This window comes from Quercus robur, chromosome 4 (assembly GCF_932294415.1).
Source record: "Quercus robur chromosome 4, dhQueRobu3.1, whole genome shotgun sequence".
NCBI lineage: Eukaryota > Viridiplantae > Streptophyta > Magnoliopsida > Fagales > Fagaceae > Quercus > Quercus robur.
In genome coordinates, this window is record NC_065537.1 from 63644809 (window position 1) to 63716897 (window position 72089).

General features: G+C 34.6%; 3 protein-coding genes and 1 long non-coding RNA gene across 4 annotated transcripts in view; 1 reads left to right on the forward strand and 3 right to left on the reverse strand.

Moving 5' to 3' along the window:
- Nucleotides 1–25424: 25424 nt before the first annotated feature.
- On the reverse strand, nucleotides 25425–28749 carry LOC126723304 (uncharacterized). The gene is made up of 5 exons (XR_007654227.1): nucleotides 28446–28749; nucleotides 27777–27837; nucleotides 27637–27676; nucleotides 27472–27519; nucleotides 25425–25679 (listed from the first exon to the last, which is right to left on the reverse strand). It is a non-coding gene; the product is annotated as an uncharacterized LOC126723304 (long non-coding RNA).
- Nucleotides 28750–33746: 4997 nt separating this feature from the next.
- LOC126723303 (uncharacterized) lies at nucleotides 33747–47903 on the reverse strand. The gene is made up of 4 exons (XM_050426650.1): nucleotides 47250–47903; nucleotides 46559–47143; nucleotides 45784–46450; nucleotides 33747–34389 (listed from the first exon to the last, which is right to left on the reverse strand). The coding sequence occupies exons 1-3, from the start codon at nucleotides 47808–47810 to the stop codon at nucleotides 45836–45838; spliced, it is 1761 nt and encodes a 586-aa protein (XP_050282607.1). The 5' UTR covers nucleotides 47811–47903; the 3' UTR covers nucleotides 33747–34389; nucleotides 45784–45835.
- A 1245-nt stretch (nucleotides 47904–49148) lies between these two features.
- Nucleotides 49149–56923, reverse strand: LOC126722381 (TMV resistance protein N-like). The gene is made up of 8 exons (XM_050425542.1): nucleotides 56415–56923; nucleotides 54613–55711; nucleotides 54212–54493; nucleotides 53122–54099; nucleotides 52379–53038; nucleotides 51683–52293; nucleotides 51384–51600; nucleotides 49149–49916 (listed from the first exon to the last, which is right to left on the reverse strand). The coding sequence occupies exons 1-8, from the start codon at nucleotides 56921–56923 to the stop codon at nucleotides 49149–49151; spliced, it is 5124 nt and encodes a 1707-aa protein (XP_050281499.1).
- A 14437-nt stretch (nucleotides 56924–71360) lies between these two features.
- Nucleotides 71361–72089, forward strand: part of LOC126722382 (protein ALP1-like) — a 1329-nt gene continuing 600 nt past the window's right edge. The window contains exons 1-2 of the mRNA XM_050425543.1: nucleotides 71361–71855; nucleotides 71941–72089. The exon at nucleotides 71941–72089 is cut by the window's right edge and continues 77 nt beyond it. Of these exons, the coding sequence (XP_050281500.1) occupies nucleotides 71361–71855; nucleotides 71941–72089 (644 nt within the window). The remainder of the gene's footprint in view (nucleotides 71856–71940) is intronic.

The following is a 72089-nucleotide window of genomic DNA, read 5'->3' on the forward strand; positions in this document are numbered from 1 at the left end:
GGCGACCCAGCTAACTTTTGTATTAGTTCTAATTTAGTTTTTTAGTTTTTTTTGTTTGTTTTAAGGACATCGGAATCATTGTAATTAAATTTTTAGATTAAATGTATGAAATTCCTTTCTTCCTCTTCTCTTTTTTTTTTTATTTTTTATTTTTTTTTACATTATTTGCTTATTGTTATTACTGCTATTGTTATTACTATGAACCTTGTGTCTCATGAATTGGTTATCCTAATGAGTAAGAATGGCTATGTACATATTATATTTGAAATTAAACCTTTAAATTCTAACTTACTGGCATTAAGGGGACGCTTAGTTTGAGTATACCCATATTTTTAGGGGGCATGGGCCGAGTATATTATCCGAGGTACCGAGCGCATACTTAGGCCATATTTACAACTTTTATGAATCTTGAAGTAGCTAGTTTCCCCATAGGTCTGAATCCGAAGACCATGCGAGGCCTTGATTCCGTCTAGTGCTTAGATTTTTCTTGAAGTAGCTATTTTCCCCATAGGTTTGAGCCCGAGGACTATGCAAGACCTTGATTTTGTCTAGTACTTAGATTTTTCTTGAAGTAACTAGTTTCCCCTAGGTTTGAGTCCGAAGACCATGCAAGACCTTGGTTCTGTCTAGTACTAAGACGGTTGCCAAAATGCAAGACATATAATCATCATAGACTTAAAATTTGAACTAAAGATATGCTTCTGTTAATAATAATACCTTCTCAGGTCGTTTACATTCCATGGACGAGGTATAGTTTTTTCATCTAAGTCTTCTAAGTAGTATACTCCTATTCCTGCTACTGAAGTAATTCGGTATGGTCCTTCCCAATTGGGTCCAAGCTTTCCCCAGGATGGGTTCTTGGCAGCACCCACAACTTTCCTCAACACTAAGTCCCATGGTGCTAGTGGTCTAAGCTTCACATTGGCATCATATCCCTGCTTGAGCTTCTGGTGGTAATAGGCCAACTGGATCATTGCCTTTTCTCTTCATTTGTCGATCAGATCTAGGCTCTTCCCCCGTAGTTCATCATTACTGTCCGGGGTGAAGGAGTTTGTCCTCAGCGTTGGGAAGTTTACCTCTAAAGGGATAACAGCCTCGGTCCCATAGGTCATGGCAAAAGGTGTCTCCCCTGTTGACCACCGTGGTGTAGTCCGATAAGTCCATAAGAAGTGCAGCAGCTCTTCTACCCATCTTCCCTTAGCGTCATCTAGTCTCTTTTTAAGCCCATTGACTATAACCTTGTTAACAGCCTCGGCCTACCCATTTCCTTGAGGATAAGTTGGGGTTGAATACCTGTTAGTGATCCCCAGCTCGTAGCAGTATCTTCTAAAGGCCTTGCTGTCAAATTGGAGTCCATTATCTGAAACGAGAGTACGAGGGACCTCGAATTGTGTAACAATGTTTCTCCAGATGAATTTCTTAGCATCCACATTTCTAATGTTTGCCAATGGCTCAGCTTCGATCCATTTGGTAAAGTAATCTGTGCCGACTAGCACATAACTCTTATTTCTTGCTGCCTTTGGGAAAGGGCCTACAATATCTAGGCCCTACTGGGCGAACAGCCATGGACTGGACAAAGGGTTGAGGACCCCTCATGGCTGATGAATATTTGGGGCAAACCTTTGGCACTGGTCACACTTCTTAACATATTCCAGGGCTTCCTTCTGCATCTCCGGCCGCCAATATCCTTGGGTAATGGCTCGATGCGACAAAGATCTTCCTCCTGTGTGACTCCCACAAATCCCTTCATGTAGCTCTTCAAGCAGTAACTCTGTTGCTTTTGGGTGAATGCACAATAAATATGGCCTAGAATAGGAGCGCTTATACAATTTGTGATCTTCGGACAACCAGAACTGAGGGGCGTTTCTTCGTATTTTATCAACCCCTGATTTCTCTTCGGGCAGGACATCATCTTTGAGGAACCTTACTATAGGGTCCATCCAGCTAGGACTCACTCTAACCTCATGGATATGGACTATGCCTTTTGCAACCTCATTTGCTCTATCCTGATGCTCGACAAGAATAATTCGTGGCAGACCTCCTGCCGAGGAGGTAGCAAGCGTGGCCAAAGAATCTGCATGGGTGTTTCCATTTCGGGAGACGTGTGACAGGCTAAAAAGATCGAAGTTTGACTGCAAGCGTTTGACCTGGCTTAAGTACTCTTGCATCCTCACATCTTTGGCTTCCAACTTGCCCTTTACCTAGCCCACTTCTAGTCTTGAGTCCGAGAACATCTCTACCACTTTTCCTCCCATCTTCCGTACCATGGCCATTCCTTGTAACAAGGCCTCGTATTCGACTTCGTTGTTCGTGGCCGAGAACCCAAGTCTCAAGGATTTCTCTATGATAGTCTTTTCAGGAGATATTAGGACTAATCCCACTCCGAACCCCATTTGATTTGCCGCGCCATCGACGTACACCTTCCAACATGGAGGTCCTAGCGTAGAGATTACCCCAACCGATTTCCCATCCATGTTGTGCTTCTCTGCTACTATTTCTACTGGTGGTTCAACAAATTCGGCCACCAAGTCAGCTAGGACCTGGCCTTTTATGGCAGTTCGAGGCATGTACTTGATGTCAAAAGCTCCTAGGATTGTGCTCCATTTGGCAATCCTTCCAGTGTAATCAGCGGTCTGAAGTACAAACTTCAAGGGTAGTTGGGTTAGAATAACCATTGTGTGGGCTTGGAAATAATGGGGAAGCTTTCGCGTAGCATGGACCACAACCAGTATGGCGTTCTGGAGGGGTAAATATCTGACCTCAACTTCATGCAGCAACTTTCTCACGTAATAGAATGGCTTTTGAAGGCTATTGTCATCCCGTATTAGCACCAAGCTCACAGCATGAGGGGCCACAACAATATATGCGTATTGGACTTCATCGGCCTCAGGACTGGACATGATAGGTGGCCGGAATAGGTATTCCTTGAGTTGCTGGAAGGCCACAATACAGTCCTTGGACCACTCAAACCCTTTTCACTTGTTGATCAAGAGATAGAACGGCCTACATCTATTCGCCGATCTGGAAATGAATCGATTCATGGTTGCGATCATCCCAGTAAGCTTTTGTATCTCCTTGGCATTTTGCAGTGGTTTTAGATCATTTATAGCCTTGATCTGGTCGAGGTTAACCTCAATTCCCCTATGAGTAACCATGTAGCCTAGAAACTTGCCTGATCCTATGCCAAATGAGCATTTAGAAGCATTTAGGTACAGCTTATGCTTCCTTAAGACACCAAAGGTGCTGCCGAGGTCTCTTAAATGCTCGGACACCACTTTACTCTTCACCACCATATCATCGACATAGATTTCGATGCTCTTGCCCAATTGCGGCTCGAATATTCTCGTCATCATCCTTTGATAAGTGGACCCTGCGTTCTTCAGACCTAACAGCATTACCTTGTAGTGATAGTTCCTAGTTGGTGTCATGAAGGTTGTCTTCTCCTGGTCCTCTAGGGCTAGTGGTATTTGATGATAGCCTTGAAAGGCATCTAAGAAGCTCATTAGAGGATGACCTACTGTTGCATCCACTAGTTGGTCTATCTGAGGCATAGGGAACGGGTCTTTTGGGCATGCTTTATTTAGGTCCGTGAAGTCCACACAAACCCGTCATGACCCACTTTTCTTCTTGACCACCACAGTGTTGGCCAACCATTCGAGGTAAAAATCCTCTTTGATAGCCCCTGCATGCTTAAGCTTCGCCACTTCGTCCCTAATTGCATCGGCGTGCTCTCTTGATAGGCGATGGGGCGGCTACTTCTTGGGAGTGATGGACGGGTTGACATTGAGATGGTGACAGATGAAGGCTGGATCAATCCCAGGAGCATCGCAGGCATCCCATGCAAATACATCAATATTCCTTTTGAGAAACTTAATTAACTCCTCCTTCTCCTAAAGAAGCAGCTGAGCCCCTACCCGAAAGAACTTCTCCGGGTCACCACCAATAACCACCTCCTCTAGATCTTCGTATTTCACCTCTTCGACAGTTGTATCAGGACATGAAACCGGGGCCCTTGATTGCTATAAATTCTATTCAGTAGAGGCTGAAGACTTCACATTGAGCTGATGTGAGATGACGGCCACCACACACTGCCTTGCCGTGGATTGGCAACCACGAATTTCGAGAATTTGGTCCCTTGACAGGAATTTCACCTTCTGATACAATGAGGAAGCAACAACCCTTAAGGTATGGAGCTATGGCCTGCCAACGATGGCTGTATAAGGAGAATAGGTGTCCACCACGATAAAATTCACCTCCACTATCTCTAGACCGGTCTGGTTGGGTGGCCTGATCATGCCCTTTGGAATGACAAGCTTCCCATTGAAGCACATCAGAGGAGAGTTGTAGGGCATCAAATCTTCTGGTTTTAACCCCAGCCCCTTGTAGAGGTCAGGGTACAACCTCGGCCCCACTGCCACCATCCACCATCACTCTTTTCACATTGTAGTCCCTGATTCTGAGAGTGATCAACAATGCATTATCGTGGGGCTGGATGGTTTCGATCTTGTCTCCTTCTGAAAAACTCAATACTGGATGAAAGTTCATTCTGGCCTTCTTTGGCTCTGGCTGGGTTTCCTCGGTAGGCCGCCAAGCCACAGATAACACTCGTGAGAGATGCGTGCCCGTTCTTCCTGGTGCAGTTAGGATTACGTTGATCGTCCCTACGGGTGGCCTTAAGGTAGTATCTCTTTGAGGTTCCTGATGGGTCTGGCCTTGGTGACTACTGGAATGATGCAGAAGGTGTTTCAGCTTTCCTTCTCGGATCAGCTGGTTTAGATAGTTCCAGAGGTTCCTGCAGTTCTCCATGGTATGCCCGTAATCCTGGTGGTATTGGCAATAAAAGTTTTGATTGCGCCTCGTGGACTCTCCCTCTATCTTATTCGGTCAATTAAAGTATGTCTCGTTCTTGATTTTTTCCAACACCCGATGTACTGGTTCTCGGAATATAGCATTGACAGTCTGTGTGTTAGTTACTCCAGATTGCCTTACGAAATTCCTCCTTAGACAGTTGCTGTTATATCGGTCCGACCTGAAATCCCTTCTCTCTTGAGGGATAACCTTCTCTTTTCCTTTACCTTGTAGTTGGTCTTCCTCCACTCATTTATACTTATCAATCCGATCCATCAGTTGGCGCATGCTGGTGGCAGGCTTACCAGTCAAAGACTTCCTCAAGCCGTGCTCGACTGGGAGACTATTTTTGAAGGTGCTGATGGTGATATCGTCGAAATTCTTGTCCATTTCGTTATACGTCTCCCAATATCTGTCCGAGTTGGCCTTTAGAGTTTCTCCATCATGCATGGATAACGACAATAAAGCACTCAAAGGTCGAGGAGCTCTGCTGTTTGTAACGAAACGAGAGCCAAAGGCTTAGGTTAGCTACCTATACGAATCTATGGAATTCGTCTTTAAGCCATTGAACCACCTCATCGCCACTGGTCCCAAGCTAGACTAGAAAACCTTGCACATCAACGCCTCGTTTTTAGAGTGGACAGCCATCCTTTGGTTGAACTGACTCACATGTTCCACGGGGTTTTTTTTTTCAGTTGTAAATGGCGAAGGCTGGCTACTAGAATCTTCGAGGAAGTATAGCCCCTTCTATGTGGTGTGTGAAAGGTGACTCGGAGAGTTGATCCAATGCTCTACTCATGGCATCGTTTCCCAAGCCCTTAGGAGATGGGCTTTTACGTTTACACCTCCAGTAGTGCTCTTCTTCGTGAGAAAAGGTCTTACTTGGGGGAGTCCTCGATCTTTGCCTATAGTCATCATCACTTTCATCATTGGAGGGTATGTCAGGCCTAGAATGGATTCGCCTTCGTTGTTCATGGCACAGCTTTCTTTTCAAATCATCTATCTCTCGCTGCATGGCCTGCTTATCATTCTATTTCTGGGATACATGACTCCTAACTTCTTTTGGTTGCATGGCCCGATTGTTATTTTGTCTCTGGAGTATGTGACTACCCACACGAGAATAGCTTTTGCTGGTTTGAGTGGTGTGTACACTTCCCCCTCGAAACCTTCCATTTTCTTCATTTCGATCACGTTCAGGGTTAGAAAAGTTACCCTGTTGTTGGGATCTATCCTATTCGGGCTGATGGGAGCCTGCTTGATGAGGGCCTGATCCTACCATGCTTAATTGTTGCCCTTCTAATACACAAGTTCTTCACACAGACGGCACCAATTGTAAGGACTGGATTCGAGCACTTCTTCTATTGGATGAGTGGACTCAAGCCCAACTAGTCCAATACAATAAATTTATAGATAATGGGTTTAAGAACTAGGTCTTAGTCAGGATTACAACAACTAGACACGATTATGTATGGATTGAATAACAAGGATACAAACTAAAGTATGAAATTCTGTCCTCGGGCACTTCGTCCGAGGACCTTAGTGTTCTTTTTCTTTCTTCAGTGCTTGGTTACAAAGGTTTCCACGATCATGCAAATTGCTACCGTATTCTCCTCTCTTTTTTTCTCTGCCTCCTTTCCTGAAGGATTTCTCGCATTATATATCCCCCTACAGTCGATTTTAGCCCTCCATCTATTAACCATGTAGGCCACTACTCGAGTGCTTGTCCCATCAGCCACCTTCCCAAACCTTTAGTGAGTTGTAGCGACCAAGACCACACTGTTCAGGGGTCATTTCCTCATTAATGCGGCCAGAACGTTAGTTGTGGGCATTTAATGCGGAGGTGACATTTTCTCCTTGAACTATTCCTACACCATGCCCCAGTGACTGTCCTACAGTACTTGTCCTTTTTTTTTGGGACGCACTGGGAGGTTGCCGTTGATGACGGGCTGTTCTTCCCTACTAGGATCTGGATTGGTCGAGGACACGATTGTCCTCGGCGATGTTTCTGGGCCATTTAGGCCTTCTTTATTCGTCCTCGGCCATTTCTTCCTCCTCGGCATGGGCCTTGGGCTTAGTACGAGGTGGGCCGGGGTTGTCAAATTCTTTGACCCCACAAGAACATGCAATCTAACAGTTAGATTTTTAAAATTTACACTCAATATAAAAATATGTAAGAAATTTGAAAGATTATTCTTTAAACTAGTTCAGAGAAAAACTCTGTTATTTAAAATCAATGATATAGTCATCCTTGTTTGGGAAGAGTATGCAAGTACATAACGGATATGACTTCACTGGTGCCGCTCAATTTCGCCTTGCCATTGACATTTACCTTTGCATCAGCCTTTGTGTTAACTAGATGGATGAAGCAAGCTCTAATCGCCAATTTTTTTTTTTTGAGAGTTTCAACTTATGGTGTGCGCTCTTGATGATAGCTTTTTATCATCAAACCAAGACCTCTAATCGCCGAAGTTGTATGGGTTTCATAAGAGACAATAGAACCCATTTCATATATATATATATATATATTAAGCGCATTTGTTTTGGGTTTTTTTTTTTTTTTTTTGGTGTGGTTATAATCTTCTTTTTATTTGTGTGTGGTTTTTTTTAGAAATCATTTGTATGTGTTTAAGAAGCTAGATTGATATGCTTATCTTGGGACACCATAAAGCACTCATGTAATCATTATGAATATACAAACCAAATAAAAACAATAATTGAATATTTCATCACGACATAAATATTAGTGTGTTTCTCTTTTTAAAAAATAAATTGTGAATATATTATAACAAGTTCATAGTAGATTTAAACATGCATTTAAAAATATTTCATAATGAATTGTGTATACTTATCTTAGAGAAATAGTATTAGCAATTCTATACCAAATGTCATTTTTTTTTGGTAAATAGGAATTCTCATTAAAAAACTAAGCAGCCTCTAAAGGAGAGGTTACAAAACAATCATACATGGTACTAGAAGCATCTAAACTAAGAAGCAATTCAAACTCCATGGGAGGTTGGATAAAAATAATAAAATCTTGGGCAAGGAGGGCTCCCTGTTTGGCTAAGGCATCTGCACACTTGTTGGCCTCCCTATAACAGTGTTTGATTCTGACAAAAGGAGTTTCTTTTAGGCCTTCTTCGCAATCAGCCACTATAGTGTCTATGCTATTAGGATTACTAGTCTCTTTTCCCATGAGATCAATGACCACCTTCGCATCCAACTCTATTTCCATTATCGGCAGTTTAAGGGAGATGCAGAGCCAAAGGCCATCCTTTAATGCCCATAATTCAACAGCTACACTAGTCGTGACTCCAATGGCCCGAGCATAACCTTTCACCCATCCACCATTTTCATTTTGGATAATCCCTCCACCTACTACAAACCTGGGTTGCCCATAGACAAACCATCAGAGTTCAACTTGAACTAATTGATAAGGGGAGGTACCCACTTCACCTGGATTTTAGTACGGATTGGGGCCAGCTTCCCATTTATGCTTAAATAGGCGACCTCTGCTACTTTCGCCAATGTCTTGTCCAGAAGTTTTCATTGTGAGTTTGTTCTTCCAAACACAATGCTATTTTGATGGAACCAGAGAGTCCAAATTGCCATGGGAAAGACAATGTCCCATTCGATATCGGAAACACCACTGGCCCAAGAGCTCCTGCAGTTAATCTTTAACCAGTCAACTATTTGCTGTCCATAGAAGAATGATGAGTGAATTGGGGGAGAGAAAGAGTTCTAAAAGTTCTAAGCTATGGGACAGTCTCTTAATGCATGAATTATGGTCTTTGACTCGACATTGCACACAGGGCATGCAAGCAGGATGTCCATTCCTCTCTCATTAACCAGGGCCTGGACTGATATGCTTGAATAGCAGCATTTCCATAGAAAGCATTTGACTTTTGGTAGGGACAAAATCTTCCACACCCAAGTGCCTCCAAATGAAGGTTTACTCATGTATTCTTCCTCCTTAATTATCAGCCAGTATGCATCTTTCAACTTGAACTCTTCACTGGGTGAGTAGTGCCATGAGATCCTATCCTTTCCTTGATTTGAGAAAGTGGGAGGAGTGGCCTCATCTCAAGGAGGATTGGGATCAGAAAAGAGTAGGAAATATTCTCCAGATTCTACCCAAAGAAGCTAGCAACATCTCTGAGTCTAATTTTTTTTCCTTGCCTTTGTTAAGCGGCCCAATATTAGACTTCTTAGAGTGCCTTTTTCTAGCCACTTATCAAGCCAAAGAGATAGCTCACAAACCCTTCCAGCAATCCACTTAGATCCCTTTTTGAAGATAGCTTCCTCCTTAATAGCAACCCAGGTTGGGGAGCACGAGATAGGGTTCACTTGGTTTCGAGAGAATCTACTTTGACTGCGATATTTTTGGGAAAGAACTCGAACCCATAGGGAGGTTTTTTCTAAGTGGAACCTCAAATTAAGCTTTGCCAATGAGACAATGTTTTTTGGCTTTGCCACTTGAATTCCAAGGCCACCTTCTTCTTTTGGCTTTGTAATCTTGTTCCATCCTATGAGATGCAATTTTTTTTTGCTCTCTGAAGAGCCTCACAAAAGTTCCGGATAAGTTTATCAACATATTGGAGAATTATAGAAGGGTGTGTTATGCATTGCATAATGTAATTGGAGATGGTAGACAACACTAATTGGGTTGGAACAACTCTGCCAGCAAAGGACAAAAGGTTTTTTTTTCCCAAACAACCAACTTACTTTGAATACGATCAAGGATTAACCCAAAGTCTTGGGAGTTCCCATATATTTAATGGGGACGCCCAAAAACTTTCCAAGAGAGGGGGTAGAATGTAAACCCAGAATATCACACAACTTAGATTTGTTCTCTGAATCAACATTCGGTGAAAAATAAACCCTAGATATTTCACCACTAATTTTCTGCCCTTAGATTTCACAGAAGGAATCTAACACCTCCCTAATAGCAATGCAATTCTTCCTATCTACTTTAGCGAACAACATAAGGTTGTCAGCCAAAAAAAAACATAAGAGAATACCAGTCCACTTTGAGAGGCTTTAATAGGGTTTCATATCATAGCTTGACATTTATCCTCGATTAGAGCCCTAAGGACTTCCATATACAAGATAAACAGGTATGGAGATAAGGGGTCTTTTGTCGAATGCCTCTTAATGGGAGTTGGATTAAGGCTCCCTCATTGACAAGAATAGAGATAGAAGATGTAGATACATAACTCATAATCAAGGAGACTAGGTGGCTTAGGAATTTGTAAGGATTTAGGGTGTCTCTAATAAAGCTCCACTCCAAGCGATCATAATTTTTTTTTTTTTCTAAATCTAGCTTTATTGCCATCACTCCACCTTTTTTCTTGAACATGGTGTGAATTAGTTCCTAGACGATGATCGCATTGTCCGCACCTTGTCTCCCTAGAATGAAGGCAGATTGCAAGGGGGAGAATAAGTATGAAAGCAAAGGCCGATCCGGGCCATAATAATCATAGTCACCACCTTGTAAATTGTATTACAAAGATTAATAGGATGGTAGTTGTTTAAAAACTCTAGGTTTTTGCATTTGGGGATTAAAGTAATAAGAGTTTTGTTGAGATATTCAGGTACCACCCTTGTATTGAAGATAAGTTTAATCTCCTTTTTCATAGATTCTCCCAATAGAAGCCAAAAGCGTTGGAAGAAACCAACATGTAGACCATCTAGTCTAGGGGCTTTAAAAGGTTTGGGCACCCACATACCGGTTGAAATTTTAGTATCAGAAATTTGTCTATCTAAATTTATGGACTCTACCTTGTTCAAGCATGTATGCTAGCAGGGGGTTCCATTCTGTTAAGAGAGAGCTACTGTGACTTGAAGTGAATAGATCCGAAAACCTTCCTCTAATAAAATCAGCAATTTCTCTATCCCCATTAATCCAGTTCCTCATCCTATCATTCACGTATGAAATTTGATTTCTTTTTCTACACACTAGGGTTGAAGTATGATAGAAAGATGCATTGCTATCGCCCTCAACTATCCACGAGATCCAAGATTTCATCGCCAAGAATTCCCCCTCAAGCTTGACCACTTTCGAAAATTCAACTCTCAAATTCTTTTCCAGATTGATTAGATAGTTATTTGGATTTGTGGGTAGGCTCTCTTGAATTCCTTTTAATCTCACCAGGACACTTTTCTTCCTCTAAAAAAGATTGTCAAATTGTGCTCTATTCTAGATATTTGCTTTCTCAGTGAAGGAAGCAATTGCTTGATGCAAAGTTGGAGGATTAGTACAGGCTTCTTGAACCACTCCAAGGAAGGAAGGGTGGGAGAGCCACATGGGTTGGAATCTAAAAGGTTTAGGTGGTTGGAATCCTTGAGGCCTTTCAAAACATAGCTTGATAGGGCAATGGTCTGAGTGAGTTTTCTCTAAATGATAAATTGTAGCTTTGGGGTGGAGGTTGTTCCCATCAGGGTTGACAACAACTCTGTCTATCCTTTCTTGAACAAGGTTAGATAGGGGTCTATGGTTGGACCAGGTGAATCGACGCCTAGCAAAACCAATATTTATCATTTTACAAGTGTTTAGACATTCTTGGAACTAGAGAACTATACTTGTACTCATTGAATTCCCTTTGAATTTATCATCACCTATAAGCACTTCATTAAAATCATCTGTAATAACTTAGGACAGAGAGTGGAGGCCAGCCACCATGGCCAGATTATCCTAGAGAAGGCGTTGCTTAGCAAATCTCGGGCTAGCATAGACAGTAGATAGAAGCCAAGGGAGTTTTGCTGTAGACGAGACAAGTGCATGGATCTTTTACTCCATAGATGATAGCTCAGCTAACTCCACTTGAATAAAGTCCCAGAGCACCCACAAATCGGCAAAAAGCCCAATAGAATTATCAATAATTACTCAATCCAAGGGATGTCTATCAATAATCCCTTTAGCTCTATCACCACTCACTTTAGTTTCAGTAATGATCATAATAGCGGGATAATGCCTACGAATCATGTCACTAACAACATTACAAAAGGTGGGGTTAATAACACCCCAAAAATTCCAGATGAGCATATTTATTATTAACAACAAAAATAAAGAATAAATAAGGATCAAATTAAAGAGTGATTAGGAACATCTCCTCCCTTATCAACTTGCATATCCCTATTTGGTGGGTCCAGTTCTGTCACCTACGCATTGCTAGTATTCCTTGGGGGCTCTTTGTTTTGACTGGATGATGGGATATCCTCATCTTCTCTTCCCACTTTCTTAGGATGAAGCTTTGGGTTTATTTGCTTGAGAGTTGCTTTGGATATGTTTCTGACTTTGATCTCTATGGAAGAACTTTGCTTCTCTCCCTCCTTATGGAGGTAATCGAAAACTCAGCTAACGATTGCCTACCGAGCTCCTAAACAAAAGGGAATTCCATGTTCATGACCACATCATCCATGACTTTAGACTTCTTCGATACATATTTGGGCCGGTCCAATCTGGGTTGGGGCAAGCAGTATCAGATGCGAAAGATCCTCCAGCTCTAAACTCCGTAATCTCCATGCCCACCTTAGGAAACCCAAATCGATCAGTTTCACCTTCATGAGAGGTGGTCCTAAAGGCTTTCGGCTTGACCATTTTTCACTCTTTCAAGGCCTTTTGTCTTGTAGCTTTTTGTTCGGATTGGTCTTGGCTTTTATTTCATTTCTAGCTACGCACAAAGTTATTCCCCTTAGGGGGTAGATGACTTAGACTTTGGTTTGGACCATTCTGATTTTGTGATAGTGCGATCTACATAAATCGCACTTGTCCTTGATACACGTCACTAGGGTTTTGAATCCCTAAGTTTTGGTCTAGGCCTACTGAAAAGGTTCCATTCAATAGGCTCAAGGAATTGGTGGCCTTGCTCTATATGGGCAACTTTCTGCTTTGTGTCCTACATAACTATAAGAAAAGTAAGGTAGCTAATACCCTTGTACTGCATAGGTTGGTCTATTCCGCCTACCTTGACAAGTTTAACTATTGGCTTGTCGAAGTTCACCTAGACACATATTCGTGCAAAGCATTCTCTAGTCTCCGAAGCTATGTAGGTGTCAATTCATAGGATTGGGCCTATAGCTCTTTTGATATCACTTAGCATAGAGACTTTATAGTACTCAATGGGAAGTTTTGGGAGGCGAACCCATACGGCAACAACTGAGAGATTTGTTGTAGTTGGCCTAAAGTATTGCTCCCATCCTCTAATGGAGAGATAGTGACCACCAATTAACCATGGTCCACCCTTAAGCACTTTTGAATGGTCCTCCTTCAGAGATAACTTGATAAGAAAGAAGTCATGCCGTAAGTCAATACAGTCCATTTTCCCTAATGGCTTCCACATGCTAACCAATCTTGAATGTAGGAATTAGTATCCCACGGTTTTTCCAAAAACTTTTACAATCAGAGCGTTGGCCTAAGAGGCTCTGATTTTGTTTTTCCTTTCCCCAGATAGTTTAATAGCAACTTGCTCTTGGGGTAAGCCCTTAAACTCATCATCAGAAATAGCTTCATATTCCATCATATTATTGAAGTCAAAAGCTCCGGGTAACTCCCTAACAGTTGTTTCTTTGTATGATATAATCCCACACCCTAGAGCCATGAGAGTGGGATTGAATTGATTTGCCACGATGGCTTTCCTTGACCTTCTTAGTGCTCATTTGGAGCTCCTGGTCTTCCTCTTTGGACCTCATAAAGACTTACTCATCCTCTCTGAACTCTCAAGGCTACAAATGTCATTTTAACTACAAAAATCTACTTTAAAAAAAAATTAATACACCATTTTTCAATTAGATATTCTATTCTTCCCTTCAATATATTAAAATAATATATATATATATATATATATATATATATAACACATTAAAATGATTTTAAAAAACTCCTAATATATATATACAAAATCTCCCACCACCTACAACTCACACCACCACACTTCACCACCACCATCCAAAACCAACCACTGACCACTGTAACCACAAGCCAAAATCAACCCACTGGCTGTCGTAAACACAACAACCAAAATTAGCCCACAAGCACCTCAACCCACCAATATTAGCCCATTGCAAACAACCCAAAAAAAAAAAAAAAAAAAAAAAAAACCACAATCACCAGGAAAGAGAGAGAGAGAGAGAGAGAGAGAGAGAGAGAGAGATCAACGGTGGTGTGGGGGGAGGAGATTGGGCAAGATTAGCGACAACTGGGTGAGATACAATTGAGTGAGATTGACTGCTGGCCAATGCCTGTGGTTACGAGATCGAAGGCGAGATAGAGCCTCAATGGCTAGTCTTTTTCCATTGAGCATCACCATCGGAATGAAGCAATGGAGCCCCGAAGGCGTGACCCGAATGGTAGTGTTTGAAGGCCCAAAAAGTTTGAGATTTTCAAGGATATTAACCTAGAAAATGCTCCACTAACCATCTTCAGCTTGGCTGTGAAAGTAGATGTTTAAGTCATTAGACCTGATGGGGGAGCGGTGAATGAGAGAAGAAGTGAGTCTGTGAGAGTGAAGCAATGGGTGAGAGGGGAGAGAAAAAAGTAGAAAAAAATATATATTAAAAGGTTTAGGGCCGTTTGGTAGAGTATTTTAGTAACGTATTTTCAATTTTTAAACAACATTATACACATTTTTACACATTTTTTTACTCACATGTATTTCAAAAAAATACAAACAATATTACTCAAACTACTTCACCAAACGGGCTCTTAGCATTTCTTTTTGTACATTTCTATTATTAGAATTGCACTATTCATCAATGCTAAAACTTTTAGCATTTAGAACATTTAAAGTGAGAGATTTTTTGATATTTATTGTGCCAGGCACCAAAAATTTGGCATTGATTAGTACTTTATGCCAAATTTATGCTTTATACAATAAGTGTGATATATTAACTTTTAAAAGAAACCATTTTACTTTTTTTTTTTTAGAGAAAAAAAATGTGGCTCATGTGTGTGGCATATTGTCACTTGGGCATTTTTAGTAAATATATGGATACCACTAGCGCAAAACAGTGTTTTGCCACTACTCAACCTCATTTTTACTAAGTTAATTGATAATATTATTATTTATTATATTATAATGGAAACAATTACTTCTTATATAACAACTTGTTCCTAAAAAAAAAAAAACCTTATAAAACAAGTGTATTATAGTAAATTTTGACCAACTATTTTTCATCATATCATTGTTTTTTATTAACCAAACAAATAAAATTTATATACATTTTCCATCTTATGTACCAAACACCCATGTTGAAAATTTATTATTTTTCTTTTATTTTTTCAACATTTTTCATCCTTAAACTTTTTCATTCTTAGCCAAATAGACTTTTTTTATTAAAAAAAATAATTTGATAATTAAAATGACAGAAGCCTATCATCTATATTGAAACCTATCATCTATATTCCAAAAGTTGTCAATTCGACTGCAAATAATCCTGAATTTGTGTGTAGCACTAGTATATTGATATGACACCATTTCTGTCTTTTTATTCCACTACTGTTCTCTGCTCTCTGGAGTCAAAAAGCAAAAACACCACACCGGTCCACACGGTAAAAGGAGTGGCTCTCCAACACGCAGCAACTATCAATGATTAAATTCTCCTTTATGGGCCAGGCATTATTACAGATGAAATGACTTAATTAGTGGACCGCGGACCTAAAAATATGTGGGTCAACAAAGAAGCGAATTTTGGACTAAATGGAAAAAGGTTGATTTAAAAAAAAAAAAAAAGAGAAAGAAAGAAAGATAAAATTTATTTGTGGATTATTTTTAAAAAAATTTATAAAAAAATAACTTACTATTACAAGTTTTTATTTATTTATAAAAATAATATAATTTTTTTAAAAATAATATATTAACAAAATATCTTGGGCCATCCAACCTTTTATTTATTAACTAAGGACTACTTGTTCAGAGAAAAAGAAATTACTTTACCTTTTTAATTGTTAGTCAACACGTTTGGAAAAGAAAAAAAATTTGGCCTATCTTGATTTATTGTATTTTCTATTTTTATGAGTAAATGAGATTACAAACTAGGGGCCAAATTATCTCTACTTTGACAAAAGCCCAATTTAGAGAAAGCAGAGATACCAGATAGCCACGTTATGGGCCAAAAAATTAGGCTCAGTTTAATACTAATATTTAAACAACGAAAACTATTGTTTAAACTTTAAACACTATAACACATATTTTCATACTTAGAAGCTGTTTGGTAGTATAATTAGAACAACGGTTTTTAGTGTATAAAAAACATTATATGTATTTTCACACACTTTTTCACCCACACGTATTTTCAAAAAATACAAATAATGTTACTAGAATAACATTACCAAACACATCCTTATTTGTTCACACGTACTTCTAAAAAACTTAAACAATGTTATTAGAAACCTCTTACCAAACGAGCTTAAACTTGCCAAGGGACAAAACATGACACCCATACAAAACAGCAAAAATCTAGCTTCCTTTACAATTTTCATCCAAGGCATTAATGATATTTTGGGAGTCACAGGTACATACATACTTGGATGCCTCTTTTTCCTGCCAACAAAATGGTTTATACTTCATCCCAATTTGCCAATCCTCTAACATGAGAGCCGGTCTAGATGTCAATTAAGGTCCTAAGTGAGTCTCCACACACAACAGCTAGGAAAACTACATTGTCCCTTACTGCAACATTTACATTAATCTTCAGCCAAACTTGAGTACGTAGGGGGTTGCCAAGGAACTATAGAGGGATTATGTTTTTTCTCTCATGCTCTAAGATTGGAGTTGTATTCCTTATTTACCTACTGGGCCAAGGATAGTGGATCAGTATCTTGACTGTCTTCCCCATTATGCTCCATTTCATTCATGCTACACCAAATTTGATCACAATAACATACTGGTCTAACAATGTGATGTTGTACACCTCTTTCCTTTTTATACTAGAGGCTTTACATGAATACAGAATTGTTCTTACCCAATCTTCAATTGGTTGTGACGATATACCAAAGATGTTTATTGTCCACACAGAGATTCTTCCAACAGTAATGGCAAATGGATCAAAAGGGAGAGAGTTGTTAGCAATTGCTTAGTATTACAGGATTAGGCCATGACTCCTATTTCTAAAATTCAAGTATCCCAATTGCTGTTCATCATTGCTTCAAATATTTGTAATCAGTTAAAAAACAATGGAACCAAAGGAAATAGAACAACTTCTCCAATTCCTACATATATATAGTAATGACACATGTCACATGTGCATCAAAGGTACCCTTACATAAAGATTAAAGATGGTACAAATAGTCTTCATCTCTCTCATCTTTTTGTTTTCTTATTTCCACCGAATCCTTTCTCAAATCTAGAAAATGTCAAGCTGTCCTCACACGAAGAGTAACTCCATGTTCAGATACAATAACCAACCCAAATGCAGTGAAGTGTTGGTATGCTGGATAGTGAGAAACAAAACTCGGATAAAATGAGACATAAGATCACCTCCAGTTTTGTCATGGCAAAGAGTTGGCCAGCACAAACACAAGACCCTACTCCAAATAGCATGTAAGCCTGGGGAGTCTTGCAAGCATCGACAATTCCATGAGCAAATCTTTCCGCATTGAAAATGTGTGCATTAGGTCCCAGGGATTGGAATCTACATGTTTATACCTTTTGAGATCATAATGCCTTTGAATGTTATCTCTTCCAGGGCTACTCTGATCACAAAAGCCGCAGGTGGGTAAAGACGCAATGCCTCTTGGATCACTAGTGTCAACTGCCATCAAATTCAAGGTTAGTGAACCTATGTCAATATATGGGTGTGTCAAGTCTCATGTATGAATTTTCATCAGTGTTGAGTACATGGTTCAAAATTTGTGAAGCATTGCTGTTAATTTCTCCTTGTAATATTTGGTAATTGAAGTGTTAAGTTCTTTATGTATGAAATTAAATTAAAAAAAATATTTTGAACCTCGGAGGCATTATTTACAGGAATGCTGCAACGAATTTTTTTCCCCTTAATAAGCTAAAAGCTTCAATTATTTTTTTAAGTCCAACAATTCGCTAGGAAAAAAGGTAGACACCATATTATCAATTTAATTAGAATAAACTAATTAAATCTTGACTAGACTTTACATATATTGCTCTTGCATTTAATTTAATAATAATAATATAAGTAATTGCAATTTTTCAACTTATCTCTATTTTTAGCTTGTTTTTTCTATCATTCATGGATCCAATTGTACTATTCAATTAATTTTTACATCTATCTACAATACTTTTAATAAAAAGTTCTTAGTTTCAGCTAAATAAGCTGTTCTCAAACGGACACGGAAATATTTAAGTAGCCAATCCAAAATGATATCCAAATGAAATTTAAAACATTGCTTCTTATTAAATTTAAATCTATAATCTCACCTCATTGTAATGTCTAATAGTTTCCTCTCTTTTTTTCTCAGCGGAAAAAAAAAAGTTTCCTTTTTTAGAGATTATTTTTGCAAGTACAAGTGTAATTAATTTTCAACAATTTTTCCTTGTTGAAATTGATTTAAACGGTTCATTTTGTGTACCTTCTTAAGAATTATCTATAATAATAAAAATTCTTTATTGGCATTATTTGCACGCTCAATTAATTTTTTTGTCCATCTTTTCGACTTTTGATTCCTTTCCTAGTTATAAAACTAAATAAATAAATAAAAACGACTTTCTACTCTTTTAATTGATAAACACAAAAGGCTTCAAAATGACCTGGTTTTGATCATTTTGTTTTGCTCAAAAATGGTGTTTAGTTATTTCACATGAAGAAAATGACAATCATATTAGATTTGTTTTCTTCCACATTAATGCTTCCTTTTTTTTTCAACTTCCCACATTAATTTACCTTTCTATTACTCAATGCTCAGCCTTCAACTCTCTTTCTCTCTCTCCTATTTTTTACTATTCATCAAAGTTTCAAAAAAAGACTACATTTCTGGTAAATGTGATAATTTAGCATATCAAGGAACATAAAGCACTTCATATACTCATAGTACATATCGTTGTTGGGAATTGGGAGTTCACATACCTTAATTCAAACCTAGATCCTTATCTCCCTCATCACTAAGGTGAACTTTGTTGAATAGTACCATTTTAGAATAATTTTAGGTGAATAGTTTATAGACGAAGTTAATTAATTAAGTAGATTGTTTTTAGAACTCAAGTTTGTTAGCCTCGAGTTTGGGCTGGAACTCATGTTTGACAAACTCGAGTTCCAAAAACAGTCTACTTAACTAATTAACTTAGTTCATGTGTTAATTTCCTAAATTTTTTCTAAAAACATGTTATTCAGCAAATTTTACCTCTCATTACCAGTATTATCTGCACTCAGTTCAGCATGTTCCTCAAGTGAGACATTGGAAATTAACTCCCTAGCCTCATTTTCTTCATTGGCGACAGTTTTCTCTGAACTTTTAGATTTTTTTCTGTTCATCTAGTGCAATTGAGAAAAGGGGGAGGGGGAGTTAAACAAAAAGAAAACATGTGTGGTACAAAAGCATAGGAGTAAAAGGAACAAGTACAAAGCACTCTTATTGGCATAGTTTCTCTTTTCTTTTCTTTTTTCTTTTTCTTTTTCTTTTCACAAGTCACAAAAGTCGATAGTAGATTACTTAATTTATTTTTTATTTTGGTGATTGGTGAGTTTCACATGCACTTGGTGGGTTTTATACCCATGACCTTACCCATTCTTGTGGAAGTAACAAATAGGTTTTGAACCCACAGCCACATCCTTTGCCCATTCTTATGTAAGAAGAAAGTACGAATTGAGATAGAGCTCATTGGCATAGTTGAATCTTGCAATAAGTAAAGTACGACGGCAGGGGACAGGATCTAATCCAAAATTATGTACATAAAAACAAGCTCAACTTGGTAAGAACTAGAAGTATATGTAAATGGAACAAAAACTGGAAAGGTGACATAATTAGAGATACATGTAAACACAAAATAAAATGCACAGAGAAATGATATATATTATATAAATGCAAAAACCATATCATTATGGAATTCATAATGCAAAATAACATTCAAAGTAAACAATTGGTGTGTCATCCAGAACCTAGGAGTGAATTTGGCCTACCAGGCAAAAGGATAGCAAGTTACAACTTGTATCTTATCTTGTCCAATAAAATAGACAAGAAATGAGTATAGTCATCTTTAGTCTCACTATTAGTCTAAGATGAACTAATCTGATCAATGGAGGCTGCAATTCCCCAGGAGTCTAGAAAGCTGATTATTTTCCTACTCTCTACATATTGCATGATCAAGTATTTTCTGAATGTCTACATTAATTAGCTCAACTAAGAGTTAGTTAACAAAAAGGGTTTGAAAATTCTAAAGTTAATTTTACTAACACTAATCAAAAAAATGTTTCTTTTTCATTCTTCTTTTTGTGGAAGGGGTCCAAGTTAGACCAACACATAATTAACACAACTGCCAATAATAATCTAGAAATTTTATACAGAAAGAGGCATTGTCCGGTTTAAGCAGAGTATCGTGGCAATTACAATCTCTTAAAATACGTCAACGTGTATTATCAAAATTTAGAAGCTACAACATGATTACCTATTTCTCAGTGTAACATTGATGATAAAAGGATTTCATGAATAACAAAAAGTAGATCAACATCATAAAGTACGTTGATTTTTTAACTGTTTACTTTGAGATTAACTTTATTTCATTACCTATATACTATACAAGTATGAAATAATGAAAAAACTGAACGAATCAAAAGTACATTTGCAAGGACGTATACGTAGCCATAAAATTTTGTTTGCAGGGGCCAAGGTAAAACTATCATATTGATTTGTAATTCAAGAAATACTCAAACCATGACATATAGATATACATACATGTCTTTATGCTTTAGTTTTTATTTATTTATTTATTTATTAATTAATTAATTTAAATCCAAAGTAAGTCATAACTCATATGTAATACTACAAGATTATTGTTATCAGTGTAATTTTTATTAACACTTAAAAATACTAACAAGCTAAACACTCGATTAAGTATCTTAAGGTCATTTTTATCCAGTGTTTCTCTAATTCTTATGAAAAATTATAAGTCCAATACATTCATAGAAATTAAATATAATAAAATCACTATAAGAAACCATAAAATAAATATAATTTAATTTCAAATAGATTAGACAACTATAGTCAAAAATAAATTCTTAAATCATAAGATATATAAATGAAAATTAAACTAAAATAGCATTGAAAAAGAAGAAGAAAAAGAAAAAAAAAAAGAATTTTGTACCATAGAATGTACTATGAAAGAGAAGGAATGTCACAAGAATTGAGAATTGAGATAGAAAAAAACATAAAAAAAAATGTAGTGTTTGTCACACAAAATCTGTTACACACATTTTTTGAATTAAAATACAAAGTTGAAGAACATAATTTTATTTTTGAAATTGTGTATTCAACCTACGATTTCAATTTAAAAAATAAGTTTGTAATAATGTGTGTATAACAGGATGTGTGTAATAATTTTTATTAAAGGTTCATGTTAATGCGGGCCGATAGGGCAATTGTTAATGTGGAGGGCTAAAGGTAGGTCAGGCTTATTTCAGGTACAAACTTGCTATTTTTACTCACACAATTAATTTTTAAGAGTTGGGATGCTCAATCAACCTCAAATACCCTTAACAAGAAGAAAAGATTGGAGTTGGATGTGTTTGAATTAATTATAAGTGCAAGTCAGTGATCTTTTATAAGAGATACCCTTGAAAAGCTTATATTGAGGTCCTCAGGTTCAGTCCGAGATAGCAATTACAAATGGTTTGTAAGTCTTAAAAAGTCCATCCCTTCCTCCAGGGGCTTCTTAGCTTTATATATTCAGCTAAGATGTATCTGAGCCATACGTTTGGAAGGTCAGGGTTAGATATCTTTGATACTTGTCCTATTAAGACCTTACTAGAAGGCTTTCATACTGGGGTATGAGCAGGGTTGACACTATTCATAGGTCATTTCCTCATTAATACGGCCAGCTAAGTGGGTGCAGAGTATTGGATGCGGAGGTGATAGATGCTTTATCCATCCTCATTCATTTCTTCTCATCTTGGCAACAAATCTTTCTCTTCGCCCTTGGTTTGTGCTCGACAACCCTTAGTCTTGGTTCTCAGTCTCCTGAGGGAATGTTGGTATCCTCGGCGTCCTCGAGTGGATAGTAAGGGAGAAATGGTTTGGTCAGTATGAGAGTGATTTCTAGTGAAAGGAGGATTCCAAAGGTTTCCCTTGGTTCATATATTTGCTTGGAATGCATGAACCAATGGAAAACTCAGTTCCCCCCATGTGCATGACACCTCCCCACAATTTTTTCTCAATTGTCATTTTCAACTAAAGCTGTTGCAGTACACTAAGCAGCCCACCCATTCCTTTCACTTTCCAAGAAGGAATCTTTCATTTATAGCTAAATCCAAATGCTCCTTTTGAGTTATAATTGCCTAAATAAGCTAAACCTCTGTCCAATGCACATTTTCAGGTTCTAGAGGACATGGTTTTACCTAGTAGACCTGGGACGTCCTTGCCCGGGGTACCAGACCTTGTCCACTATAAAAGGAACACTAAAGCATAGCAGCAGGGGGAGGAGAAAAATGAGGATTTAAAGGGATAGTTCAGAGGTTCAATAGATATATTCTTAGAGCTTTAATAGCCCAGCAAGGAAGAGAAAGAAAGAAACAAAATTGGAGAGCCAAGGTGAAGGAATTTGTCCCATATCCTTGAGATCATTCAAAATATCACTTAACCTCTAAAGAAACATATGCCAAAATATGCACACATCAGATATCACTCTCTCTCACAAAAATCTTTCTCACCTAACTATCTTGGAAGGCAATGCTCAAGTAAAGCCACTTAGACTTGAGTTCCAAATCTCACAAGTCTTGTGCAAAAGCACTAAGTCTGTGAGAATTGGGGCTAGGATTCTCGTGGCTGAATCATTCTCAAGAAATTCATTTATATATATATGTATGTATATGTATTAAAATATATATATATATCCTAATCTAAGAAACTAACAATTATTTGAAGATATATGTATTGTATAGTGCGTTTTTATGTAGGACCTATAGAGGTAAGGGAAATGACAAAACTCCATTGCACAATAAGCACGGAAAAAGATCGTATAGTTTAGAGAACCAACATTTTAGGTTCTTATAGGCTTAGTATATCCGGGGTACCATGATAGTACGCCCGGGGTACCAAGTGAAGGAACTCTTTTAAATGTTTACACAATAAAAGATAAGTTTTAAATATTCTATTTCAATCTTTTTCCCATTATGAATATTATGAATGATTAGTTTACTTATTTCGTAAGAGTAAAGGATCATTTTACGACACTAAAGCACTTGGAGTGTAATGGTATTTTATTACTTAGGAGTAATCGCATTTTCCTCTTGAGGAGTTTTATGTGACTTGCGCACAACTTGGTTTGTAATCAGCCCCATTTAGCTGCGGTGAACCAAGCTAGTCCACCAAAACAACAAGTAAAGGGTCAAGGATTCTTGTTTCTACTTAGGCCTGTATGCTAAGAAAAAAGCACCCACACACGCCCTTAATTCATCTATTTGCATTCTCAGATTCTCGTCCTCCCACAGTTAATAAACCAAATTAGGAAAATATTAACATCATTTTCATGGAAAATATAAAAAGTTGTTAAAAAAATTAATTGCTTTATCATTTTCTAAATAAAATATTTTTAAAAATAATTCTTAAACCAATACCCTTAGAATATTGGTTAACATTTTACTTTATTAAAAAATAAAATATGAAGTAGAACTAAGAAGTGCCGTAGAACTATAGAGGGGCATATAACAAGTGGGATGGTGGACTTTGGCCAAAAAATGAACTTTCTCTTGGGAGTTATCTATTCTATAATGCCATTACACAACTTTGTGGGGTGGGAGGGGTGGGAGAATCTTTGCTCAATCTTTGCTCTTGTGGGGGCCGGGTCTTAAATAAATTGAAGTGGACTATACTTTTACCGACTGATAGAAGGTTTTTAAAAATATTCGGGGGCCATGGCCCCCTTACACATAACGTGGCATTTGAACCTTATAAAAAATATCCAATAGCATATCACGTAGCAAAGTCCTCTGTCCTCCGATCTCTTTCTTGAGCATTCTTAATGGCCTACAACGAAATCACCAAATCCATTAGCTTTTAACACGAAAAAACTAAGCCTTATCTGCACAATTCATACAAATTATTTGACATAGTGCAGAGAAAAAATAACCACATCTTCAAGCAACTTTTGCTCGGCCTCATTTTTGAAAGTAAAATAAATCTAAAAAATATTAATTGATATTAATAATAAAGTAAATAAAAATTATATGTTAATATAATTTTTATACATAATATAAATGTAAATTAATTAATTTGTTTTTTACCTATAATTCAATTTAGACTCATTTTGTTGAGGGGGGGGCGGGGGGGGGGGGGGGGGTTGGAATTGAGCCCTCTCGCCCCCCTGGCTCCACCACTCGAGGTTGAGTGGGTGATAAGTGGAAGTTAAGAAGTTTCCTTGCTGTTTGGGGATCAAATCTCATGAAGATTTTTTCTCTATCCCATTGGAGGGACTTCTAGCAACTAAAAGGTCTCACATGGAAGCTCATGCGTTTATTTGTTTTTGACCGTGCAAATTACATATGGTCATAGATTATCATTCCAAAAATATGCCCCTAAAATTTGGTGATGATTGGTTGTATAAATTGAGAGGAATCGCAAATCCTAGTTTACTACGTGTCAAAATTTTTTTGATGAGTTAAGTTAGAAATACAATATTTTCACTACAAATTCTAGTGACAAAGTGGGAAAAAAAATTAATGTTAGTGGTAAACCCAAATGAAAACCAGTTAAAAATTTACATCTAAGTTTTATTGTGAAATTGTTATGAAAACATTGTGGACGTAACATTATTCTTTTTTGAACTATGCTAGTCATTTCCAAAATATGTTAACATGCCAAAAATCTAATCTTCACAAGCTTTCCCACGTATTAAATGCATGGTTTTCGATTAAAAAATTTCTTAGTGACAGGCAATTGAAAATTATATCACAATTTGGTCTTAAAAATCAGAGAACTAGGATTTCTGGAAGATAGGGATGATAAATAGTATGTTAAAATAAAATCCCACACACGAAATTGGAGAGTATAGTGCACTCACCTCAACCAACATTCTATTTTGAGATTGTTTCAATTAGACTTAAACGCCGAGTAGGCTTGAGTGGTGTGCATTTGTAGCCACAACAGACTTACAAGATGGAACTTGTAGTACACATCATGGGAAAATTTATTCAGTCCTGCTGGATGCCGCCACATGTGTTCGGTATATGTGAAGTTGTTGTGTCGTGCGGCTTTTCGATTCATGGCTTATGCATTTAGATATTACTTTTTAGAGTTCTTTTCAGGGGAAAGCCAGATCGAGGCTATCAAAAGTTAACAAAAATTTAAAATTTAAAATAAAAAAATTACACAAAGTATTGGGGAAAAAATAAAACATTAAAATCAGAGAGGATATATTTTATAAACACGCTTTTCTTTACTCAGAACTCACACACCATATCACAGTACTGTAATTCTTTTATGCTCTTATGATTATGAAAACGTTAACCTTTCAACAACTACATTTAAAGTAAGAACAAGCAGAAAAAAAGCTCAATATAAGAAGATCAACAAGTGATACCCATTAGTTAATGTCTTTCCAGAGAGCTTTGCCACGTTACTTAAAGCCTTTCTCCATATCTGCACCTTCTTCTTCTGGAAACGGTTTTCATGTTCAGCAAAGGCCACAGCAAAAGTCTCCATCTGATTCCACACATGACTAGGATCCAAAATTCAGTGATAGGCCATATAATCTTACTTTGTGTCAAAGCCCTTTACAAACTCATTGAAAAGCTGTACTAGCATTTTTAGCATGTGCAATGATCTCTCTGTAAATTATAACATCAAGTCTATTGTGGGTAAATAAAATGCAATAGAGTTATATGTTAATAACTGACAGAGTTTGAAAATTCTGGAAATTTTCCCTTTCATCTCTTTTCCTTGGAAACCCAAATTCTATGGATAAGTAACATAGAAGACATTATTTGTTATTTTCCCACTCAGCAATATGTGGCTCATTCTTTTTTCATCTTTTGGTAATTTAGGTATTTTTATGAAAAACAGACAAAGAGTCTAAAGATTCATGTCAGGAAATTACACCATTTGCTACAACTCACCAGCCAATCTAACGAACAAGATTCAAATGAGACAAGACCAAACAAGGGAGAGACTATAAGCAGAGACAAGCATGGTCACTACTTAGATTAAGACAAAACAGTAAAGTTTTTTTTAGTGGTTGAGTAGGGTGTTCAAATGAACCTTGCCCTTGTTGTATGTTCATGGAATGAATCTAAACTACGGTGACTGTCTATGGAGCTCGCCGACTCACCGATCGGCCCGATCTAGCACCGGCGAGGGACAGAGCGCAGAGGCCAGAGGGAGGGTTGAGCCGTGGGTTTCAACATTTTTGTTTTAGGGCATATCACAAAATCAATAGTAATGATTTATCCATCTATCAAAATTTGTGATTTTCTCTTTCTCTTTTTTTTTTTTTTTTTCACTGCTGGCATGTCCACCGTGTCGGCGCCGTGTCAGAGAAGCGAAAAAAAAAAACCCAGAGTCCGGCGAGTCATACCGGTATCTATGTCCGATGTGTGTCGGACACCGTACGTCGCCAAAAATGGCGTGTCGGTGCAACCTGGACACAGAATAAAATGCAAAGAGAGATGATATATATTATATAAATGCAAAAACCATATCATTATGGAATTCGTAACACAAAATAACATTCAAAGTAAACAAATGATGTGTCATGTGTCATCCTGAACCTGTAAGCAAATATGGCCTACCAGGCAAAAGGATTGCAAATTACAACTTGTATCTTATCTCTTGTCCAATAAAACAAACAAGAAAGGAGTACAGTAATCTTAGTCTCACTATTAGTATAAAATGAACTAATTTGATCAATGGAGGCTCCAATTCCCCAGTAGTCTAGAAAAGCTGATTATTTTCCTACTCTCTACATATTGCATGATTAAGTATTTTCTGAATGCCTACATTAATTAGCTCAACTAAGAGTCATTTAACAAAAAGGTTTTGAAAATTCTAAAGTTAGTTTTCCTAAAACTTACAAAAAAAATGTATCTTTTCCACTCTTCTTTTTATGGAAGGGGTCCAAGTAAGACCAACACATAATTAACACAACTACCAATAACAATCTAGAAATTTTATAACGAAAGAGACATTGTCCTGTTTAAGCTGAGTATCGCAGCAATTAGTCTCTTGGAATATGTCACTATGTACGATCAAAATTTAGAAGCTACAACATGATTACCTATTTCTCAGTATAACATTCATGATAAAAGGATTTCATGAATAACAAAAAGTAGATCCATATCATAAAGAATGTTGATTTTTAACTGTTTACTTTGAGATGAAGTTTATTTCATTCCCTATATATACTATACAAGTATGAAAGAATGAAAGAACTGAACAGATCAAGAGTGCATTTGAGCCAGAGCCTTATAACAAAAATATCAAATAGCTGAAAAGCATTGCTTTAGAGAGCTTACTGAACGTAGCAGAGTCCTCCAGTCTCTTTCTCAAACATTCTTAATGGCCTACAACAAAATCACCATATCCATTAACTTTTAACACGCAAAACCAAGCCTTATCTGCACTATTCATACAAATTATTTGACATAGTAGAGAGGGAAAAAATAAAATAAAATAACCACCTCGTCAAGCAACTTCTTGGCCTCTACTTCTGAAGAATCTCTACAAGAATAAACACCATATAAACAAAATTTCATACACCCCCAAAATAAATAATGAATATATAAATACATATCAAAGCAATAAATTTATCAAACAAAACCTTCCCACTATACGACCCACACAGCAACGGCGTTTTGATACACTCTGCTCCTTAGCACAACCTACATCCACATCAACCCAATGCCTAAATTCTAGATTAACCAAAACCCAGAAGCAAAAAAATAAAAATAAAAAAACTTTGCCCAAAATTCAGCTTTGTCCAATAACCTACAATTTATTCATTTCAGTCTTATTAGTTTTACTTTTATTCAATGTGTTCATTTGGTTAGGTGTTTTGGGAGATTAAAAGAGTGTTTTTAAAACCCAAAACTCTGTTTTGCAATCACAACTCCTCATAGTTTTTTTACAAACGCACCCGTAATCTTTTACTAGAAGTTAGAACTGAAATGAATAAATCAAAACTCAAAAGTTATAAACACTAGAACCTTGGGCAAAATCAGAGAGTGCAATTTGTAATTTAGCAAAACATATATAAAAAAAAGTACATTGATTCAACAAATCAGAGCTAAAAATGGGCTATTTAGTTTGTATATTCCAACACAAATTTGACAACTTGTAAACAATGTTACTATTTTTTCTGTGAAAGAAACACAAACCACGACAGAGATTATGGTAAGCCTGACGATCGGCGCGTTTTGTCAAAATTTGGCAGAGGACTTGTACACGAACTATGAAGACAAGAAGAAAAACAAAAAGGGAAAGGAAATACCATTTGGCAGGGGACTTGTACTTTCCGTAACGGCGCTTCCATTCGATCTGCTCTTTACAACGTAGACACACACCCGTAATCTCGGAATACGGCCTAAACTTTCCGCCAACTTCCTGTCATAAATATGAATTAGTTTTCCTTAGAAAAATGTTTTCCAGAGAAAGAGAAATCGACTGTTTGTTGTAGGCGTTGGGTATCCAGGCGAATTTGTTTTGGTGCTTCGGGGGACCCTGCCTGCTGCTCTTTTTTTTTTTTTTTTTTTTTTTTTTTTTTTTTTTTTTTTTTTTTTTTTTTTTTTTTTTTTCTGAAAGAGCTTCTGTTCTGGTCTTCTGGGTTTTGGTTTTAGAGTCCGTAAAACGACGTGACGTTTAGTCATTTACTATTGCTGCCAGTTTTTTTTTTTTTTTTTTTAGTCGACTTTTTTTCTTTGTAACCAAAAAAAAATTATAATTATTTTACATCTTATGTACAAAATACGTATCATGAAAAACTAAAATATTTTCTATTCCCTCACTTTTAGTTTTATGTATCTTCTTAACATTTTTTATCCTTTCATTTTTTTATATTCTCAACTAAATAAAATCTATTTTTTTTAATAATAATAGATCGATAATTACAACGAGATAAATTTTGAATTCTAACAAGTTAAAAATACTATAAAAAAAATTACCAATTAATTTATAAGACTATGAGAAATAGTGTAGCAAATTATTAATATGTTGGCAGCAACACCACTTTGTAACTACAAAACTATTTCTTAACCAAAATTCAAAAACCAAAAAAGGGTCTCTCCCTACAGTTTTGTTTTGTTTTTTTTTTTTTTTTTTTTTTTTTTTTTTTTTTTTTTTTTCATTTTTATTCTCAGTAAAAATGAGATTATAGAATGTCATTTGGTGCAATAGGCAATAGTTATGTAATATAAGTTTTAAGATTAAAACTAGAAAGTTAACTTCGAATCAAAAACTTTATTAAATTTTTATTTTTATTTATTTTATAACTTTTTTTTACCTTAAACCTTTACTTTTCACACTAAAATGGTAATTGCATAATGCCAACTATTGAACCATCCAAATCCCAAAATGCTTAGGGGCCCAAACCATTTCTACTTGGGCAAAAGACTCATTTGGATATAGAAGGGATGGGAATGGGACACAATGCAGTCCAAGAAGTCACATTATGGGCCAAAAAAATTATCTTGCCAAGGGACAAAACCTGAAACCCATACAAAACAAGAAGAGTACAGCAAAGATCTAGCTTTTAAAGAAAAATGGACGCTTCTTGCCACCAACAAAATAGCATGTGATTCATCCCTGTTTGCCAATCCTCTAACATGAGAGATGGTCCAATATTGGCAAATGGGCATTTGAAAATGAGATGCTCTAGGGTCTTTAGCTCTATCTTGTATTGTGGACAGATGTCATCATTTACTCAAAACCTGGTAGAAGGGAAGGTATCTCATGTGCCGAGTGCATACAAAACTTTTGTCCCAGTAGACAGGGTGGCTTTAGAAGAGAGAGTTGCTAGAAATTGCTTAATATTACAAGATTAGACCATGACTCCTATTTCTAAGATTCAAGCATCCCAATTACTGTTCATTATAGCTTCGAATATTTACGATCAATAAAAAACAATGTAACCAAAGGAACTATAACAACTTCTCCAATTCCTACATACTACATGGTAATGACACGAGATGCGTGCATCAAATGTGCCCTTACATCAAGATAATACAAATAGTCTACATCTCTCTGATCTTTTTATCTTCTTACTACCACCATAGCCTTTCTCAAAGCCAGGAAATGTTAAGCAGTCCTCACACGGAGAGTAACTCCATGTTCAGGTACAATAACCAACCTTAATGTAGGGGAGTGTTGGTATGCTGGTAATAGTGAGAAGCAAAACTTGGATAGAATGAGAGATAAAATCACCTTCAGTTCTGTCATGGCAAAGTGTTGGCCAGCATAGAAACAAGACCCTACTCCAAATGACATAAAAGCCTGTGGAGTCTTGCAAGCCCCAACAATTCCATGAGCAAATCTTTTCGGATTGAATTTGTGTGCATCAGGTCCCCACAAATCATAGTGCTGTTGCAATATTGGGATTGGAATCCGCATGTTTATGCATTTTGAGATCATAACGTCTTTGAATGTTATGTCTTCCAAGGCCGCTCTGACCACAAAAGCCACAGGTGGGAAAAGATGCAATGTCTTTTGGATCACCATTGTCAACTGCCATCAAATACAAGGTTAGCGAACCTATGTTAATGTATGGGTGTGTCAACTCTCATGAATGAAATTTCATCAGTGTCAAGTACATGGTTTAAAATTTGTGAAGCATTGTCGTTAACATCTCCTTGTACTATTTGGTAATTGATGTGTTAAGTTCATTATGTGTGAAATTAAATGAAAAAATGTTTTGAACCTCAATGGCATTATTATAGGAAGAATATTCAATCATGTTACTAACCGGCCACTAGAAGTCACTTTTCAATTGATACCTCAATGGGGCATGAGATTCATTCTTGAAGGTTTTTTTTAGGCACCACCTTAAAATCTAAGGAAATCTTGCATTTATATCAACAGAAGCATCATATATAATACTTCTACATGCTTTTTTTTTTTCTCTTGTTTGCTAGGATATACTAAATTGTCATGCATCTATATGTAGTGGGAGTTTTCTTCATAGATGATAATTTGATAAAATCCAATAGAGACATAGCAGTATAAAATTCTACAACAACCACCACCAAGCCTAAATCCCAGCCAAGCCATAGTCTGAAGGGATTTGTTAAATGGGAAGTTATAAATAATGGTATGCCTAATTAATATAAAGCTTAATATGTTGAAGCACAGAAATAAGTTCTAAACTTACTCTTTGTTAATATTCCTGAAATCCACATATTAGGTGATGAAATAATTATCATTTGTGAGTCAAGGATTTTATTCTTGATGTTTGTATTCCCATAATTTTAAGTAGAGTAGGCTTTTTTTTTTAAAAAAAAAAAATGTAAATAGACTAGACTTACTGTAACCCCATTGATATTTTGAATTGATAAAAGATACCAGACTTGGTTCTGTCGTTTTTCCAATCCCGTGGAGGGTTTTCTACATAAATTTTTGGTGTTGTATTCTTGTGATTTATGTCGGTCGTTGTGCTTGACTAGTTTCTTTAAAAGTGTCCATTTAATATGCACACACACACACACACACACACACAAAAAAAAAAAAAAAGTTCTAGTGTTTTGTTTAAGACTTTATGTAATGCAAGAAAGGTAACCAGATAGTTCAGTTTATCCTTGATTTTAGTAGTATTTGAAAATGAGTGTGGTAATACCCCCGTCCCCCCACACACAAAAAAACACTTTCATAAAATGGGAAGTATTGTGAAAGTACAGCCTCCAACCATATTGGTGGCTCCTCTCACCATATCTAGGTATTTGATTTGATTTTAATTGAGTTAGGTGGACTTGGCTTGGTTGTTTTTTTCCAGATTTATTCCTTTTGTGTTGATAACAATGATAAACTTGTAATATTCATGTTTATTTCTTGGTTTTACTAAGTCTAGAGCTTATCAGTAACACTGTCATGAGAAAGTATAAACTTCTTGCTTAAGGAGAGCTTTCAATAACATCGAGATCAATTTCTTAATTCAAGTTGTGGCCTAGTGCTGTTTTCAGTATATGATTGTGATTTTACTCATAGGTGAATATGAATGAAGGAAATGTTTTCTCTTGCTCAGACACCTACCGTGCTATCAAATGCACAAATAGAGAGACACGCCATTATCATATATGAAAACTGAAAACCTATGACAAGATCATACATCTGCTTTATAATGTCAATGAAAAACCATCCAATTACTAGGTACTTGTTGCATATTTCGGTACAAAATTTTAATCTTCGGGTCAATTCCGGGAGCTGCATAGTGTTTTAGAATTAAACGATGATTACGTTCTCATCCTGATTCCAAGAGATAAAATGAATGAACTTCTATTTCTGCAATTTATGCATCCCAATTCCTTTTCATCCTTGCTTCAAGTTCTCTAATTGCTACATAGTAATGACATACGAAGTGTGCATCCAAGGTAGCGTTTACACTGCTTTTAATACATACAGATGGTTCTCTAATATTTTCTTTTTACCTCCAAAGCCTTTCTCAAAGCTGAGAAATGTCAAGTTGTCCTCAAACACAGAGTAACTTCTGCAATTCATGCATCCCAACTCCTCTTCATCATTGCTTTAGTTCTCTGATTGCTCCATAGTAAAGACGTGTGAATTGTGCATCCAAGTTGGCCTTTACAATGTTTTTAAGATGGTTCACTAACTTTACTAATCCTCCCCATTCTAATTTCCACCAAAGCCTTTCTTAAAGCTGGAAAATGTCAAGCTGTCCTCAGAACAGTAACGCCATGTTCAGAATCAGGTACAACAACTACCCAAAATCAGGGACTGGCGGTATGCTAGCAAGAATGAGAGGCAAAACTTGGATAGAATGGAGATAAAACACCTTTGGTTCTGTCATAGCAAAGTATTGACCAATACACATGCCAGACCCTTCTCCAAATGGCATATAAGCCTGTTGAGTCTTGCAAGCTCCAACAATCCCATGAACAAATCTTTCTAAATTGAACTTGTGAGCATCAGGACCACACAGATCACATTAGTGTTGTAATATAGGGATAGAAATCTGCATGTTTATATCTTTTGAGATCCTAGTGACTTTGAATGTTAGATCTTCCAAAGCCTCTCTTGTCACAAAACTATAGGTACAAAGAGGCAATATCTCTAGGATGACTATTGTCAATTGCCATCAAATATGTCTACAATGTATGCAATGTCGTCAATGTTGAGTACATCGTATCAAAATTTGTGTATCATTGATGTTAGCTTGTCCCTGTAAAATCTGTTGGCTTTGCAAAGGCAACATAGGATACTATAAAAGCTATAAGGAAAACACATTCAAAGAAGATGAGAGAATGAAGACTAAATTAGATACAAAATGCAAACAACTTTCATTTGAAGACAAATGAAGATCAAGGTTGCTGCCTGCTACCTTTTACACGAGAATAAAGAACTATCACTTCCAACTCATACCTTCACACTACCTCGCTACTCCCTTTATGTTATTACCTAACGAGTGACACACAATTTGTCCCTATTCTTGTAACAGTTTCAGTTTACTACGTAGAGAATTCTAGAACAGAGAAGATCTAAAGACACACTGTTATGGAAGACCAGAGGCAGAGGCACCTTTTGGTTTACCGATATCAACTATTTCATGTAATTGATGTGTTAAGTTCTCTATTTGTGAAATCAAATGAAGATAAGATTGAATCCTGATATGAAGTATTTCACAAAGAATATTCAATCATGTTATTAGAAGTCACTTTTCCTAGAAGATGTTAGATGATACCCTCAATGGGCATAAGAATTTTCTGGCAGAGACTTAAATTCATAAGGAAATCCCTCTATGGGGCATTCGCTTCCAATCCCATAGATGTAGCAGCCTGTCCGCCCTTTTTTAAAATGCTTATCTCAAAGAGTTCACAAAGCAAAGATCAATTCACAATAATCTTTCAACTTTGATGCATATTCCAAACAAAAGCATCACACCAGATATGTTTACCAAAATAGAAGCAAAAAATCCAGAAAAGCAAATCAGATTTTAAATAGTCCCAGTTCCCAAATTCATCAGGACCACAATCTCTTCTAATTCTACAAGTCTCTTAAAAATAAAGTTAACAGATTAAGTGCATTCATCGGTGTTCAGATAAATATAAATAAATAAATTTAAAAAAAAGACCCTTGGAATAGATCCCTTCAACACCAGACAAGACCTTATGAAACAAACCCTCCAACTTTTCTCGTAAGCATCTTCAACATTCCTTTTGTCTGCAGCAACCATCATCAATTCATCAATATTTCCCCAGCAATATTTCATCAATCTGAGGACATAAAAAAAAATATACACATGTTATGAACCTCTTGAACATAGAATAATAAAAGAACTCGCAATTTCAGTTCCATTAAACAATGGGAAATTCAAATGATTATATATTGATTATTCTTGAACAGGACTTGTTATATAGGCTCATGCCTCACCACGATTAAATATTGATACAAAGAATATTTTTAATTATTGTATCAGTTTAATGCAGTTCCATTGAACTATTTTTCAACCGTCGCAAAATATAACACATTGTTATTAAGCAACCCAACCACTAAAAGGTGCTCTATACGACAAGAGTTATTACAACATAAATAGTCAACGATTACTTTTGATCAAGCTCATAAACGGTGGCCAGAACAAAGTCTCCAATCTTAAGAGCTTCGTTATAATCAATTAAAGATAAAACACAAGATATCTTGGTGCAAGACACTAGGACTATGGCAGTGCTCACGGAGTCACGGTATACCTTCACATGATGCAACATGATCCTGTCAAAGGTTACATTAAGCTTACTTATCCCCCAAAAAAATAATTTCATTAAGTCATGCATAATGATGGTAAAATATGCTCTCCTGCTTACTGGTATATACATCTGCATATTGATTAATGTGATGGGCAAAACTAGATTCCTAACCCATTTCAACACCAATAATCTAATTCACTGATGCCCTAATCCAACAGATACTTAATGATTTCATATATCCCAAAAACATTATTCTTATCAAACACCGAGGTTGTGACATTGTTGCTGTAGACATTATATAAACTAGTCGCGGACCCGCGCGTTGCGCGTGGTTATTTTTTTAATGATCGTGTTATATATGTATAAACAATATACTGTAGGATTCATGATAGAAGGTATTGTCTTGGAATTAGATGTGGAAAGGATAGAACTATAGTTGGCCTTGTAGTCAATCAAGAGTTGATCATCCGTCTTCCCAAGTTAGGAAATTTTAATTAACTTAAAATTAGATAGGAAGAATTTTATAAATTCAAAGTTAGCGTCATGGTAGGTGAAAACTTTAGAGGACTGTAATTAAGTTGTTTCAAGTGTTTTTAATTAAATTTTAATAATAAAAAAAGATCTATTCCTTTGAAGATAGAGATTAGTATTATAAATAGGATGAGGAAATTTTATTGTATTATGGTTTTTGGAAACATAATTTCTACCAAACTCGGTTGGCTAATTTGTACATTTCCAAGGCAATTGAGCACATTTTGCATGTTACATCTAATTCTTCATTTCCATATGGGTAAGGGCATTCACGATCCCAATGACCCACTCCATTTTTCTTGCATGCTTGGTTTTTTGGGATGCGAAATGATTTTGTTCCAAAAACTGTATGTCGAAGGATTTGTCGATAGTTTTGTAGCAATTGTTTTCCATCTGGTTGGTTTAGGATTGATAATAGTAATTGTATTCCTTCATCATTTGATTCGCATAACAACGCAATTGCCAATCCATACTTTGCATTTTTGTCTCCTTCTATGTTTGCTTGAAGAAGGATTTGTTTTCCCACTTTAGTTTGATCTTGTACAAATTATTTGTGAGCTCCGACCCAAAATAGTGCTTGTTTGTTTCCAACCCTAAAGCATTGATGAATGAGTTTTTCTTCATCGTTTCGAAGGAATAATGGATTTTGGAGTAGTCCAGTTAGATTGATGTGGTGAAGAACTTTTTTCCTTTTGGTTAGGCGATTGAATCGCTTGCAGCTGTTTTAAAAAAAAATGAAAAGACATATTAAGAAACTAATGCGCTAGAAAAAATGAATTGGTGACAAAACATGACAATAATCATATATTAAGAATTATACTTGAACATTATTATTATCACAATTGCAATATTTTATTGAAGTTAAAAATATTTTTTCTTTTAGAAATAGAACAATGTTTATAGAATTGCGCAGTACTTCAAAGTAAAAAGTTAATGAAAAGAGGAAATTTGAAGTTGTGATATACGGACCAACATTGTTATGAGAAAGAAAATGTATGTATATATATATATATATATATATATAGATATATACATTGTAATGAGGAAGAAAATATATCTATATATATATATATATATATGTAACATCATTCATGTCATGATTTTGGGGTGCATTCATTTTGCTGTCATCTATTTATAGTGTGTTCCTGGTTGGTAAGTAAGTCCATACATGTAACATGAAGGGCATTTTTGTAAGACTATTTGGATATTCCATCCTTTATGCAATTGCATTCAAAATGTAAATATAAATAAAATATTAAGCAATGTGTCTGCAAAATATAAATAAAAATTATGAGATATTTTTGCACCAGTCATGTTTTTCGATAGAAAATATCTAATCTCTGAACATATTACAATCTCATCTGATGGTTATCTCAAAATCCAAACATCATGTAGTTCTAAAAAATTAGGAATTTTTACCGAACTATTTTACAATCTTATCTGACAGTTATCTCAAAATTTGAATATCACGTAGTTCTACAGTATTTGGAACATATTTTATTTATAAAATTTCCCCATTTTCCCAACTTGTTTGGGTTTTATATTCTTTTGTATCGTGGGAATGTAATTAAGTAAAATTTCATATTGAAAGATAGACACCATAGCTGCTGACGTGACTCCATAATACCTACCAACCATCATTTACTAACCGTCATTATTGTAAAAGATCATTTGAAATAACTGGTGGATAACATGAACACCCTACCAATAATATGAGGACTATTTTAGCTACGAATTTCATTTTAGAGAGACCTGAAGAAATATTCCAGCTTGTGTGAACTTGTAATTTAATAGATATTCCATTATGATTTGGTAGAAACCAAAAGATAATATAAAAATTATTTTAGCACACGAAAAGATAATATAATCTCAATTTTATAATAGCCTTTTCATTAATTGAGAGTTGGACATACTTTACGAAACAATCCAACTGTTGAACTTGCGATTTCATAGATAATCCGTAATCAACTGGTACAAAATATGAACCACCTACACAATTGAAAAATAAAAATAAAAAATATTTTAGCATAGCCTTTTCAATCTATAGCTATTCAACTTACAAATTAATAGAAATTTCGTAATCAATTGCTAGGAAAAATGTACAACTTACACAACCAAATAAAAAGTTAAAAAATATTTTAGCATAGCCTTTTCATTTGATTTGATTTATAATTAAAAGTTACAAATACTTGAAGAAACCATCTAGCTTAAAAACATGTAAATTAACAGGTAACTTGTGAGCAACTGGTGATTAAAATAGTAATCAGAACGATGACAAATGTCCACATCATTCAACACCAAGACCTTTTATGTGATATTTTTGCACCATTCATGCTTTTCAATAGAAAACATCTAATCTCTAAACATATTACAATCTCATCTGATGGTTATTTCAAAATCTGAACATCATGTGATTCTAAAATATGTGGACTATTTTAGCTACATATTTCATTTTAGAGAGACCTGAAGAAATAATCCAACTTGTGTGAACTTGTAATTTAATAGGTATTCCATTATGATTTCGTAGAAACCAAAAGATAATATAAAAATTATTTTAGCACATGAAAAGATAATATAATCTCAATTTTATAATAGCCTTTTCATTAATTGAGAGTTGGAAATACTTTACGAAACAATCCAGCTGTTGAACTTACGATTTAATAGATAATCCGTAATCAATTGGTACAAAATATGAACCACCTACACAACTAAAAAATAAAAATAAAAAATATTTTAGCATAGCCTTTTCAATCTATAGCTGTTCAACTTACAACTTAATAGATATTTCGTAATCAACTGCTAGGAAAAATGTACAACTTACACAACCAAATAAAAGTTAAAAAATATTTTAGCATAGCCTTTTCATTTGATTTATAATTAAAAGTTACAAATACTTGAAGAAACCATCCAGCTTAAAAACATGTAAATTAACAGGTAACTTGTGAGCAACTGGTGATTAAAATAGTAATCAGAACGATGACAGATGTCCACATCATTCAACACCAAGACCTTTTATATGATATTTTTGCACCATTCATGCTTTTCAATAGAAAATATCTAATCTCTAAACATATTACAATCTCATCTGATGGTTATTTCAAAATTTGAACATCATGTGATTCTAAAGAATTTGGAATTTTTACTAAATTATTATACAATCTCATCTGACGGTTATTTCAAAATTTGAATACCATGTGGTTCTAAAGTAATTGGAAAATTTTTTATTTATAAAATTCCCCAAAGATAATCCATTATAATCTGGTAGAAACCAAAAGATAATATAAAAAATAGTTTAGCACACCAAAAGATAATACAACCTCAATTTTATAACCCGTAATCAACTGGTATAAAATATGAACAACCTACACGACCAAAAGAAAATATACAAAATATTTTAGCATAGCCTTTTCATTTTATTTATAATTGAGTGCTGGACATACTTGAAGAAACATTCCAACTTTATTTACAATGGAATTTCCCAGCAAAGCAAATCATTCAACAATGTCCTATTTTTTTTGGTTATTTTCTTTGGTTACACAAACTGTTCAGGCAACTATGGAATTTCCTAGCAAAGCAACTCATTAAACAATACATTGCAGAAAAGTAGAAGTAATATGTTCTGACTATGTGCAACTGTATCAATCTCTGACTACTCGCATATTTGTTTTTTATCCAGATAGACTGCTACCTTTGCATCCATAGTGGTAATAGCTCTGGATCTATCAATGACACTTGTGGACCAAAGAGGCACATGGTTGATGTACTTTGGTCATTTATTGTGCGTTACAAAAGAGAATTTGCAAAATCATATCCCAAAAGGCATATGAGATACTATGGAAGGTGATGATCTGGCTTTTGTATCACAGTTTGTGGCAAGAGACAATGGTTCGGATGAAAGTTTACAGGTATAAATGCTGTATTGGGAAATTTTCTACAGTCGCTACAATATTGCCTAAAATCTCAACATGAATGCCCCCCTCCCCAACCCTTCAAAATGAAAAAAAAAAAAAAAAAAAAAAAAAAAAAAAGGAATTACAGGGTTGTCTTGGGAAATTTTTTCCAGATGGTATAATATTGCCTAATTTTGCACTACATGATTGTCACATTATTATACAGCACTTTGTAATATACTTGAAACAATAATATTATCCAACTAAGATCCAAGCTACCTAAATATCAAAGAAAATTCATCTCAACATGAATGCCCCCCTCCCCAACCTTTCGAAATGAAAAAAAAAAAAAAAAAAAAAAAAAAAAAAAAAAAAAAAAATCCCAACTTTAGTAGCAAAATTTGGATCTACCAAACCTAGGTTTGCTAGAAACTTCAATCATGTAGCCATTGACATGCATTACTACAATCTCTATTTAGATGAGTTTAGCAACATGAATGTACAATTTTATGCACTAAAAACCATAACAACTTCCAATGGCCCCCTTAGTTTTTTAAACCAATCTTATGCAGTAGTGGCAACTACTACTGTTGTTTGGTATAAATCATTAAAAAATCAAACCTTCTTCTCAATATCCCATAAACTTTCAAATGCATAATCTCAAAGACTATTGTGATTCAATTCATCTCCTTTCTACCATATAAACCTATCCTATTTGCATAACCTGAAATTGTCTTCAAAAGTTAAATACCAAAACATTAAGACCAAGTCCAAGTTCAATACCAATCCCACCACCAATAGTCTACTAAATTTGTAAAAATATTTAACATATTTGAAGATGTAAACAATTCTTTGCCTTTTACCCTTTGATTGTACATTAGGATATCAATGTCAGAATTTCTCAATTATCCAATAAATGTATGAAACACAAATTACACTCCATATCAAATTACATAGTTTCATATTTTATTATTTTATTTTGACTTATAAGAAATTGAAACCTTAATAATTGTGAAAATATTGTCAAATTTGTTGTGTCAGTATTACAATATATATATATATATATATAAGGGAAAAAAAATACAAACGGAAGACTTTAAAAAATAAAATAAAATGCTGGGTGTGAAAAGAAAAGTAGGTGTAGACATGGACTGGAGGGTTGATACTTGAGACTCAAAAAGGTGTGCGTGTGAGTGACCAAAAATTAGCCGTCAAAGAAATTTTATACAATGTCTCTCTCTCTCTCTCTCTCTCTTTTGGGGACCCTATAGCTACATCATGTGTACTTTTTTTTTTTTTTTTGGCTGGATGCATTATGTGTACCAATGGGTGAAGGAAGAAAAACTTTCTACAAAATAGGAATTTGTTTTATATATTTTATTCTCTTCTACATTATCTCATCGAAGTTAAAACAATCTTTTTCACTCAATTGTTTTAAAAGATTGTCGGCAGGAAGTAACAATTAGTTCAACCATCAAAGGTGTCACATTGTGAAAGTTTTCAACAATAAATTTCTGAAAAAAAAATGCAGTCATATTTGCAATTTACATAAATAATTGCACTCTCACTCAAATAACCAACCCCCTGTTCTTTGAAAAATTCATGCACAAATAGTGCTTCAAAGGAAATTAATGACCAAAACTTTAATCATATTTTAGCAGCAAATTTGGATATAAAATTTAAAACTTTAACAATAATGTGTGCCATTATCTAAAATTCAGTGTTTCTTCCAATGACAGTGCTATGCATTAAAAAAAAATAGACAATTCGTAGATGCTCTAGAAGTTGAGCTGGTGGCTGTTTGTGTTGCTGGAATTTTGCTCATGAAGAATAGAAAAATGCTTATATTTTAGAAGGTGATTCAGCTACATATCCATATGGATATTGATCAACATGGTTAGAAACATCATTGAGGAGGTAAGACCATTACTGAACAACTTTGAGCACTTTGAAGTTTTTGTTGTAAAAAGAGAAGTTAACATGGAAAATCTACAGTGGCTAGGCATGCCTAATTTGGGACGAATTTGATAGTGTGGATGGATGAAGCTTTGTCCAACAACAATTTATCCTTGATGCAATTGCAATAAAATATATGTTTCCTTCAAGGAAAAAAATAGGAAAGATAAGTTACTTAATTATTTGTGAAGTATTTGGATTGGCATTTTAGAGCTTCAACAGTTATGAGGGAAGCAAGTGGAGAATTATTAGTTAAACTTTCTGCTACTTCTATTCTTTGATTGTTGATGGAGTTGGCAGCCTTTGGTTTTCCTACAACATTTTTTTTTTTTTTTTTTTTTTTTTTTTTTTTTGTTTCTTACAATGTTTGACATTTACGGAAAACGATTCATCAAAATGTGTAAAACATATCCATATTACATACTTTAAGCTTAACTTTCTTATGCAACTGAAGATTAATCAAATAAAGATGTGGACACATTTATACTAAATTATATTCATAGTGAGCTGAAAACCATTAAAAGTGCAACTATATTTTTTCCCCAAACCAATACATGTCATGATCATCAACATGAAAATTAAAACAGTAAACATACACAACCTGCCTCAACTTGATATACAAACCTTGTAGATATCAACAGCTCGGCAACAGCTCGACATCTAACAACTCCTCACCATTAAAGTTGACGGTGGCCTTGAACCTAAAAAAAAATCTGAACAAAATTTGACATGGACCTTAAAAATGTAAAAAAAAAAAAAAAAAAATTGTAATTCAATAAGATACTGATTCAAAATATATAACAATCATAACATTAAGTGGCCATGAAGGTCCAGTCAAATGCTTGCAAGAATCATCAAGTAATATTGGTGGTGGGTTCTTGCTCTATAGTGGAAGCCTTGACAAAAGCATAAGAGTTTGGTGGGTTCCCAAGAATACAGCTAATAGAGATGATCATGATACCTCTTCAATGGAAAGTGCAGTGAAAAATATCAATAAGAACCATTTAAAAATTGAAGGAAAAATATAATATAAATTATGACATGGACCTTAAAAATATAAAAAAAATTGTAATTCAATAAGATACTAATTCAAAATATATAACAATAATAACATTTTAGTGTTGTAATATGTTTATTTACTTTTGCTGCCATGGAGTGAAATTCGCTAGATTCTTCCTCAGCACTCAGCAGGATCGTCTGTTAAGAAAAGTTTGTAGTAGTAGGTAGACCTTGTACGTTCTATAGAAGAATAACTCGGTGGAGTAGTAATTTTGACTTCATTCGCAAAACAAAGCACCACATGTCCAATAGGTGTGACACTGACACCATTCCCAGCCGCCACAGATGAACTGCTGATAAGCCTCTCTGTTTCCAAATAAACCAAGGTAAAATAAAATACTTTTTTGGGCAGTAAAATTATAGCACTATTGAAATGACATTCAAGCAATCTCACAAACACATCAATGGCATGCCAAGGATGCTCAAATAATATAAACACAAAAACAAATAAAAAATGAAATAAAATAAAATAAAAGCATCTCATATCAATATAAATAGAGCATAAAAGTTTTGCATCAAAAAAAAAAAAAAAATTGAAACAGAGAATAAAAGTTTTGCACCCAAAAAAAGAATTGAGATGTAGAGATACCTCAACCAAAGCAGGGAGGTTCTGTCAGCATTTATAAACCACGTGGAAAGGAATAAAGGGAGGAAGGAAATCAGATAGGCAACCGTTACTGAGAAACAATAGAGCAAGAAGGTGGGTAGCTTTCAAACTCTCTGTCTTCTCAAGCAATACCTGAAGACTTCAACGTTTTTTTTTCTTTTTCTTTTTCCCTTTAAGCTTCCCTTTACGTTACATATTTGAAAACCCTGAACACAATATTTCAAAACCCTGAAAGCAAAACCCTGAACGCTTCCCTTTTCTTTTATTTCTTTTTTTTCCTTCCAAACCGGCTTGCTTCAAGAATGTACATTTTTTTATTTATTTCAAGAATGTACGTTTTTTTAATTTTGATTTCCTTCCCTTTTTTGTTTTCCTTTTTGCTCCCTTTAATCTCCCCTTTACGTTACATATTTAAAACCCAATCCTCCCTTTAAGCTTTCCTTTTTTGTTTTTCTTTTTTTTTTTCTTCCAAACCGGCTTGCTTCAAGAATGTACCTTTTTTTTTTAATTTCAAGAATGTATGTTTTTTTAATTTTGATTTCCTTCCCTTTTTTGTTTTCCTTTTTGCTCCCTTTAATCTCCCCTCTACGTTACATATTTAAAACCCAATCCTCCCTTTAAGCTTTCCTTTTTTTTTTTTTTTTCTTTTTTTCAAACCGGCATGAATGTTACATATCTTCAAAACCCTGAACGTAATATTATCCTCCCTTTAAGCCTCATTATTATTTTTATTTTATTTTTTCCTTTAAGGTGAACTGAAAAGGCTTTGGGTTGGGCTTCATAGTGGAAATCAATATATAAAAGGTGGGTTGGATTAATCATACAAATTTATATTGAAGTAGTGGGTTGGGATTTATATTGATGAGATTTATAGGGCTGTAAATTAGAAGAACCATTTAAAAATTGAAGGAAGAATATTTTTTTAAAATAAGAAAATGACGTGGCAGCTGATGTGGCGCAACGTGAGAGCAGCAGAATTAAACTCTACGCTTCAGCTTTTAGTAATATATTGATTATCTAAAATCAATAACAGAATGTAACAAGTAAGTGAATCAACCTATGGTTTCAAAGCTGAAAATTTCTCTACACAAAGTGTCTATGACACCCAATTCATTACACCCAAAATTCAGCTCAGTATTATATGAAAAATCATGTATACATCAATACAAAGAGGTGGATGTCAAATAATTTATCAACCAAATAACTATAAAAACATACTATATAACATTAAAAGAATATCATCCACGTATCAATATCGAAATATAATACTTGGTTTAGAATTATTATCCCCGCACAAGGCTGAAACCCAAATTCAGGCAGTGACACTTACTATGTGAGAAGAATTAAACAGGAACTTTATGCCTTTATACTTAGAATTCATAGGATTGGTGGAGTCCAAGCCCCATTCTTAGTGGAAATCACTTGAAAATACAACACAAGAATGAGAACTACCCTCTTCGGAATCCATTAAATAAATAAAAAACAAAACAAAACAAAAAACGCCATTATCCGCAACACCATGCAATCCTTTTCTACCCATGAATCCAAACAAAGTTATTTTGCTCATGTCTTTCTTTCTATCCAAACAAACACTGTGCAACCCATGAATCCTTTTCTACCTATAATTACCATCTGGCTTTGCTGAATAAAATCATTTACTTAGCCAAAAAAAAAAAAAAATCTTCTTTCCTGATAATTATAATTTCTTGAGTTTTCTTCCTCTAGAAAAGTCTAAGGTTGGTTATCAATATTTTTATAAAATCAAAACTCAGCCTAGCAGTGTAGTTTTCTTTCTTTTTTTCTTCTTTTGAGAAAAAAGATTGTAATTATCATTGGTAAAACTTTGCTAAATCAGCACCACCTACTTAAGGTTCTATTACATTGATAAAAAATTTTAGTACCAAACACTTTGCCACAACTCTCCTATGTGACTAGTTGAGAGTGGTGGAAAAAAAAAATAATGGGCCTATATAAAAATGATAGGTAGCTAATTATAGTTTGCCACATAACATAGTTGGGCAAAGCGTGTGAAGTAGGTTGTGGCCCTAGAATTATTATTACATTATATATTCATTTGCCAAACCAAACAATTGACACCTTCAAACTCAGCCTAATGGTGGAGTTTTTTTTCACTGGTATAAAACTAGTCATATGGCTAAATATTTTACCCAAGAGTATGTCAACCATAATAAAGAGACATTTCCACTGTTGAACAAGTAATTTCCCCACTATAGTTAGCCTAGAGTTACTTTGCCAATGAATATCTTGTGTTACAGTTTTATGTGTATTAATCAATTCAGTTGTGCTCTCGTTTTAAAATAACTACTAGTGACTTCTTTGGTTCACTGCTGGAAGCTACCTAGCTTTTAAAAATTACAGAAGTTATTACAAAGATAACAGAAAATTAGAATTTAATCTCAAAAAGATAATAGAGAACTGTACTTTTCTTATAATCTTATTAATTATTTTGTCTCAATCGACATCAGAGATCATTTTAAGGTATATGCCACTTCAAAATTGGAACATTTGGTTCATTGTAAGATAAATAGAGGAAAATCTTACATGAAATAAGGACTATTATTAACATTCCAATTAATGAAGAAAACGAAGATAGTAGTGCTGACACACATACATGGGATTTTTCATGGTAAAATTAGGGCTGTTAATATTCCAAATAAAATTAGGACTATTGATAAAATTATGTCTTCATCTAACCACATAAAACAACTCCCACAAAATGGCATTCCAAGGAACTCATGTTCTCAAACCAAATTCCTGCATTAGTTCAAGGGTTGTTTCCCATCTGCTTTATCAAAGCAGTTACAATTATGGGTATTTTTCGCATAGACTTAAAACTGAAAATTTGGAGAGAGAATGGCTTACCAATAAAAAAAAGAGGTGTCCCCAAAGATGAAAAGCAGCAGACGGATAGATGTTAGTACTCTAGAACTCCCTTACCCTTGTCTTTATGAATGGTTGGATCAACAGGTTCAGATTGAGGGTCCTCACTGGAGCTACTAGATTTTTTGGGACTTACCTCATGTTCATTAGAGAACAAGGTCATGCATTGTCTTATTGTTTCCTGAAACTCTACCTCATCATGTTTGTAAAGAAGATGGAAGCCACACTTTTTCACCAAGCCAGGGCAATCTGTCGCAACTGAAGCCTCAATCCGGCTGCATTGATTCACCAAGTCTTTAAATGAACAACGTGGAATATAAGACAGCCAGATAAATCCACCTTGCTGTAAGAACTTGAGATCTTTTTCAGTTATGTAATGGACATGGAGAGGTTCCACACATTCAATATTTGTTTCCAAATGACAAATAAGATTGTAAGAAGTTTCTGAATTCTGAATGTCAAGTATGGCAGTTGGGTTTGCTTCAACTGCAACAGAAGCACATAGAACAAGTCCCATCCAAGTACTGTCATTGTACACATTTGGAGGTAAGGGGATTGTCACCAGGGGTTCATCACTCCAGTGGCTAAACCACTCCGGAATTTCACATAGAGGAAAACAAGAATTATAGACACGGCATTGATCAAAGTCCTGTAAATTAGCAGAAAATATAGTGTCTAATGAGTGAGAATAGGAGAAAGAAAAGGAGATGGAATAGTACATTTGTAACAAAGCAAATACAAATAGTGTATGAATTACCAGTAGGTCACTTTTGCCAAGTTGAGTCTTAGTTTCATTAGTTTCCAATTGATCAATAAGTCTTGGAACTAACTCGTGCTCATTAGAGAACAAGACCATGCATTGTCTTATTGTTTCCTTAAATTCTACTTCATCATGATTGTAAAGAAGATGAAATCCACACTTCTGCACCAAGCCAGGAAAATCAATTGCAACTGTAGCCTCAATCCGGCTGCATTGATTCACCGAGTCTTGAAATGTAGCACGTGGAATATAGGACAGCCAAATAAATCCACCTTGCTGTAACAACTTGAGATCTTCTTCAGTTATGTGATGGACATGGAGAGGTTCCACACATTCAATATTGGATTCCAAATGACAAATGAGGTTGTAAGAAGTTTCTGAATTCTGAATGTCAAGGATGGCAGTTGGATTTGCTTCAACTGCAATAGAAGCACATAAAACAAATCCCATCCAAGTATTGTCATTGAACACATTCGGAGGTAAAGGGATTGTCACTGGAGGCTCATCACTCTGGTGGCTAAACCACTCCGGAATTTCACATAAAGGAAAACAAGAATTATAGACACGGCATTGATCAAAGTCCTGTAAATGAACATAAATAATTGTGTCTAATGAGTGAAAGTGAGAGAAAAAGGGTGATGGAATAGTATGTTTGTAGCAAAGCAAATATTATTAGTTTATGAATTACCAGCAAGTCACTTTTGCCAAGTTTAGTCTTAGTTTCATCGGTCTTTGATTGATCAATAAATCTTGGAACTAATTGAACTTCAACGTCGCTAGTGGAAAAGATTTTCTTTTCATCAACACCACTTTGTTCATTTCTTTTCTTTTCATAATCCTCTGTATGTTTACGAACAATCTCCCGCTGCTCTAAAATCAAGTCATTGCAGTGTCTTAGTTCTCGCTCGAACTGTACTTGATCATGCTGGTACAAAAGATGTAACGCACATTTCTGAACTATCACACCTGGCCAATCACTTACAAATGAAGCCTCAATGTGGTTGCAGTATTGCAACAAATTTTTAAATAACTCAACTGGTACGTAGGATATCCAAATGAATTCACATAGATTAAGTAACCACGTGATTTCTTCTCTACTAGTGTAGCAAGAAATTATCTCATCACTCACATTTGCCATACTCGTTTGGCATTGACAATATAGGAAGTGAGGAATTCCGGAAACTAGATAATTCAAGATGCTATGTGGATCCTCATGGAGTGAAAAAGAAGCATATAGAATGAGTCCCATGAAATTATTATCATGGTACAAATTTGAGGGTAGGTCAATTGTCACTGAACGTCCATGATTCTTATGACTAAACCACCCGTAAATTTTACTTGGAGGGAAACAAAAATTATACAAAGTGCACGGATTAAAGTCCTGCAAAATAGAAATACAGCTTGCAATTAGAGACACAGCATGTTTTGTACAAACTAGTTCATATTGTAATGTTTGGTTTATTGGTTATGTTAATTAGGAGTCGGTTACGTATGTGGTTTTTGCAAAGGCTAGAAAACTCTAGAACAGCTGTTAAAAAGAAGCAAAAATATAGAGGTTTAGGGAATTAGAGATGTTATAACGGTCCTTTCCATTTTTACTTTTTATAGTGCTACGCACATATAAAATTTAGAAAACTTTATTTCTAAATTATACTTGGGGCTGTCTACGGGATTCGACAAACCAACCCACCCGAGTGACCCAACCGGAACCAATCCAATCCAGTGGATTTAGTGGTCAGTGGCTTCAGAATCCAATTCTGATAAATTGAGTCTTTTATTCTCTCCTCCAACACCCGAATAAACTGACCAGACCAAAAACTCAACCAAACTTTGATGAAGCTAGATCCGGCGAGATCTCACCAAATTTAGCAAGATCTCTCTAAATTTGGTGAGTTTTCCACCGGATTCGGCAAGTTTTGATCCATTTAGAGATCTCACTAGATCCAACGAAATCTCACTTGATCCGACAAGATTTTCATTGAATCTTCTCCATTTTTGTTGAAATTGCGATCACCACCGCCTCTTTCCGTTTCGACCCAAACCAATCCGATTCGTTGAAGTTATCAGTCGATGGTAGGTCCTCCATTTTGCCACCCATTGAAATCGAGTCGAGTCAAAGTAAAGCACAAACCCGACCCATCACCCATGGACAACCCTAATTGTGCTGCGCATATTCATGTTAAGAGATTTGAGATTCAATTTCCGTCTACACCAAAAACTAATTGGTGTCTTGATCTGATGGTAAAGAGAGTAGACGCTATATGTTGAAACTTTAAAAAAAATTATATAAGCCTATCATTGTCCTAAAATTTAATAGATATCTTTAAGTAATCCCTCTCATTTTTTTTTTTTTTAATACAAGATAGAATTTCTACTTTAGCCAAATCTAAGTGTACATGCGTGTAACTCTTTCTTGAAGACTTGAACCCCAGCTCTTACCCCCAACACCCCATGAACATTTATACTTGTGGAGTAACTATCGCACCAAGGATGTGCAGTGATCATTTTATTTTAAATGGAAATGACAAAGTTTAACCCAGCCTCAATGGAGTTAAATAAGGTTTGTGTTAATGAAAGAAAACTTTTACTACATTTGCACAAGGTACACATATACTATATAAAGTATGGAAATTTTTACCAATGCGCCAGTTTTGTAAAAGAGTGAGTCCTCATAAGAATACTGGCTAGAAGTTCCACTTGTCTCCCCTTGAGAAACTGGCAAGTATGGACAGTCAAGGTCCTCATACAAGCTGTCACTGCCACTGAATTCATCACTACCATAAAACGGCAATCTTTCATATACTGCCTTCTTACAAGAGCCACGGATGACATATAAATAGTCAACATACGATATTACGCATTGTACCATGGTACATGTAAACTCCTGCAAATTTTGCTTGTATAAAAGATCCACCGCACACTTCAGCGGCGACACATCTGGACTACCGCTTAGAAATGAGAATTCAACCCAAGTGCATTGCCTCCAATGGGGTGAAAGGATCACACGTGGCATGAATGATACCCAAATAAATGCACGTTGATGCAATGAAATTAATACGTCATCTTCATCGATTCCATAGTACAATAATGGACTCATACAACCCAAGTTGGTTTTCAAATGACAACTGAAGATATGAGCAAATTCGGAATTCAGATTTTTCCAAACCGAAGTAGGATGCTTGTGAAATGAGAAAACAGCACAAAATGCAAATCCCATCCAATCAGGATTGTCATACAAATCTGGAGGTAGCCACATTCTCACAGAGGATCTATTAGTGCTCTGATGGCTGAACCACTCTGGGATTTTACTTTGAGGAAAACAGTGATTGAAAATACTACGTTTGTTGTAGTGGTCCTGCAAACATATAGGAAATGTTAATAAGCTTGACTAAGTTTCGTGTAATTATGATTTATTTAATCTACACATTTTTATACACAACTAAAAAAAGCAACTAAAATCGTAACTTAAAATCATGATTCCAATGTCAAAAATCGTGATTTGAAGTCATGATTTTATTTTTGTTTTTTTAATTGTGTGTAAAAATGTATGAATTAAGGTGTGTACAATAAGCACAATTTAGTACAAAATAAACTGTTTATTATTTTATGATTTAATTTACGTTTGTTAGGCCAAAATTATTATATATTGGCAACACGTATTTAAAATGTTTGCAAAAAATAAATTAAAAAAAAAAAAAAGTTCTCATGTTCTCTCTTACATGTTACGTATTCTATAATCATCAATTCACCACTAAGTTAATAAACAAAAAAATAAAATAAAATAACAATTATTGAAATGGTATATTTCGATTTTGTTAACAAAGTGGTCATGTTGAACCTGTGTGAAAGATTGAAATTAGTATTGTCTTGCACCACACTATATTTAAAGGGAAAATTACAGTTTTTATCCTAAATTACCTTATTTTACACTTATCTCATGAACTAAGAGAATGCATGATTAGTTCCCTAAACTAAAACTCAAGTAACACTTTATCCCCTCCCATCTATTTCCCAATTAAGTTGGGTGGAAAACTAAGTCACTCGCAATTCACGTGAAACGTGCTTATGTGGAACCCCTTAAAATGACTGAATTCCCCCCTCATTCACCTAAAACAAATCATCTCTCTCATGTCTTCTTCCTCTAGGACAGCCATTCATTTGAAACCTTAGAAATCCAAATCAAGACACAAATTTACTTTCATACCAAATATAAAACCATGGAACCATACCCGATTCCCACTCCTCAAACCTCAAACAAAATACCCAAATCCTTACAACCAATAGAAAACCCAATCATTAAATCAACCAAGACCTAAACCAAAAAAAAAAAAAAAAAAAAAAACACCATGAAATAGAAAAGAGAAATGGTATGACTCGCTGTGACTAATAGCCACTAAGGCTTGGGCAAGGGTTGAGAGAGAGAGAGAGAGAGATTAATCTAATGTAGGTTAAAAGAAATTAAAAAAAAAAGAAATTAAAATTAAAGAGAAATAAAAAGAGATAATAAGTTTCTACAGAAAAAAATAAACAAATAAAAGAGATAAGTGTGATATGATTTCAAAAGTTTATTTGTTTTAAGTGAATAAGAGGGGGGCATTTTAGTCATTTTCAGGTGGTTTCACATAAGCACGTGACTTAGTTTTCAGTCCAACTTCTTTAGGAAATAGACAAGAGGGGGTAAAGCAATATATAGATTTTAGTTTAGGAGGCTCGATAGTGCATGATTGTAGTTCAAGAGGTAAGTGTGTGAGGTATAGTTCATGGTAGAAAATTGTAATTTTCCCCTCTTTAAGTTTCCCTTGAGAGAGAGAGAGAGAGAGACCTGCAAATATGGTTTAAACCAGGATTCAAGGCTGCTTGACATCTTACTTCCACATTGGCCATTAAAAAATGGTATGCCTAAATAAATAGGTGAGCGATCTGAGTTTCTTGAAGTGCCTACTGCATTACTGTGAATTTCCGGTGTACACATCTCTTGTATCTTCTCTTGTATAGCATTACTTGGTAGAAGCTTTGGCATATGCATGGCGTGAGGCCTCCTGCAAGTATCAAAAAACATTTAGAATTTCTTATCTATTACATTCAAGTGTGGTAACAAAATCTTGTGAAGTAAACTTTAACCTTTCCGGTGTGAAAGTGCAACAAAAATCTTCTCCATGGTTGCAGCCCTGCAACTTTCCAAGTTGATCTATAAGATTTAGGTAAATAGCTTGATGATAGACCTCTGGAGTCCCTAACATATACTCCACAAGTGTTTGCACAAACTCTTCAACATTTTTCTCGTATACAAGACGGATTCCACACATACCAATTTGCACACCTGGATTGTTGCTTTCAAATAAAGCCCCAATGTGACTGCACCGATTCATTCCAAAAAGCAGGCGTGGTATGTAAAATACCAAAAGTCGTTGTGATGACTCACCAAAAATGTCTCTAGAGAGGGGAAAGGCCGTGTAAGGTGCAAAAGAAACTTCATCACTAGCTGAAAGACTAGAAAAGCGAAGCAGAATTGTTGAATTTGTTGAATCCTGTTTGTAACTGAAAGCATCTCCTTGCTTCCCAATAGTGTACAAAGCATATACCGTGAACCCCAACCATCTTGAATTATCATGCAAATCTGGAGGCAACTCCATTTTTATGTATGGCCCAAAATTTTGATAGCTGAACCAGTGTGGTGGTCTTGCAATCTGAGGAAAGATATAATCATACCAGTGGTTTCGTGCCAAATCTACCTGAAAAAATACATAAACATACGGCATATGAGTGAGACATGAAACAATACAAAAATAAGGAGTTCAGTGATGCATAGGAAGAGACCTGATACAATTTTGAAAGCAGTGACTTGAACTGTGTTTTCAGCCTGGGGTTTGACTGATTTTGGCCATTAGACTGACTGGATTCAACCTCATCAACGTAGTGGGAATTAGCCATATGATATGTTATGAATTTTTTTTCACGTAGACAGAGGTCATCAGGGCTCCCGAAAGTTTCTTGGCTTATTTTTTCTACAAATTCTGCCATATCTGTCTCATATAGAACACGTGCACCACACATTTTAATCTCAATATCCTGGCTGTTGGTTTTGATCAAAGGACTAATGCAACTCCGTTCATCTAAACATTCTCTGAACCTCTTGTGCGATATAAATAGCCAAAGCCCAAATGAACCACCATGGAATTTTTCCTTAGGGATATTATAGACTAAGCGGGAATCTTTAAGGCCACCATCCACGTCCAAACGACAAATAAATTCATGAAAGCGTTTTGAATCCTGACCGGGAGAAACGTCCTTCAGATTCTTGACTTCAAAAATGACACATAGAGCAGTTCCTTTCCAACTTTTGTTTTCAAACAGATTGGGAGGTAGTTGGATTGGTACAGAATCTACAGATGACTTAGAACTTTGATGGTTGAACCAATCTGGAAGTTCGGTTTGAGGAACAACACTGTAAAAGCCTTCAATTTGATGAATTTGTTCCTGCAAAATATTTAAAGAAAAAAAGTAAAAATTATGTTCAATGCATGTTTGTGTGTGCAAGAGAGAGAGAGAGAGAGAGAGACCTCCATGAATCTTTGCCATAATGGTTGGAAGTGTATATCCAGTAAAGAAATCTCAGCAATTTTCCCTTCTTCATCGTCAGCCAAGCCAAGGCAATTAATAAAAGTGAATCCTGCATCACCCGAAGTCCAAACAACAACTTGATTTGAATAATTTTCGAGCGAAGAACATCCTCGTGCTGAAACATATTGCGTACTTAATGGAAGATACGGCAATGATTTAAGCTGGCTACAATGATCCAACAGAATAAGTTTGAGCTCAGAAAGTTCAGAAATGCTATCAGGCAAGTTTGTAAAATTATTTTTGCTCAAATTCAGAGACTTTAGTGAGGACAAGCAGCTAAGATCATCAGGGAGTTCTCCATCCGACAGATTACAGTCACTCAGATCTAGAGATACTAAAGAGCCTAATCCTGAGAACGAGCTAGGCAACAACAGATTGGTGGGCTCTGGAACAGGATTTCTGGGTTCTGGTTCAGGACCGGTGTATGACAAAGCTTCAATTGGCTGTTGACCCTTACATCCTGATAGAGTGAGAAATTCAAGAGATGTCAAACTGCAAATGATGCTCGGAAAACTCAGAAGGTTTTTGCAGTCTTGAAGATTCAATAAATCCAGGCAAGTAAGATGCTTGATTGATGATGGTAGTTCTTCAATGGCTGTCCCATCCAAATAAAGTTCCAACAAGCTTGTCATGTTGCTCCCAATCTCTGGAAACTTATTGAGTTTTGAACAGCTAGATAGAATTAAAATTTTAAGAGATTCCAAGTTGAGCTCATGTGGAAGGTTCTCAAGACATTTACAGTCTTTTAGATTTAATTGAATAAGTTGCTTAAGACCTCCAACAGATGGATGCAACTCATGCAATCTTGTACAACCTTGGAAATTCAGCCTCTCAATATTTGAGAATCCAGAGAAGTCTGGAGTCTGGGTTAAGTTTTGAGAGTCACTCAAATCAATGAGCTTTAACTTGTACAAGTTCTGTGATAAAATAATAAGCAAATACAGAAAATTAAGCAATCAAAAACTTAATCTTAAACAAATAAGTAAAAATTAAAATTAAAAAAAAAAACTGCAAAAGTGAAAATCTTACCCTGAATTCCCCTGGAAGTTTCTGAATACAACTGCGATGCATAATGAGCTCAACGAGTTTGCGTGGCTTAAAACTCTTTGGCAATGATTGCAAAGGATAATCATGCCATTCCAACAAACGTAACTCATTAGAAAGAAAACTGAGACAAGGAAGGTGCACCTTACAAAATTTGAGCAATATCAATTTAGTCATCTTTGAAAATGATTCAGCATTCAATTTATTCGATTCTTCTTCTTCATCTAGAGGTTCTTTTAGCACAATGCCTTTTATATGTTTTGTTCCCTGGTAAGTGGTAACCAAGAACAATAAAATTAGTATACAGCAAGATATAGCACAAATTTGCATAAATTATAAAATTATGTCCATTCTCTAAATTTATGTCTATATAATAATCCACTTACAGTATTGCTCTTTAATACATCAAGGACATCTGGAAATCCCAACCTACTGCGTTTTTCAGGCTTCTTTGATTCCGCACGAATAATTTCCCAACCCACTTCTTGTAATAAATTATGTGTCCACAATTTCCCCCCTACAATAGTAATCAGAGACCTGTCCATGAGAGTGGATTTATCAATTTGGAAGTGGTGAACTGATTCTAGTATATCAGCTACACGATTCTCATCCTCTCCAATGAAGAAACATGCTATGTCCAAAAATAGTTCTCTCTCCGAATCCTCCAATCCATTAACAGCTATTCCAAGTTTCTTAGTAGTTTTTCCAAGGGGTATAGCTTTTAGCTTATTCCAAGCACTTTCCCATTCCTTTTTTGTTCTTTTACACAAATGGGAACCCCAAACTTCAAGAACCAAAGGAATGCCCTGAGCATAATAGACAAAATTGTTGCACAAATCCAGGAAATTATTTTCACAATGAGGTTTGTGGAAGGCTTTCAGACAAAAAAGTTGTAGAGCTTCATCATTATTTAGTCCTTTAGCCATACATTCCCTTCCGATTCCACATATTGCCAACATATGTTTGTTTTCAGTTGTTACAATGACTCTACCTCCTGGGTGTAAACAATTCGAATCTGGCTTCCCTACTAAATTTTCTAATTGGCTTTCTTCACTCACATCATCAACAACAATAAGAACCTTTTTATTACGCAAGTTATTGCTGATCACTTGGATTCCCGTGGACAATTTCCTTGGCCTAATATCTTTCCTACATATGTCAGAAAGGAGTCGTTCTTGTAAAGTCAATAAACCAGGTTTATCAATAGAATCCTCTCCCAAAATTTTAAGAAAGCTGCTAGCATCAAATTGATCATGAATCTTGTCAAAAACAACTTGTGCAAGAGTTGACTTGCCCATTCCACTCATCCCACTTATCCCAATAAACAGAGCATCATGAGTCAACTCCATTTGTAGACACGAAATAATTTCCTCAACACGAGATGCTATTCCAACAAGATTGCCTTCAACAACTTTTCGACTTTTATAATTCAGTTTCGAATATATCCAGGGAACAATGTTTCGAATAAACTCAGCCTCAGAGGCCCTATAAAAAAAGACATAACAAAAATCTGTGTCAACACAAACTCATTGGAGATGTAGGCGTTGATGTTTTGCTTGTTCAACTCAGAAAAGAGAGCTCTAAAATTGAACTAAACTAAAAACTCCAGCTCGATTTGCTTGGCAAAATCCTAGGGTATACTAGTGAATTATTAGCTCCCAATAGAGAAAAATGATTTTTAATATAAACTTGGAGCGGTAAGGACTCTAATATTCAACACGGATATTCTCCTTATTTTATTTTAAATAAAATAGAAATAAAAACTGCAATTTAATTGAAATTCTGATTTGGCTATTTTTTTTTTTTTTTTGAGAAAAACCACTAGCAATCTGATGACTACCTTATAACACCATGCCATTTAGTATACAATCTGATGACTACCTTCTTTAAAAATAAAAAATAAAAAGTGAAAATTTTTTCATCTCAAAGCTTTATAAAGTTCAATAATAAGGGACAACATGTAAGTACTACTCTTAAGCTTGAAACCTGAAACTTGAAACTTAAATTAGTGACAACCTTTTTTCTTAATCTTGCAATAATATATAAGAGTTGTTTTTAAAACTACTATAAGTTATGCTTTTATGGAGTTGAAAATGTCAACATTTTAACATCTACATAAAAAATTATTAAGTTTTGCAGTCCGAACGAGCAAAACAGATTCTCATTACGAGTAAATCAAAAGCGTTACCCGTCTTTTAAATGATGTCCTGCGAGATTGGCCACAGTTGTTAAAGCAACTCTCCACTTCTGCACCTTATCTGGATTCTCCTGGAAATTTACTTCATGATTAGCAAAAGCCTCTTCAAAAGTGTCCCTCTGATGCCGCACATGACTAGGATCCACATGGTAGAAAATGGGCAAAATTATCAACCCTCCCTCCTTCATGCATTCAACAATCTTTGCAAGTTCTTCTAAGCACCACGAGGAAGATGCATACATTTTAGACAAAATGATGACTGCCACCCTTGATTTCTCGATTGCATCCAAGAGTTCCGGCGAAATGGGCTTTCCCTTATCAAGTTCTTTATCATCCTTAAAGGTGATAATCCCTTGATCTGTCAAGGCATAATATAAATGGTCGGTAAAAATAATACGGGTGTCTTCACCTCTGAAACTGAGGAAGACATCGTATTCTGGATGAGGTTTAGAACTAGAGGGAAAGGATGTAGGCACAGTTTGAATGCTGGTGGAAGACATTGGCAAGTGTTTTCTACTAAGCTTGTTTGAGTTAAAATTCTAAGACAGACAATAACGTCATGTCTTCATAGAGAGTTGGCAAGAAGCAAGCAAACTATACCTTCTAGAAATTAGAACAAGAAGAGAAATCAAAGAGAAATGAGGCAGCTTGTATGTGCTAGCTAGTGGAAGCCATTGCACACCTACTAGCTATGTAAGCTTATTTGTCTTAAGACTCTAAGACAGAATATATCATGCCCTCAATAATGAACGGAAAGAAGCAAGGAAACTGTAGCTTAACGTGTCCCCGGATTTCACGGCAACTTGCATAGTCTTCAAGTTCGAGAACAAAAGAAAGAGAAATGATATGAAATGTGAACATATCATTTCAACTTGTGGATTTTTCAAAAGAAAACCATATACAAATGTGGAATTTTCAACTTGTGTTTGATGTTTTGTATCCAACGTTATCTGCAGCTTTCTTTTTTTTTTTTTTTTTTTTTTTTTTTTTTTTTTCTGATTAGTTGCGTAAGACCCCAAAAAAATAAATAAAACTAGGGGTATTTAAGTAAATTTGTATATGGAGTCAATTTTATAATTAATATTATTAAAGAGTTTTTAGAAAATAAGTTAAAACCCTAGCAATATATAGTCTAATTGAAATCAACATAATAATAGATATTTTGAGAGATGAGACTATTTAAAATACTAAAGTAGAGAATGTTTGACTATACAATTAAAGTAAGAGCTTAAGAATCTCTTTCATGTCAAATTTAAGCTTTATTTGGGATTATAATTTTTTTTATGTAGATATTTTGGCCAATAATAAAATTATTTAAATATTTCAGAGTTTAAATTTTATTTATTTTTGAGTAAACTAGACAATGGATCTGCAGTTTTTGCTAGGTTTGGTAATCTTTTTATATACACTTGTTGCGATAAGCCTAGATTGAAGCTGCAGATTTAGGTGTAATGGGTCAAGGGCCAGGTTTCAACACAGTTTTTGTATTAGGAAACCGTACCTGAGTTAATGGATTTGGGGAAAAACAAAAAGTCTATGAAGTATTGGTTTAGGTTTGAGGTCTGACAAGTAAAAAAAAGATAAAATAATAGTTGTTATTCCGTAAGGCACATGGCTTAGTACTTGGAGTTGTCATCATCTCAAAAGATGAAAATGGCGGCAAGTGGCAACGGAAAAGAAAAAAAAACGTGTACCTGAATAGGAGTCCACGTGCTACTCTTCTTTGACAAGTGACTTTTAGGGTATCTTTGGTTATAAAAATTAGGAAAAAGAAAATAGGGTAGAATATGGTATTTTTTATTTTTGATAAGAACATTTTTTATTGTTTGGTTAAGAAGAGAAAACAAGAGAGATAAAAAATAGAGGGGAAAATTTTCACTCCAGGCCTACTTTTTTTTATCCTCATAATTTGAGAGGAAAATAAAGAGGAAAAAGTGTTGAAATATGTACTTTACACAAATAATCTTAGTTTAAGTAGCATTTTTTTTTTCTTTCTTCTCTCTTCCTTAGGCAGCAATGTTGCCCCCTCTTTTTTTTTTTTTGGGCAATCACGTTGCCAATTGTCACTTTTTTTTCTTGGGAATTAACACCGCCTCTTTTTTTTCTAATTTTTTTTCTTTTGATTTTTTAGGGCTTGGTCATAATAGTTTATTTTTATTTTTATTGGATGTGATTTTTTTTGGAACATGTTTTTTATTTTTATAAAAAAATTTTGGGTGATTACTCTTTTTTGTGTGGTTATTTGTCACCTTTTTTTTTTTTTTTTTTTTTAATTTGGTATCATTCTTTAAAAAGGGTATATGAGTAAATTTATTCAAACTCATTTTTTTCATCCCTCTACTTTTTCACTCTCAACCAAACAAAAATGAGAGAAAATAAAATATTTTTTATCCTCCTACTTTTCCACCCCACCAACCAAATGGACCCTCACCCTTATGCATCCTATAGGTCTTATCCTAGGGTACTGTTAGTGGCAGAAAGTAAAGAAGATATATATGGTGAATATGTGAATTTTTGCATTGAGATAATAGTGGAAAATTATGGGTTATTTTTAATAGTCTCTTTTGGTCAGGTACCATTTTAAGTTTTTCTTGAATTATTTAATTATTGAGTATAGTGCCTGAAAATTGTTTTGGTAATATCTAAGGATTTTAGAGAAAGTGTTAGGGAGAAGATCTTTGTTGTGAGCTAGCTAAGGTTAGTAATCTTATCCGAATTGGTTTTATTTTGCATATTTTAACTACTAAAAATTGTTTACAGTTGTTACAATTTTATTTTAATTGTTTTAGCTACATTGATTTAAAGTAAAGAATAAAGAATTATGACAAATATATTTGATTTACTAAATATAAGATTTCATATATGTATTTGAATGAAATATATTTTTGTTTGAACTATGATTTGATATATATGATTTTAGACAATCTGACTATGTTTTGACTCTGATACCCAACCGATGGGGGTTATTTATTAATACTGAAACTAGTTCTATCTGAGGCATCACGAGTCTATCGTGTTTCTGGACCAAGCTAATGGGGAATATACATTAGCAAGGAACTAATTTCATCTGAATCTGATGCCCAATCACAGGGATATAGTGTGACCATAGTCGTAAAGATTGTTAAGAATATGAATTATGTTAAATATTTGAATTGTTCAAAGTCCTTGAAACTGCTTATGTGTTTTTGGAACCTATTGTAAATTATAATTTGATATATATGGAAAACTAATTCATTTCTAATTCATCTATGATATATTTGTAAGATTTAAAATATTTTATCTATATACAAATTTTTATTTTATAGATCTATTTGTTTGATAGAACTTTTTAGGACTTTGGTTACTTATTGAGTTGTCAACTCACCCCCTTCTTTCTCCTTTCAGATTTTGACCAAGAAGAGTAGCATGTGTTTGGGATTCCGTTGGGTTGTGCGTATAAGTGAAGTTTAGGAATCATTGGAATAAGATTTGGACTTTTAGGTTTAATATTGTCTTTTGTTCAGACTTTAGTCTTAAAGATTTAGTTTATTTTCTTTATGATGTTGGAAGATTATTATTTTGGAGATCCTTTGAGAATTGCATTATTGAAGACATTTTGGATTTATTAATGAAATTTTCTTTGAGGATAAATTCTTTAGTTTTTAAAAAGACCTTTCACACTTGTAAGTTGTAAACTTTATAAATGTGTGGTTGTTGTCATGTGCCTAGCTTTTACTCGGATTTGGGACGTGACAAGTTGTGTTGTGCAACTTGTGTTTGCCCACTCTATCATATTTACCACGCCAAATTAGCCAACCCAAACAATACATGGAAGTTTATTCCTGTTCTTATTCTTATTCTTACAAAGAAAATAGCACTTCCTAAGTCTAACACACAATAAATTTCATTATTTTTTTTCATAATTACTAAGATGACTCATGTGATGTCTATACAATAAAAGCACAAATAATCACATGTAAATGTGATATTGTATGAATTACAATACATTATTTTAGATGAAATAAAAATAAATAAATAAATTGTTCAATTTATTATCTTTAGCATTGTTGATACTCTAATTTCATAAGTTGTGTCATCATGCTCGTTACCTTCGAATAAAAATTTCTAACTCATTTTTTGTAGTCCACTTTATTTTTTACCAATTACAATTAGCTACAACTTTCTTTTACTCTCCTTGTAAAATATCTAAAGTTAAAAATAAATAAATTAATCATTTAGCATACCATAATCGGCGGAATTCAAAAAATAGGAAAATAAAAATTTGTATTCTCTACTTTCATCACTCGAAAGATTTGGACAATTATCAAATTCGGTAAGTTGTATCGTGTTTGCTCATGGTTTTCATCAAGCAAATAAACTTAATAAATCCAACACTTAAAAAGAGTAACAGTTAGAGACATTTTTTTTTTACCCTTTTTTTTTTCTCGTTATTCATGATTGCTAATATGACCACTTATGATAATAATGTCATTTTCATCTAAATTCATCATTAATATAACTTTTATTATCATGCATTAATCACAATATATTATATCAATACTGAAAAACAAAAATGTTCTAAACTTAGTTATACTCAAAAGTTCCATTTTGAACCCATGCATGAAAAGTTTCAAAAATGGTGTTTGATCTCTTCCATTCCATATATGAGATGAGGGTCGAGTTTAAGGGGTCTTTTGATCACTTTAGTAGGTGAGATGCGAGTCATGTGTATACGGCAAATACTAATGTACAAAATCAGTTTTAAAAGATAGACCGTGTGTAACCAATATGAAATTGCACCTTGTGAATGACTGTCACAGATAGACCAAATGGTGTTTTCAAAGAGTCCATCACATTGGTCGGCGTTCCAGCTCGAAGAGCGACAAAATTGACCTTCCTAGGTTCAAGATATACATGTGCGCTAAACAAACTCCAAACATTATGGTTTCAGTTCACCTCGTGTTTGTCATTCATCCCAATAAAAAATGTTTTGGGAAATGTTACACATGAATTAGATTAATGGCCAAAATTGGAACATACATCTTTCACCCAAAAGTTCTAGCTGAAACTATTCAGCGATACGCCCCTATTTTGAAACTCGATTTTTAGAAAATCGAGTTATAAACAAATCAAACTTCTCGAGTTACATGAATTAGATTAATGGCCAAAATGGAGATATATCCCTTTCGCCCAAAAGTTCTAGCTGAAACTATCCAGTGATAGGCCCTTGTTTTGAAACTCAATTTTCTAAAAATTGAGTTTCAATGTAAAACTCGATTTTTAGAAAATCTAATTATAGGAAAATCAAACTAAAAAATAAAAATAAAATAAAAAAATTGTGGAACTCAAGTTCCTTACTGAAACTCGATTTAAAAAAAATTGAGTTTCAAAACAGGGGCATATCGCTAGATAGTTTCAGAAATGAGGCATTTTCTGGAACTTTTGGGCGAAAGGGATTTATCCCCATTTTGGCTTTCGGAGAAATTGCTAATCATAGATTATTAGAGGTGTTTGGTTCGCTGTGATTTATTTTTGATGTGATGCACATTATGATAATGTAACAATAAGATTTTCCGTTTATTTTATTTTTTCTAACATTACCATAATTTAAAATTACAAAATATATCACATTATCTTAATTTTTATCACCTTCCTGAACAATATAATGTTGTATTCTTGTATTGAGATTATATTAATATAATATTATAATAACGTAATATTATAACGTAATGTAACATCACGGCAAACTAAATACCCCCATAGTGTAAGCTTGTAATCATACATAAATCTATCATGGTTGCCGGGGATTTCAACTTTCAAGCACGTTCCATGGAAAGCCACAAAATTGTCTCTTAGATTTCCTAGGAAAGCGACAATATTGTTTGCATTTGCATGTGCGCTATAGAGAAACTCATATGAGTTACAGATACAACTCAAATGGTTCGTTTGGATTGAGGAAGAGGGAGGGGGAGTAGAGCAGAGTAGAGTAGATTTAGCACAAAATTGACTTATTTTTAGCCAACATTACTCCACTCCCCCTCCTTCCCCCCTCCATCCAAACATGCCAAAAAAGACATAATAAAAAGAAGGGGGGGGGGGGGGGTTCGGAGATGTTACACATAAATTAGATTAATCATACATAAGCCTGACTTTCGGAGAAGTTACTATGTATATATGGATTACTTGTTAATCATCTGCTTCTTTACTTCTTTAGTCTAAATATCTCAAGCTTCAATAGAATTTTTAGTGCCTATCTATTACTTAGAGCTCCTATGTTCAAAAGAATTAGTATGAGCAATTCATATTTTATCAAATCACTATCATTTAAACATTTTTTTTTCTTTAACATTTTTTCTGAATGTAAGGAGAGGATTTGACCCAATTTCTATATAGCAACTAGTTGTAGACTTATGGAATGCACGGAAAAATTTTATATGATTATTTTTTATTGGATAATTATTAAATTATTATATTAGATTGTATATTTTTTAGAAGTAAATATGTGTTATTTGAAATTATGTTTTAAATTAGAAGTTTTTTGTAGTGTAACATAATATATTTTGTAGTAACATATTATATAAAAAGAGATATGTATGAAAACACAATGCAATGAAAAGAAAAAAAAATTTATAGTGTGAGAGCTATTAGACCAAGTTGTAACAATCTATAATATGTTAATTACTATACAGATGTATGCAAATCAACTCTTATAGGTATATTTTTTTCTAAAATATAAACTGGCATCTCTTTCTTTCTCATAATCAATAAATTATACATCATAAAGTGGAAATATAAAATAAAATAAAATGCAACAAAATCTTTTTTCATCAAATGAACATATAAATAAATCCCGCAATATATAACTTTTCAAATTCATAAACCACATGATTACTTAGATTATATGGTAAAATAAGACGAACATATTCATCATCACATTGCAATATCATGTAGATATAATTATATTAAATAACTTTTTTCTATCTAGTCTCATAAACCAAAATACCATCTATATTGCTAATAAGATCTTTAGAGATATATAACAGAGAATTCTTAGTTTGAACAGTTGATTTATATATATATATATATATATATATATATACAGAGAGAGAGAGAGAGAGAGAGAGAGAGAGAGAGAGAGAGAGAGAGAGAGGTGTTTGTTTCAAGTTAAACCTAGTGTAACTTTAAGCAATGTTACACCATTCAAAATTTTTTAGGGTAAATTACAATTTATTCACCTGTGGTTTGATCAAAATTTAAGTTGCCTACCTGTGGTTTAAAATTTGACATTTTACCCACTAACTGAGGTTTGACTGAAATTTAAGTTGCCTATATGTGGTTTGAAATCTCATGATGCAAGTGTTCCACTAGATTCATTTTGATCTTATTTGATTTTCTACTTTTATGTTTTTTTGGGTTTTTGGAGGAGAAAGACATAAAAATGAAGCAAAATTACACATTTAGCCATATTTTTAACGGAAATGGGTTATTGAACTCTAACTTAGTAACCTCAGGTAAGTAAAGTGTCAAATTTCAAACCATGGGTAGGTAACTTAAATTTCGGCCAAACCATAAGTGGGTATGTTGTAATTTGCCCTTTTTTTTAATTGGATGCGAATTTTGACAAATTAATCATTAAATTACTTTATCTTCATATATTCTCCATGTTTGCAAAAGTTCAAGGTGATCAAAGATTAACAGTCATATTATTAATCAATTGTTTAAATTCAAATTTTTGTAGGTTAAAATAATGCATAGAATTTTAGTTCATGGATCGAATAGTAAATAACATCCAATTGACAAGAAAATTGGCATGAATGTTAAAAATATATTGAACATGTAATTCAAAAGTGAGATTTTCAAAATATGAATTATATAACAAGTTTTTGGGTGATATAACATTACTAAGAGTTACACCGAGTGTAATTTGATATATATATATATAAACCACCCAACTCAAGCTTCTATTAGAGGATAGAATTGATAACTTTAATACATAAATTTGGCAAATGATTGAATAGTATACTACCTTCAACTTGGTGAGATTGAGATATTATTTTATAGGGAGTTTACATGTTCAACCAAGAGGAATTAATCAAGGAACTTTTAATTACTATCAACTATGTTAGTTCATTCTTTGTTTTTCATGGTTTCTCACTTTTCATAATGAAAATGGCATTGACATATTTAAACTACTAAAATTATAGAGTAGTATTCAAAATTGTTCAATACATTATTTTTCAAAACTTTGTACAAATGAATTCTTCTTTCTATTCAATGTTTTGTACATACTTATGGAATTTAAAAGTTCATTATCCATTAACGCTTTCTAGGAGATGTGAGAGTTATATGATGTAACTCTTTAGGTGACAGCCACTTTCAAACTTGTGTGATGAATAATGTAGAAATTTTGATTGATTACTCTCTACATATCACCTTTTACGTATCTCATACACTTACTAGTTGCACACACCACAAGTAAATCTTTGCTAAGTTTTGTACATGAGATTGTGTGTAAACTAGTTTGGCCATCCAAGATTATACACTGTGATGTTTGATGCAAAATTCTTTGAGGGTTGGTTTAAATTTTGAGAAGAAAAATCTAAAACTTTGTTTTTGAAACTTAAGTTGAAGATTATGTGTTTTGAAAAACTTTTGGAATCATTTACATGCATTTCATGTCATGAAAAATCTTTTGAAAAATGATTTTGCAGAAAAATTTCTGGTTTTTCAAAAAATTCTGTTTTTCAAAGTCTCGATCGATCGAATTTGTTTTTCGATCAATCGAAATTTTCCATGTTTTTGAAGTTTGCTCTTGGGCTACTTCAATTGATGTTCGATCAATGCTCAATCAATCGAAATTGGAAAATTTTTAGTTTTTAAATTTTTGACCAAATTTTTTTTTTCATGCATCATTTGTGGTTAGAATTCACATGCATAGCATTGTTTTTTGTATCCATCTTTCAGTTTTGCAGTCATATCTCTCATTGTTTTCACACATAACATGCACACTTTGCTAAATTGGGTACTCAACTTGATTTAAAAATTGATTGATTAATTTTTGAGTCCTTTGTACATTTTAGTATATGCTATTTTTTATGAATGAACTGCAGAAAATATTTTTCTTAAGAGATATTATGGATAATCAATGTACAAATATTTTTTCTACTCATGCAACTGTTTATGGGCCACATAGTGTCAAGAGAAACAGTAATAGTGTAGCTCATAATTTGGCGAGACATGCTATAAGCATACCAGATTTTCAAGTATGGATGGAAGATGTACCTTCTCATATTGTGTCGGTTTTACATTCGGATGTAACTCATTTACATTAATAAAAGTACTCAAGTTCTTTCTAAAAAAAAAAATTTTTTTTGCATATTTTGAAGAAATTACAATCAAATTTGGTACGGAATTAAAGCCAACAAAGGCTAGTTGGAAATCACAACTTTACTTATATTATGACTTGTATTACTATGAATATTTTCATAAAGGGGTTAAATGTTTAGATAATAAAGTCTTGAGATATAATTTATTAATAAGACTTAGAGTGTAATTATATTTATACAGTGGTATTAAATAAAATTAATGGTAACTTTGGACTTGTCAAGAATTGATAGATAAGCTCAAAGCCCATTGGAGCTAAAGCTTTATTTGTCCCTTTTGGTCCCACTCTAAACCATACACTAAAGCCTAATTGGGCTGGGCCAAAAAACTAACTTAATTAGATAATCAATTGTTTATTTAATAAGAGTTATTAAATAAAGTAACTGCCAAGTGTAGTTAAAGATATATACGTATGATTAAAAGAGAAACATACAGATTTCTCAAGACACTCTATTATATTCTCTTAAACAAGTATGTATAGAACTAATTAAGAGAACACACATCTTGGGCATATGTGGAATTGGGGTGAAGATTGAAAGTCTTCCCAAGTTCAATCTTCATTTGTTTTGAATTTCACTGCATCAAAGTATGCCTTCCTATTCTTTGTTTCTAAAATACAGACGTTCTATGTTATCTCACATGAATGAAGTAGACCTGTTTATTTGTATGAGATGCAAAACAATGTTTTCCAACAATACCAACAAAGGAAATGAAAGAGACAATGGGGCACAGTTTGTATGCTAGCTAGTGGAAGCCTTTGTACTCCAACTCCGATGATATATCATACCCTCAGACCTCAATAATGAGTGGAAAGAACAAAGAAACAATACCATAAATAAAAATAAAAAATAAAAAAGAAGAAGGAAACAATGAAAATTTATTAGATAGTCTGGGAATATAATATCTTCCTCTCACATGAGGTGGACTCCATGGTGAGTAGGACTCACCCCTATGTGAAAGTGAGGGAATATACTGCTAGAGTACCCAATAATAACCCTGAAACAATAGCCTAAAGTGTCCCACACATTTCACAGAAACATCCAAGGTTTTGAAATTCGAGAACAAAAGAAAACCACATACAGGTGTGAAACCTTTTAAATTTTTATTACTCCCCTCTTTTTCCCTTAAGATTTAAAAAAAAAAAAAAAAAAAACTTTTTCCCTTAAGTTGTTTCGTACTTATTTGCTGTTTATATAATAATAATAAAAATATCACATTTTTGTCAACTAAATTTAAAATTCACTCACATAAAAAATTGTGTAAATATACACTAAGAGCATCTCCAATCGAAAATTCTATCCCATCTTATTACCATCTCAAAAAGTTACTTTATCAATTATATAATACAATTTTACTATACTCTCAACATCCCAACTTTTATTTTCTTATTTTACTCATTAAAATAATATTTCTACACAATAAAATAATATATTTCACAATCACCATCATTTACAATACAACATATTATTTATTCTTTCTCTCTCTTTCTTTCTGTTCAAGAACCACAATCACCACCATCGCCGCACTACACACACCTGACACCACCACCACCACCACCACCACCACTAGCAACCCATAATCTACCGTCAACACCAAAAACAAAAACAAAAAAAACCCAGACCATCAACACCACCCTCTCCGACCATCAACACCACAAAAAAAAAAAAAAAAAAAAAAAAAAAAACACACACACACAGACACACACACAGAGCAACCCATGATCAAACCCATTCAAAAAAAATTACTATTCAAGCCATCGGAGCTCCGATTCAAACCTTTGTTAAACCCATTCAAACCCATTGGAGCCATCACCAGCAAACCCACACCGCTGCACCACCAGACCCATACTGCTACATCCACTGGCCACGCCGTTGCCCACCAAAATCACACCTATTGAAATCAACCCACCACCACCCATCGACCGAAAACCCACACCCAGACAGATCACAACCCACCTAACCCACACAACCCATGCGACCCAACACTAACCCATCGCGATCTCCATCGCTAACCACTACGAAGCCACACAATCTTCACCCACAAACACAACAAAAATTTATGAAAACTGGATTTCTAAATTCGCCGCTGGGTAGCTCGATTTTGTTGAAGCTCGAAGGAAGTGGATTCACCTCTGGGAAGTTTGAAGGAAGTTGATTTTGTTGACCCACGTGGAGAAGGAAAAACAAAAGAGAGAGAGAGAGTTTTGCCGAAGAAGGAAAAACGCGGAGACCCACCACCGATGCCCCGTCAGAATCACTATCGGAGCCATTTGAGCCATCTGATTCCACCGTTGTCAAAACCCACGGGGTCTTGGGTCTGAAGAAAGTAGAGAGCAGATGAGAAAGAGAGAAGGAAGAGAGAGAAAAGAAGAAAAATAATGAGAGAGGAGAGAGAAATTCCCGGGTTAAAAAGGGAAAGAGAGAGTATTAAAAAATTATTTTTTTTATCCCATTAAGCTACAGTACCATCTTACATTTAAGATCGTACTGTAGCTCTATGCCAAAAATATTTAGCCTTTCCCAAGTTTAGCCTTCTAGTTGCTGAGCATTTTTTGGACCTGAATGCCAAATGTATCTTACATTTGGCATATGGTATACCCATTGTTAATGCTCTAATACTATTCATTTTATATTTAATTTTATATTCTTTTTTTATATATCCTAAAAATAAAGGAATAGATTAAATGATAGTTGTTGTATACAAAGAAAAAGAAACAATTAAGAAAAATGGATATTTTAATGAAATGCAATATAAAATAAATATTCTTCTAAGGATTTAGACCCTCGGAAAGTACATTACGTTCAACCTGATTTATTAGTCAAGTAGTTACTTAGGTTAATTATTCAGATCTAGGTTAAACATTTATCACATATAACAAATACAGTGGAAAAGTAAAAGCCACAAAATGTGACAACCTAGGAAAACCAATAAAACTAGGAATGACAACGAGTCGAGTTTGGGACAAGTTTCTTTATCCCTGAACCTGTCCCGCCACCTGAAACCCAAACCCACAGTTTAATGGGTCAGGGAAGGAGAATTAGGATTGGAGAGAAGCAGCAAGAGGTGTTAGCAAAACTCTTTTTCTTCGTGACAAAGGATTCTATTTTTCCGCTGCAGCAACTGGGTCCCATTACACAACGGTGTTTGGAATCAATATCATCATGCTATGAATAAAATGGGAGATTCTAGCCTTTTGCCCTTAATTTTTAAAAAATTTAGCAATATGCCCCTATTTCGTAACTATATAGGGATATGCCCTTGTTTCGATACTCGATTACCTTAAAATCGAGTTTCAATGAAATACTCAATTCGTAGAAAATCGAGTTATGCCCAATAAAACTACAACAACAAAAAAAATGCATGGAACTCGATCTTAGGGAAGTCAAGTTCCAAAATGCCGCTATAGGGCTTTAAAACGTCACTATAGGGCTTAAAAACGCCACTATAGGGCTCCTTGAACCTAGAATGGGGACTTATAAAAATTTTTGCAGGAAAACGCTGCTATAGGGATTTAAAACGTCACTATAGGGCTTAAAAACGCCACTATAGGGCTCCATGAATTGGGGATTACACTTGTAAAATTTTTTTTTGCAGGAAAAGGCCGCTATAGGGTTTTTAAACGTCACTTTAGGGCTTAAAAACGCCATTATAGGCCTCCTTGAATATGGGGTAATTACACTTATAAAATTTTTTTTGCATGCAACTCGATTTCCTGAAAGTCAAGTTCCATGCATTTTTTTTTTTTTTTTTTTTTTTTTTTTTTTTTTTAAGTTTGATTCGACATAACTCGATTTTCTACAAATCGAGTATTTAATTGAACTCGATTTTAGGGTAATCGAGTATCGAAACAGGGGCGCGCCCTATATAGTTTGCAAACAAGGGCATTTTGCCAATTTTTTAAAAAATTAAGGGTAAAATGCCAAAATCCCCGAATAAAATGACAAACGAGACCCGAGAGAAGAGACCAAAATAAAAGTGCACTGATCTTAAAAAATTTAATGGATAGTTGTCACAGTTCGTATTGGTCTTGGAAAGAATGAGCAAAACAAGTGAACCTAAACGCTCTGTTTGTTTCAATGTAAGATATTTTTAGGAAAATATTTTCCAATTTTAACGTGTTTATTTTGCAGTAAATATTTTCAGTCAACCAAATCAATCTAAACAAATTTGTGTAAAATATTTTACGCTTAAAATTTTGGAAAAACATTTTACATTTACTACTTCCTCACACCCCGACACTTATCACTCCGCACTTTTGCGCTAAAACTCTCTTCTCATATATCTCTCCAAAAAAAACCCAGCCACCCTCTCAGATTTCTCTCCCAAAAACCCAGCCACCTTCGGTCCCCTCTCCCTCCAATCTCTGGCTTCAAGGTCCAAGACACCACCGGCCAACTCCAGCTTCCGCCGGCGCTGCCCATCACCGGCAAAACCAGGTACTTTTCTGCCTTTTTAGATTAGATTTCTCCTTTTCTTTTCGTTTTTCTTCATCTCTAACCCTTCTCTGGGTTTTCTGTTCGATCTGGTGTGTCGTATGGTTTTGTTTCTGGGTTGTCTCTAACCCTTCTCTGGATTTTTGTGTTTCTGGGTTTTTCAGTTGAATCAACCACATGACTATATTGAGTGTTAACTTTTCTAAAGACAATTAAGTTCAATGATTTGGTTCATTGGCCAATGCAATGTAACAATATTGTGTTCGATTATGTAACTTTTTTGATTTTTTATTTATTATTTATTTTTTTTTATAATCTGCAATGTATTACTTAAAATTTGCAATGTTTTCGTGTTTCTGGGTTTTTTATTTTTGATAATTTGCAATGTTCTGTTGATTTTTAGTTTTTTTGATAATCTGCAAGAGTAAGGATGTTGGAACAGGGAGTGAGCAGAGCCCACTGGCAGGGGAGGTTGGGGCTATTGATTTTTAGTTAATACTATGTGCATGCCTGTTTGAAATTTTCAATCTAAAAATGGATTGGTGATCAGTGGGGTTAGAGTACAACTGATTTAGGCAAATATATGGGTTTTTTTTTTTTTTTTTTTTTTTTTTTTTTGAAGCATTTATAATAGAAACATTTGCTTCCATTTATTCTTTGATTTTGTACGTTTTGTTAGCAACTGGATGTGTGTTATATAATTGGTTTTGCATTGTTCTGGGCATGGTTGTTAAACTGGATGATTGCTTGATTTTGGGTTTGCGATAAAATATAAATCTAGTGGCTTTTGTAACAATTCTGAGATTTTGGGTTTTGCTATGTTTTGTATATGATTGGCCACAAGAGTAGGTTATAATTGATTTGTTCTTAAATGGGCTAGCTTACTTTTCTCAACTGTGGTTTTATGTTCATTTCTTAGTAAATATATGTAATGTGAAGGATTCATTGGTTAAGGGTAATGTGGTTGTGATATTTTAAAGGATACAAGGCCATCACAAAATCTAAAACCACTCACCTTTGATCACTTATTTGGTTGTTTCCTCTGCATTTTGGTTGTGTGGTTGGCTTTTTCTATTTTGTTTTAGTTTTGTGTGGCTAAAGAAAAGTTAAAAGAGCCCATTATCTTGGTTTTGTTATGTAGATGGATAACCAAAAAATTCAAGTAGCAGTTCTTGCCACAGTTGCATCTATCCTCGTTGTGGGAGCTATAATATTAGAAGATATTAGGTCTAGGAGATTTATAATTAGGCAACCTCGTGTGAACCGGGATTATGAAAGAGAAGGTTTTATAAGTGATATTCTTCATCGAGGTGACGCACGTTGCAGTTTTATGATAAGAATGAGACTTGTAGCTTTCTATGAATTATGTAGAATTCTTGTTGAGAGAAATTTGGTACGTGAGACTATCTACATGTCTGTTACAGAGCAAGTGTTGATGTTTTTGCATATTATTGGCCATAATGTTAGGTTTCGAGTCGTTGCTACCAGGTTCCATAGATCGATTGAGACAGCTTATCGATATTTTAAAATTGTCCTTAAAGCAGTTTTGCAGTTATATAGGCATGTTGTTAGATTATCTAACAACTCTACACCCCCAGTGATAAGGAATAGTAGAAGGTTTTATCCTTACTTTAAGGTAAACTTTTCAAATTTTGTTTGTTGTTTTTTTATTTGTTAGGTGATTTTTGAAATGAACATTACTTAATATTAGTCATCATTAGGATTGTGTGGGAGCAATTGATGGAACTCATGTCCGTGCATTTGTTCCAATTGAAATCCAAGGAAGGTTTCGTGGTCGAAAGGGGGGGACAACACAAAATGTGTTAGCTTCAGTTTCGTTTGACTTAAGATTCACCTATATGTTAGCTGG

Coding starts and splice junctions, on each gene's coding strand:
- LOC126723303 (XM_050426650.1), bottom strand. CDS start 47,810: ATGGGACTCATTCTATATGCTTCTTTTTCACTCCATGAGGATCCACAT. Junction 47,144..47,249: donor TTGGCAAAAGTGACTTGCTG/GTAATTCATAAA, acceptor GTTCATTTACAG/GACTTTGATCAATGCCGTGT. Junction 46,451..46,558: donor TTGGCAAAAGTGACCTACTG/GTAATTCATACA, acceptor GCTAATTTACAG/GACTTTGATCAATGCCGTGT.
- LOC126722381 (XM_050425542.1), bottom strand. CDS start 56,923: ATGTCTTCCACCAGCATTCAAACTGTGCCTACATCCTTTCCCTCTAGT. Junction 55,712..56,414: donor GGACATCATTTAAAAGACGG/GTAACGCTTTTG, acceptor CTTTTTTTATAG/GGCCTCTGAGGCTGAGTTTA. Junction 54,494..54,612: donor ATGTATTAAAGAGCAATACT/GTAAGTGGATTA, acceptor ACCACTTACCAG/GGAACAAAACATATAAAAGG.